Source organism: Bufo gargarizans, chromosome 2 (assembly GCF_014858855.1).
Source record: "Bufo gargarizans isolate SCDJY-AF-19 chromosome 2, ASM1485885v1, whole genome shotgun sequence".
Classification (NCBI taxonomy): domain Eukaryota; kingdom Metazoa; phylum Chordata; class Amphibia; order Anura; family Bufonidae; genus Bufo; species Bufo gargarizans.
The window spans coordinates 704,882,422-704,935,061 of record NC_058081.1 but is presented as its reverse complement, the minus strand read 5'-3'; the positions used below and the strand labels follow the sequence as shown (position 1 = coordinate 704,935,061).

The 52,640-nt window shown below is 44.7% G+C and overlaps 1 protein-coding gene across 1 annotated transcript; it reads left to right on the top strand.

Annotated features, from left to right (window-relative positions):
- The first annotated feature begins 13,472 nt into the window (after positions 1 to 13,472).
- Positions 13,473 to 48,405, top strand: FBXO42 (F-box protein 42). The gene is made up of 10 exons (XM_044278628.1): positions 13,473 to 13,601; positions 17,597 to 17,854; positions 25,257 to 25,373; positions 27,083 to 27,217; positions 30,645 to 30,798; positions 44,558 to 44,668; positions 44,895 to 44,991; positions 45,070 to 45,126; positions 45,216 to 45,332; positions 45,537 to 48,405. The coding sequence occupies exons 2-10, from the start codon at positions 17,614 to 17,616 to the stop codon at positions 46,593 to 46,595; spliced, it is 2,088 nt and encodes a 695-aa protein (XP_044134563.1). The 5' UTR covers positions 13,473 to 13,601; positions 17,597 to 17,613; the 3' UTR covers positions 46,596 to 48,405.
- Positions 48,406 to 52,640: the final 4,235 nt, after the last annotated feature.

Sequence of the window (52,640 nt, the reverse complement as noted above, 5' to 3'; positions counted from 1 at the left end):
TACCGGGCGCGCTTGCTTGGGATGTATTGTTTGAAGCCAAGGCGCCCGGTAAAATGTATCAGGGACTCGTCTATGCAGATGTTTTGCTCTGGGGTATACAAATCTGCAAATTTCTGGTTGAAGTGGTCTATGAGGGGCCGAATTTTGTGGAGCCGGTCAAAAGCTGGGTGGCCTCTGGGACGGGAGGTGGTGTTGTCGCTAAAGTGCAGGAAACGCAGGATGGTCTCAAATCGTGTCCTGGACATAGCAGCAGAGAACATGGGCATGTGATGAATTGGGTTCGTGGATCAATATGACCGCAATTCATGCTTTTTAGTTAGACCCATGTTGAGGAGAAGGCCCAGAAAAATTTTAATTTCGGAAACTTGGACTGGTTTCCACCGGAAAGGCTGGGCATAAAAGCTTCCCGGGTTGGCGGTTATAAATTGTGTGGCATACCGATTTGTTTCTGCCACAACTAAGTCCAAGAGCTCCGCAGTCAAGAACAGCTCAAAAAATCCCAGGGCCGAACCGATCTGAGCTGTCTCAACCCGAACTCCAGACTGGGCGGTAAAAGGGGGAACTACAGGTGCGGCTGAAGTTGGGGACTGCCAATCAGGGTTTGCCAGCACCTCAGGGATTCTAGGGGGTCTACGGGCCCGTCTTTGCGGTGGCTGCGACGGGGTAACTAATGCACGTGCCACCGTACCAGCTTCAACTGCCCTTCTGGTGCTCGCCACTTCACCATGTTGTACGGCAGTGCTGGTACTAGGTCCAGGATGGGCTGCGCTGCTGGTGTATGCCTCACCACGTAATCAGACAGCGCCAGCCCCACTCTGCTGCCCTTGAAGCGGATCCTGCGCAACCTGTGGTCTGGCGACACGGGGCCGGGTACGTCTGGTGGTATCGGGGACCTCAACCTCCTCGTCCGAACTTTGTGTCAGAGAGCCACCGCTTTCTACAGGTTCATATTCTGACCCGCTGGATTCGTCAGATGAGGGTTCCCATTCCTCATCCGACTGGGTCAGAAGCCTGTAGGCCTCTTCAGAAGAATACCCCTTGTTTGCCATTTGGACAACTAAATTTAGGGGGTATTCCCTGAGACTACCCAAGAAAAAAAGCAAGCCTGTCTTACAAATGGGAGGCTAGCGAAGTACCGGAGGCCGCTGCGGTTGATAAAAAATATCAAAACTGATTTTTTTTATCGCCGCAGCGCTTGTGAAGTGAATGTGCAGTGATCAAAAAATAATAATTTTCTTGTCACTGCGGCGGGGCGGGCGTGGGTGAACGCACGTGTGGGCGACTGATCAGGCCTGATCGGGCAAACACTGAGTTTTGGGTGGAGGGCGAACTAAGGTGACACTAATACTATTATAGATCTGACCGTGATCAGTTTTGATCACTTACAGATACTATAAAAGTACAAATGCTGATTAGCGATACGCTAATCAGCGAATAAGTGACTGCGGTGCGGTGGGCTGGGTGCTAACCGATCGCTAAACTACCTAACCAAGGGGCCTAAACTATCCCTAAAACCTAACAGTCAATACCAGTGAAAAAAAAAAAGTGACAGTTTACACTGATCACTTTTTTCCCTTTCACTAGTGATTGACAGGGGCAAGAAGGGGTGATCAAGGGGTTAATTGGGGTGCAGGGGGGTGATCTGGGGCTAAAGTGTGCTGTTTGGTGTACTCACTGTGAAGCCTGCTCCTCTGCTGGAACCAACCGACCAAAAGGACCAGCAGAGGAGCAGGGAAGCCATTTAACACATCATATTTACCATTGAGGCCTTCTGCAATTTCGCTGATAAAGATATTAAACAATATGGGTCCCAGAACAGATCCCTGGGGTACCCCACTGGTAACAAGACCTTGGTCTGAATATACTCCATTGACTACAACCCTCTGTTGCCTGTCCCTCAGCCACTGCCTAATCCATTCAACAATATGGGAGTCCAAGCCCAAAGACTGCAATTTATTGATAAGCCTTCTATGTGGGACAGTGTCAAAAGCCTTACTAAAGTCTAGATAAGCGATGTCTACTGCACCTCCTCCATCTATTATTTTAGTCACCCAATCAAAAAAAATCAATAAGATTAGTTTGACATGATCTCCCTGAAGTAAACCCATGCTGTTTTTCATCTTTCAATCCATAGGATTTTAGATGTTCCACAATCCTCTCCTTAAGTATGGTTTCCATTAATTTCCCCACTATTGATGTCAGGCTTACTGGCCTATAGTTGCCCGATTCCTCCCTACTACCTTTCTTGTGAATGGGCACAACATTTGCTAATTTCCAATCTACTGGGACGACTCCTGTTGCCAGTGATTGGTTAAATAAATCTGTTAATGGTTTTGCTAGTTCACCGCTGAGCTCTTTTAATAGCTTTGGGTGTATCCCATCAGGCCCCTGTGACTTATTTGTATTAATTTTAGACAGTTGACTTAGAACCTCTTCCTCTGTAAAGACACATGCATCAAAAGATTCATTAGTCTTCTTTCCTAACTGAGGTCCTTCTCCTTCATTTTCCTTTGTAAAAACTGAACAGAAGTATTTATTGAGGCAGTCAGCTAGTTCTTTATCTTCTTCCATATACCTTCCTTCTTTTGTTTTTAATTTGGTAATTCCTTGTTTTAGTTTCCTTTTTTCATTTATGTATCTGAAGAATGCCTTATCGCCTTTTTTCCCTGCCTGAGCTAATTTCTCTTCTGCCTGTGCTTTAGAAGCTCTTATAACTTGTTTGGCCTCTCTCTGCCTAATCTTATAAATTTGCCTTTCATCCTCATTTTATTTTTATTTTTTTAATTCCTAAATGCTTTCTTTTTGTTTTTAATGATTTTGGCCACTTCTGCTGAGTACCACAGTGGTCTCTTCCTTTTTTTGCTTTTACTGACAAGCCTAATGCAATTTTCTGTCGCCTTCAATAGTGCCACTTTTAAGTAGTCCCATTTCTCTTGGACTCCAATGAAACTGTTCCAGTCTGATAGGAACTTGTGTACCACTAATCTAATTTTAGAAAAGTCAGTTTTTCTAAAATCTAAAACTTTTGTTTTTGTGTGGTGTGACTCAGTCACTGTACTTATAGTAAACCACCCTGACTGGTGATCACTAGATCCCAAGCTTTCCCCTACAGTAATATCAGATACCAAATTCCCATTTGTGAATACTAACTCTAAAATGGCCTCCTTCCGGGTTGGCTTCTCAACTACTAGCTGTAGAGATAATCCCAGTAGGGAATTTTAGAATATCTGTACTCCTGGCAGAACTAGCTATTTTGGGTTTTCCAGTTTACATCTGGAAGATTGAAGTCTCCCATAATGATAACTTCCCCCTTCAATGTCATTTTAGCTATTTCCTCAACTAGTAGATCATCTAATTCTTTGACTTGGCTAGGTGGTCTATATATCACACCTACACGAGTTACCTTATGATTATCAAGCTGCAAGGTAACCCAAACTGACTCTAAATTGTTCTAGCTAACTTGTATCAAATTCGATTTTATGCTATCTTTCACATACAGGGCCACCCCTCCCCTTCTTGCCTTCTCTGTCTTTCCTGTATAGAGAGAACCCTGGTATTGATATATCCCAGTCATTACTCCCTTTGAACCACGTCTCAGTAACAGCCACTACATCTATATTCTCAGATGCGATTATAGCCTCAAGTTCATTGATCTTATTCCCTAGACTGCGAGCATTTGTAGACAAGACTCTGAGCTTGTAATTTCTTCTTTGTGCTACTGGCCTCTTCTGGCATTGTTCCGGGGGGCAGTTGGACTGCTGGATTATCACTCTTTTGCCCCCCTTTCCTAGTTTAAATGCTTCTTAGCAAATACTTGGAACTGTTCACCGAGGACATTCGTTCCCTTGAGAGGAAGATGCAAACCATCTTTCTTGTACAGTTCTTTTCCATTCCAACAAGAGCTAACATGAGACACAAAGCCAAACCTTTGGTTCAGACACCATTCACCAAGCCATACATTGAATTCCTTAATGCGCATCTTCCTGTCATGCTGAAGGTTATGCACAGGCAAAACTGCAGAGAATTAAACAGTTGATGCAACCTCCCGTACATCCTTTCCAAGTGTGTGAAAAGCTTCTTTCACCTTTGAAACCTCATTGCAAGCCAGATCGTTTGTCCCAAGATGGAGAATAACATCCACTTCCCTTTCCTGCTTTGCTTGCCTAACAATATTAAGGATCCGTCGTCTATCCCTGCTAGCGGTAGCACCAGGGAGACATCTCACAACACCATTCTCCTCAAACTTCAGACCTCTTATGATGGAATCGCCCACCAACAGCTGCTTACTATCAATCCTCACCTTCTCCTTTTTGTGTTTGGCTGCAGTCTTACATACTTTAGGCATGGGAGATGATTGTTTCTCACCCACTGTGCTTGAGCCATCCTCCATGTTGCTCTTGTACTCTGAAAGTGCTGCAAATGAATTATGGAGAGCCACAGACTGTGGGACATGCCTTCTATCCACAACTCTCAGTCTACCAGAACCTACAGTAACCCATCTTCCATTTCTAGGGGGCCTCTGTGGCAGTGGCATTGCAATGTTCTCAGCCAGAGTTTGTTTAGTGGTTAATTTAAAAATCTCATATTTCAAAAAGGTAATTTCCTGCTGCATTATGGAGAGCTGTCTACAGATCAGACAGTATCCAAACCTCTGAAGAGTGGAACCTGAAATAAAAGCATAACAATTCCTGCACAGAAAGATTTTAAACAAACAAATCTTACTTGTTTAGATTGTATCCACCTCCAGATTACCTCCTGAGTATCTCCTGAATATCTTCAATGCTCTTGTAGATCAGCTCTTGGTAAAGCAGTCTTGGAAAAGCAGCAAGCTATAATTTTAGTAGTTATATTCTTGTACATAGGATCAGTATTATAGTAGTTATAGTCTTGTACATAGGAGCAGTATTATAGTAGTTATATTCTTATACATAGGAGCAGTGTTATAGTAGTTATATTCTTGTACATAAGAGGCAGTATTATAGTAGTTATATTGTTGTACATAGGAGGCAGTATTATAGTAGTTATATTCTTGTATATAGGGGGCACTATTATAGTAGTTATAGTCTTGTACATAGGAGGCACTATTATAGTAGTTATATTCTTGTACATAGGAGGCAGTATTATAGTAGTTATATTCTTGTATATAGGGGGCACTATTATAGTAGTTATAGTCTTGTACATAGGAGGCACTATTATAGTAGTTATATTCTTGTACATAGGAGGCAGTATTATAGTAGTTATATTCTTGTATATAGGGGGCACTATTATAGTAGTTATAGTCTTGTACATAGGAGGCACTATTATAGTAGTTATATTCTTGTATATAGGAAGCAATTTTGATTGTAAAAAACTAAACAAATACAATTTAATGAAACAACATTTCTCCATCAGTTCAAAACAGAAATCACATTCAGAGCTCATACAATGATTTCTCCATTATGGAAAACACAATAAAACAATTTTTAACTTAAAGAGTCCACATCTGTTGAAGAAGGGAAAAAAAAAAAATATATAATTCAAACTGAAAAATGAGATAATCATTTTTAATCCAGAGATATATTTCTCCATAACTGTCTGTTTTTATGGTTCCTCTTAATCTCTAATGATCTTATCCACCTGAGCTAAGGCAGTATTTGGCTGAATGCGGTCCTGTGTTGTTGAAAGGTCTCACTGTGTAGAGACATCCGGGTTCTTGCATGCCAATGATAGTACTTAACCCTTAGGATACCGAAGGTTTTTTATTTTTGCGTTTTCATTTTTCTTCCCTATTTTCCTTGAGCCATAACTTTTTTATATTTTCGGTCACATAGCTGTATGAGGGCTTATTTTTTGTAGGACAGGTTGTACTTTCTAATGCCACCATTAATTATGGCATAAAATGTAGTGGGAAGCAGTAAAAAAAACCTCCAAATGGGGTGAAATTGGGGGGGGGGGGGGAACACAATTCCTCCACTGTTTTATTCCCGCGGTGTTTCGTTTATGGCAAAACTGACCCATGCCCTTCATTTGCTTGGTCGGTACGATTACAATGATACCCCATATGTTTAAGTTCCTTATGTCTAAATATTGTAAAAATAAATTTAAACTTTGATCATTTTTTTATATCACTATATTCTAACCTCCATAACTTTTTTTATACTTATGTCTACTGATTGCAGAACAATCTGTAGTTTTTATTGATACCATTTTGAGGTGTGCGTGACTTTTTGATCACATTTTATTACATTTTTGGGGTAAGAGAATGAGAAAATGGCAAATCGGCAATTTTGACCCTTTTTTCCGTTACGCCATTCGCCGTATTGGATTTTTTTCCCCTTTTTTAATAGTATGGGTGTTTTTAGCCACAATGATACCCATGATCTTTATATTTATTGTTATTTAGGTATTTATGTTTTAATTATACGGAAAGAGGGGTGATTTAAACTTTTATATATTTTTTTAATATATTTTTAGCATTTTGATTTTGGCGCCCTATATTATAATGAGCCGACTCGGTTATACAAGGCGGAGACTCGCAGTTTTACAGGGGGCGGTTCTCTTCTCCCTGGCTGTGAGCGAATCCAATCAGAGCGCACCACTCTTAGCCAGGGAGGAGCTCATTCGAACTCCCATTGAAGTGAATAAGGCATTCTGGGAGTTGTAGTTTCTTAACAGCTGGAGTGTCGGAGGTTGCTGATCCCTGATGTAAAAGATGGTGAGCCACGGCTCCAGGCATTCCCAGAGGAGGTGTGACCAGGTCCACTATCCTGCCGTCCTTGTGTGCCCTGTGTAGACTGCTGGCCTCCTTCACTAGGGGGTTCTGGTACTGTCTGCGTAACTAAAGGGGGAACTCCTGCGCATTAGACTGTACTGCCCCCTCCCCACCATCAGTGTCACCAGCAGTCACACCACAGACTGGCCTGATTCCCCAGATCCCACACAGACTGTGGTGCACTCTCCACTGACACAGCATTATCACACAGATGATTAGCAGTATTATTACACAGAGTATCAGCAATATCATCAGACACATGAATGTCCTCACAGTCCTCAGCAGTACAGTCCTGCACAGCAGAACCCTGAGGGCCCGGCTCAGTAACAGAAGTCTGATGGGCTGCTGCACCGTTACCTTCTGGTAGGAATCCACAGTCCATCTGCACAGTGCTGCTCCCTGATGCTTGTGGCGACTGCACTGCTACTACAGAGTTACCTTCTGGTAGATGTCCACTGTCTGCTGCAGAGTGCTGGATGCTGGGACTTGTAGTGCTGTGCTAGGAACTGCTGCAGGTGCTGGATGCTGGGACTTGTAGTGCTGTGCTAGGAACTGCTGCAGGTGCTGGATGCTTGCTTCCTTCTTTAAAAAGGGTTTCTACCACTTCAGTTTGACCAAATTAGCTTTCAGACACTAGCGATCTGCTAGTGTCTGATCTCCATAACCATGCAATTCTTAGACCTTTGTGTGGAGCCGTTTCATTAAAAAACTAACTTTTATTCCTATGCAAATGAGCCTCTAGGTGCTATGGGGGCGTCTTTTCAGCACCTAGAGGCTCGGTCTACTCACACTGTATGCCCGCCCATCTCGTCTTGAATGCCTGCCTCCATCACAGCCATCGGACAAATTCACGCGCCTGCGCCGTTCACTTCTGTCATCGGCGCGGGCGCAGTGAGTAAATGATACGCTCCTGGTGCTGGATTCCTCACTGCGCCTGCGCCGACTACGTCACAGTGAGGAAGCCGGCATCAGGAGAGTGGCCTTCACTCACTGCGCCTGCGCCGAAGACAGAAGTGAACGGCGCAGGCGCGTGAATTTGTCCGATGGCTGTGATGGAGGCAGGCATTCAAGACGAGATGGGCGGGCATACAGTGTGAGTAGACCGAGCCTCTAGGTGCTGAAAAGACGCCCCATAGCACCTAGAGGCTCATTTGCATAGGAATAAAAGTTAGTTTTTTAATGAAACGGCTCCACACAAAGGTCTAAGAATTGCATGGTTATGGAGATCAGACACTAGCAGATCGCTAGTGTCTGAAAGCTAATTTGGTCAAACTGAAGTGGTAGAAACCCTTTAAAAGGAAAACTTGCTGGCTGCAGTAAAGGTTTTTCATGGAACTGCCGGGCACCATCTTTGAAAAATTCTGACTCAAAGCGCTGCTGCTTCCTGTAAGTTTCTCCAACTGGTCCTAGTTGTTCCAAGACAGAGTCCATCTCCTTTACAGCATCGGCGAGCTGTATGGTCAGGGAGTTCAGCCTGCGGTCATGCAGCTCCTGGTGGTCAGGGTTTGCTGCCTTCAGCTTGTACATGCAGTCTATCTGCTTCTGACACTGCAGTTTCTCTTGCTCCAGAGTCTCCATTCTCTGCACCAGTGCTGGGATCTCATCAGCCAGGCAGAGCTCAGGAGCACGCTCTCCCCCTCTAGTAGACTGTCCATTGCTGGGTACTGCAGGCTGTGGACTCATAGGATGGTCTCTCACAGGTGTAGTAGTTGTTCCTCCGCTTGTTTCCAGCCCAAGCCTCTGCACTGCTGGTGAAGACACTTGTGGCTTCGGACTTGCTGCGGCTGCCGCCACTGCAGTGGGTGCACAATCTCCAGATTGGAGACCGGCTCCCAGGTTTTTTCCAGTGGCTGCACCTTGAAACCTTCCTGCTTTTCCATCTTTGGTCTCCTCCACACTTTTTGCTACTTTTTGGTGCTGCTCCCAGATCTTGTACGGTCACTCTGTATCAGGACATCTTGTTGAAGATTTTGCTGTATGGTCTGTCTTTCCAAGGATATTCTTCTCTGTCTGCATAGGGAAGGTGAGGGCTGCACACCTGCAGGCTGCAATGGAGTCTGCTTCACCTCCTGCAAACTCTGCTGGCCTCTTGCTTCAGAGTATTCCTGCACTGTGGTTTTGCTGTCACTTTTTCCTTCTGAAAGCTGCACATTCACACTGGTAGGTGGATTCATTAAACTCCTACTTACTGCTTCTTTCTTCTCTGCAATTACTTCCCATCCTGGCTTCTTGCTGCACTTGTACTGCTGACGTTCTACACATTCATCTTCTTCAGAAGGAGGATTGGGAATTAATTAGGCCTTGGAGCCTGGGCTTTGCCTGGGGAGCATCCCTACCCAGGGTGGCCCCTCCCTGGGCTTGCTCCAGAAATGAGGCGAGCTACTGAGACACAACCTCTCAACTAGGAGGCAGTATTATAGTAATTATTCTCTTGTAAATATGAGCAGTATTATAGCAGTTATATTCTTGTACATGGGAGGCAGTATTATAGCGGTTATATTCTTGTACATAGGAGCAGTATTATAGTAGTTATATTCTTGTACATAGGGGCAGTATTATAGTAGTTATATTCTTGTACACAGGAGCAGTATTATAGTAGTTATATTCTTGTACATAGGGGCAGTATTATAGTAGTTATATTCTTGTACGTAGGAGGCAGTATTATAGTAGTTATATTCTTGTACATAGGAGCAGTATTATAGTAGTTATATTCTTGTACATAGGAGCAGTATTATAGTAGTTATATTCTTGTACATAGGAGGCAGTATTATAGTAGTTATATTATTTTACATAGGAGGCAGTATTATAGTAGTTATATTCTTGTACATAGGAGCAGTATTATAGTAGTTATATTCTTGTACATAGGAGGCAGTATTATAGTAGTTATATTATTGTACATAGGAGGCGGTATTATAGTAGTTATATTCTTGTACATAGGAGCAGTATTATAGTAGTTATATTCTTGTACATAGGAGGCAGTATTATAGTAGTTATATTATTGTACATAGGAGGCGGTATTATAGTAGTTATATTCTTGTACATAGGAGCAGTATTATAGTAGTTATATTCTTGTACATAGGAGCAGTATTATAGTAGTTATATTCCTGTACATAGAAGCAGTATTATAGTAGTTATATTCTTGTACATAGGAGGCAGTATTATAGTAGTTATATTCTTGTACATAGGAGGCAGTATTATAGTAGTTATATTATTGTACATAGGAGGAAGTATTATAGTAGTTATATTATTGTACATAGGAGGCAGTATTATAGTAGTTATATTCTTGTACATAGGAGGCAGTATTATAGTAGTTATATTCTTGTACATAGGAGGAAGTATTATAGTAGTTATATTATTGTACATAGGAGGCAGTATTATAGTAGTTATATTCTTGTACATAGGAGGCAGTATTATAGTAGTTAGTAGATATTACTTTATCTCCAGAGCTTGTGTTTGCCCCAAGCAGAGCAGATACGTGTTTGGTAGTTTAGGATCACAGTATGTAATTCTTTTCTTGGTCATTAGAAATAGCTTTATATCATTTAGTTACAATGTGTGGGTAGAGGAATAGCACAATGTCTCTGCTTAATATAGAGGAGATTAAATATTGGCAGGATCCCCCGGTTGAAGAGGCTATGCTGTATATCTTCTGCCCTCTCTGTCATTGCTGAGGACAGACAGTGGCCATCATTCAAAAACATCCTATTTAATTTTAATGCCCAGATCAATAAATGGAAAATTACATAAAGTTTGATACAGCAGAAAGCAGCACTGAATAGACGGGACATATGCCATATTCTATTATATTATTGTGTTACATCCATAGGTGGCAGTAGATTAGTTTTATACCAGTTCACTTCTCTTCCTAACGAATAACGATGAAAATGAGCAGCTCCTACTCTTCCCATTCAGAGATCCAGACCTGTGAATAAGGGCTCATGCACAAGACCGTATGCCCTCCGAGACATACGGTACGTGAGCGGGCTATATGTCCCGGAGCGGCATACATCGTGCACACGGGAGCACACAGCATCATAGACTACAATGATGCTGTGCACGTTGGGCCGCCCGCGGGGCCATTGTCCCGCACTCATAAGATCATATGAATACGGGACAATAGCCCCGCGGGCGGCCCGACGTGCACGGCATAATTGTAACCTATGATGCTGCGTGCTCCCGATCAAGCTAACTAGCGATTTAGCTAACCTATGGAAGGAAGACACTTTCCGCAATACTTACCCCTCTATCATGCTGCCGATTCCGCAGTCTCGACTGTAATCACGTGACTGGCTGCAGGCTCCTCCGACTGGATGTGCTCCTGTTCAGCTGCATCATGTAAATACAGCTGAACAGGAAGAAACAGTAGCACATCTGGTTGGGACTTCAACAGAAGAGCCCGCAGCCAGTCGGGCAGTCCCATGGTCACAGCCGAGATTGTTGAATTGGCGGCGCAACGGAAGGGTAAGTACTTCTGAAATTCTCTCCCCTCCACAGGTGAGGTGAGACAGAGAATTTACATAATGTCCTGGAGAACCCCTTTAAACTCTGTAGGGCTGCTGGGATTAGCCAAGTGCTGTACTCGGCTATCTCTTGCAGCTCCATAGAGTTAAATCAGGCATCCTCAAACTGCGGCTCTCCAGCTGTTGCAAAACTACAACTCCCACAATGCCCTGCTGTAGGCTGATACCTGTAGGCTGTTCGGGCATGCTGGGAGTTGTAGTTTTGCAACAGCTGGAGGGCCGCAGTTTGAGGATGCCTGAGTTAAATGGAGCTTGACTGCCACTCTATTTAGACAAGGAACGTGGGGGCCCCAGCAGTCCAACCCCAGCCAATCAGAAACATTTTACTTTTCCTGTGGATAGGTGATAATTTTCAGTCTTGGGCCTACCTCCTTAAAGGGACCATCCAAACATTTAGGGGCACATTTATTAAAATTGGCGTTTTAGACGCCAGTCTTAATAAAGAATACAATATAGGGAATGTCGCACTAAAAATGAGATAGGGGTCCAAGAGAGGTGCTCCCACTAACAGACAGCACCCAGTCTGATAGAAATAAAGGTATAAAAGAATAGAAGTGGTGCACTCACTGAAAGTATAGGGATCTTTTATTGAGTAGCAGAATAAAATAAGAGCACAAATAAGAATACAGTATGGAAATACAATAAGATATCAGCAATAAAATAAAAGGAGATAAAAAATTGATGCTGACAATGATATATATGATGATAATATAAAACAGCAATAAAAGGAGATTAAATACAGCAGTATTAATGCATTAATAAATAAGATCCCAATATATATAGAATAAATCCAAATAATAAATAGTGGAAATGTTCAGTATTTGAACCTTGAAGAGTAGTTCCATATATGGTAATCCACTCCTACGAACAGTCTTTATGCCAGGTCTCTCATATAGAGAGAATCAAAGTCCCAAGCGTATGCAGCTGTAAAGTTTAACTTTGTAATAATTCAGCTGTAAGTACGCACAGCGGCGTCCCGCTGTATTGGATTAAAGCGATCGCTATGGTGTGGGATAAGCAAGTTCTTACCCGAGGCTCCTTCACACTGGATTATATTCCCTCGACTCGGCGTGTAGTATTCAGCTCCAGTCTCAAGGGTTAGTGTCCAGATTCAAATTTTGGCGCCAGTGGAGATGTTTGTTGCACGTGTTTGTAACACCGATATACTCCGATATTTTCTGGCCCACGGAATAAGACCTCCAGGTTTCCTCGGACTTGCGGACCCACTTCTCCTGGTGGGGGGGGGATACCAAACGCGTTTCGGGGATTTACAAAACAGACCCCTTCCTCACAGAGAATTGTTGGCTCACCTTCCATTCATTGTCATATATACGGAAATGGGTGCATGGCCATGTATTACACAGCCCCCCTGACTCTTCAAGTCTTTTTTTTTTTTTTTTTGCTAGAAGCTAAGATTTTTTTACATTTCTTTAAACCTGTAGCTGTCACTTTTGGATACACTTTGACTGTGTGCACTATGGTGGTCATTTATAAGAGCAATATGGCTATCACTGTGGAGGTACTGTGGCTGTCAGTGTATGGAGGTAATTGGGGCGCCACTGTGAAAGGAGCATTGTGGCTGTCATTCTTTGTGGGGTCTCCACAGCTACCATTCATTGCAGAAGCACTATGGCGGTCATTCACTGTGACGGCACTGTGGCTATTATTTATGGGGGGCATTGTGGCTTTAATTCAGGTTGGGGACACCTTGGCTGATTGTGGGGGCACTGTTGCTGTCACTGATTATGGGGGCATTGTTCCTGTCATTCATTGTGGGGGCACTACTCCTGTCACTGATTGTGGGGGCACTGTTCCTGTCACTGATTGTGGGGGCCCTGTAGGTGTCTTTTTTTGTGGGGGCACTACTCCTGTCACTGATTGTGGGGGCCCTGTGGGTGTCATTTATTGTGGGGGAACTCTTCCTGTCATTCATGGTGGGGGCACTGTGACTATTATGGGGGCTCAGGCTGAGTGGTTGATACAGTTAAAGAAAGGGATAAGAATTATCCCCTATTGTAACCCGCTTATAGTGAATGTTTTCTGATTCATTACTAGTCTTCAGCCTCTGACCTTCCCAATATGGCGCCTCAGCCATCCGGGTTGTAAAGCGCATGCGCGCGTCAGGCGATCGACCTGCTCTTCGTGGCGTCGGCGAGCGCGGTGGACGTTCTCCGTGCGACGTGCGTGTGAATGCTGACGCATGTACGTGCGCGCCCCCCCGGCCGGCTCTGGCCCTTCCTCTTCTGTCGCCGCTTATGCTACTGAAGATGGCGGCTCCGTGACCAGGGAGGAAACCGGCACCAAGGCTGGGAGAGAGCGCGCCTCGCCAGGTGAGAGAGTGCAGCCTGAGGCGGGATGCCTCCTGTCATACATGTCTCTGGTAGCCGCCTCGTCTCTGCTGACTGTCTCATCCACGGCGGCTGTCTCTTCGTGGCTGGTCATAGCTCCCCATCCCCTTAGTCACCGTCTCTCTCCATCGGTGTCTATTGGTTAGTCTTCATCTTCTGACTGTCTCTTCCCTTCAGTGACTGTCTCTTTAAACATTTGGTCTGTCTCTGGCTGTGAATCCATTCTGTCTAATTTATGGATGTCTAGGAATCTGGCTCTTGTCATGTAGATGCTGGAAGCGATGTGTCAGCCTATGGCCACATACCTGCTGTGGTGGGTTGTCAGATTTGTCGGGGGGTGGTGTCAGGTGTAAACTATGGTGTCAGTCTGCCAGGGGAAGGGGGTTGTCAGGTGTAAACTATGGTGTCAGTCTGCCAGGGGAAGGGGGTTGTCAGGTGTAAACTATGGTGTCAGTCTGCCAGGGGAAGGGGGTTGTCAGGTGTAAACTATGGTGGCGGTCTGCCAGGGGAAGGGGGTTGTCAGGTGTAAACTATGGTGGCAGTCTGCCAGGGGAAGGGGGTTGTCAGGTGTAAACTATGGTGGCGGTCTGCCAGGGGAACGGGGTTGTCAGGTGTAAACTATGGTGTCAGTCTGCCAGGGGAACGGGGTTGTCAGGTGTAAACTATGGTGTCAGTCTGCCAGGGGAACGGGGTTGTCAGGTGTAAACTATGGTGTCAGTCTGCCAGGGGAACGGGGTTGTCAGGTGTAAACTATGGTGTCAGTCTGCCAGGGGAAGGGGGTTGTCAGGTGTAAACTATGGTGTCAGTCTGCCAGGGGAAGGGGGTTGTCAGGTGTAAACTATGGTGTCAGTCTGCCAGGGGAAGGGGGTTGTCAGGTGTAAACTATGGTGGCGGTCTGGCAGGGAAGGGGGTTGTCAGGTGTAAACTAGGGGCCAGGGAAGGGGTTGTCAGGTGTAAACTATGGTGGCGGTCTGCCAGGGGAAGGGGGTTGTCAGGTGTAAACTATGGTGGCGGTCTGCCAGGGGAAGGGGGTTGTCAGGTGTAAACTATGGTGGCGGTCTGCCAGGGGAAGGGGGTTGTCAGGTGTAAACTATGGTGGCGGTCTGCCAGGGGAAGGGGGTTGTCAGGTGTAAACTATGGTGGCGGTCTGCCAGGGGAAGGGGGTTGTCAGGTGTAAACTATGGTGGCGGTCTGCCAGGGGAAGGGGGTTGTCAGGTGTAAACTATGGTGGCGGTCTGCCAGGGGAAGGGGTTGTCAGGTGTAAACTATGGTGGCGGTCTGCCAGGGGAAGGGGGTTGTCAGGTGTAAACTATGGTGGCGGTCTGCCAGGGAAGGGGGTTGTCAGGTGTAAACTATGGTGGCGGTCTGCCAGGGGAAGGGGGTTGTCAGGTGTAAACTATGGTGGCGGTCTGCCAGGGGAAGGGGGTTGTCAGGTGTAAACTATGGTGGCGGTCTGCCAGGGGAAGGGGGTTGTCAGGTGTAAACTATGGTGGCGGTCTGCCAGGGAAGGGGGTTGTCAGGTGTAAACTATGGTGGCGGTCTGCCAGGGGAAGGGGGTTGTCAGGTGTAAACTATGGTGGCGGTCTGCCAGGGGAAGGGGGTTGTCAGGTGTAAACTATGGTGGCGGTCTGCCAGGGGAAGGGGGTTGTCAGGTGTAAACTATGGTGGCGGTCTGCCAGGGGAAGGGGGTTGTCAGGTGTAAACTATGGTGGCAGTTTTCTGGGTGCAGTTTGTCAGATGGAAGCTACATCCTCATCCTGCTGGGGTGTTGTCAGACGTGGCACCCGTGGGTAGGTTGGTTGCTCAATGTCGGCTTTGTATGCCTGTGGGTGGCTGGTTCCGGATTGTAGTTTTCCAGTGAGTTCTCAGATGTTGGCTCCATGCTCCACCGTTCCGGAAAGTTGTCAGATATGGACTCCATGCTCAGCCTGCCGGGGGGAAGGTTCTCAGATTTGACTATATTTCCTGCCAGGACTGGGGTTGTCGTGTATTAACTACATCCGCTTGCTGGGGTGTTGTCACCTATAAACAGACTTCTGGGTGTAAGGTGCCAGATGTGCGCCTCCCTGAGGGGTTGTCAGATATCGGTTCGATACTCAGCCAGCCTAGAAAGTTGTCAGATATCGACTGCATGCTCCGATTGCAGACGGGAGGTCAGATGTCAATTATGTATTCGGGCTGCTGGGGGTGTTGTCAGATGTCGCTGAGTTGTTGGCTCTGGGGGTGTTGTCAGATGTCGCTGAGTTGTTGGCTCTGGGGGTGTTGTCAGATGTCGCTGAGTTGTCGGCTCTGGTGGGTTGTCAGATGTCGCTGAGTTGTCGGCTCTGGTGGGTTGTCAGATGTCGCTGAGTTGTCGGCTTTGGTGGGTTGTCAGATGTCAGCTTCGTAATCCACATCTGATTAAAATGTTGTCCTGGTCAGAAACCTTTGTCTGCAGAGATGTCTCTTTGTTATTCCAGCAGGATAGTTGTCAGCGCTCAGTCAGGTGTCAGCCGATGCCAGGAGCACCTCTGGTAGATTTTGGCCCCTTATTTTTATGGTGTAAAACAGGAACCTCTCGTCTATTATTGTGCGGCTTTCTCAGGGCGCAGTCTGGGCCCCCCCCCCCCCCGTACCCCTCCGTTTTTCCTTGCAGTGTAGAGTCAGGGCGGGTATGGAGCCATCAGATGTCGGCACTTTCGTTATCATCGGTGCTAATTACCATCCTGTCTTTCCTTTGTCCCCGGCAGCGGCTCAGCCCCGTCAGATGTCCCTGCCGAGTATATTGTCCCCCCAGCTGTGCGGTTCACTGTGCTCGCTGCGCAGGAGGCCGCTCCGTCCTGCCGCCGGCCAATGCACATGGTGTACTACAGCACCGGCCGAGGAATGGCTCTTGTGGGCCAATTTACATGCACTCCTCCCCCGCAATAATTAGATCTTTAGTGGTTGCGACTTTCTGAGACCTTTTATATACTTTAGAGTTTTAAAGGGGCAGTCCAGGATTATAAAAAAAACATGGCTGCTGTCTTCTTAAAGGGCTTGCCCACAGGGTAGGGGATAAGGGTATGAATGGAGGGGATCTGACTGCTGGGGCTGGTCACCAGAACCCCCATTTGAATAATGCATTGGACTCGCTCCCTTCAACTTTGTGGGACCCCCGGAGATAGCAGAGTGCTTGTACCCTGCTGTCTCTGCCAGTCCCATAGAGCTGAATGGACTGCCGCACCTGCCTGCGGGTAATGACTACACCTCATCTATTGAGGTGGCGCTGTTTTTGGAAGAAAGCAGCCATGTTTGTGTAATCCTGAACCAGCGATAACTTCTGTGTCTTCATGAGACGATTGCCGAGTTGATGGGCACGTGCCACTCTGCGCCTCTAATCAAGTAGTCCCAGCTGTGGGCATGCTTATACTTGTGGTACCACGGCCGCTGCTGGTGCCATCTCCTGTCTTTCACTACTTTCCCACGGAAGATCATCGACGTGCCCGGGCAGATAACGCCGTCTGATTGTGTTCAGAGCCGGCATCTGTGTGTGCCAGGACTCGAGGGCACAATTAGTATGTTTGAGTGACAGGGCAGTAACCTGCAGTTCAGTCAGACGATCAGAAGGGCTGGAGGTGAGTGCAGCCGATGCTTGATGTGCCCGCTCGTAGGGACAGGAGTGGCGGTCAGATCGCAAGGGCAGTTGGGGGGGGGGGGGGGGTCATCTACTACTCGCTCTATTGTGCCGTGTTCTTCCGTTTGCATTTAAACAAATGTGCAAAATGGGCGGTTCATACAGCCAGTCATATGAGCTGTATGCAAAGAAAGAAAGCTTGGACCCCGTGCCCTCGGTCTGCTGGTTTGGGCATAGAAAATCAGCACTGGGTGTCAGGATGCAGTTGCTATTAGCGGGCTTCAGCACTAGAGGGAGCTGTACTGCAGTGTTACTGTCTTCAGTCTCTGAGAACCCCTTTAACTCTGTGCCTTTTTATATTAACGTTTCGTTTCACTTGCAGGACGTGTGTGGAATGCCATGGCCAGCTCTTCTGAGAGCGAGGATGACGCGTTCATGGCCATTGACAGAGAGGATGCTGTAGACGGGACCATGGAGCAGGAGGAAGAGCCACAGGCGACAGCTGAGGTGACCAAACACCACCGCTCAATGTCTGAGCTGCCGGAGGAGGTCCTGGAATACATCCTGTCCTTCCTGTCTCCATATCAGGAACATAAAACTGCAGCCCTAGTGTGTAAGCAGTGGTATCGGCTCATTAAAGGTAAGACATGGTGTGCACACGGTCCGAGCAGCAGCATGTCCTACACACCACACCGCCAGAGCGCACGTTACCCATAGCCATGTCTATAGAGCCTAAATTCAGCTTTTCGTGATCTCTGTTCAGAAACAGTTTTAGTACATGAGTGTCGGTGCTATTTAACCCTTTCAAGCCTGTATTTTTTTTTCTTTTTTTTCGCGTTTTCATTTTGCGCTCCCTGCCTTCCCAGAGCCATAACTTTTTTTTATTTGTCTGTTCACGAAGACATATGAGGCTTGTTTTTTTTTCAGGACAAGTTGTACTTTCCAACGCCACCATTTAATATTGCATATGATGTAGTGGAAAGCAGGGAAACAATTCCAAATAGGGTGAAATAAAAAAGAAAAAAAGGCAATTCCACCACAGTTTAAATTTTTTTATTTACATTTGTGCGATAAAACTTTTATTCTACAGGTCAGTACGAATCCAGCGATACCTTATATGTATAGTTTTTCTTAGGTTTTGTTAGTGATAAAAAATTAAAAAGTGGGGAAAAAAATCAGTTTTTTTTCTTTTGTCGCCCTATAACGTTTTTGTAATTATGTATACGGAGCTGTATGGGGGCTAATTTTTTGCAGGGTGATCTGAACTTTTCATTAATACCATTCTGGGGTGTGTATGACTTTTTGATCACTTTTTATTAAATTTTTTGTACAAAATGAAGCGACCAAAAACAGTGAATTGGCCATTTTTTTCCGTTTTGCTGTTTGCCGTATGGGGAATATTTTTTTTACTATGGGCGTTTTCGCACATCGCGCCCCCCCCCCCCCCCATGAAGTGTATTTTTTTTTTTATCTTTACACCTTTTTTTTTTTTTTTTATAGTTCCCATAGGAAACTATAACATGCAGTCATTTGATTGCTATTATCATAGACTCTGGAATCTCTGATTTTAGTACTTTCCTATGGAGCCCTATTACAGGCAAGGGCTCCATAGGAAATACTATGCAGCAGCCTCCTGTCATTCATAAAGACAGAGGCTGCTGCATACACACTTCGGCTCCTCCGATCGCCACACAGGGGAGCTGGGGCATAACCGATAGCTTTTGCTTACGGTTTAAAGCGCGCGCAGATGCCGTGGTCAGGGTTGACCACGGCATCTGAGGAGTCAAATGTCCGCGATCGGCATTCATGCCGGTGCGGACATTATCCGCGGTTGTTTGCTAAAAGAAGCAGACGGCCACCCGCGGCTAAGGCGCCATCTTTAAACACACGCCTGATGACGTACATGTACGTCATCGGGCGTGAATGGGTTAAAGGGGTTCTCTGAGACCTAAAACCACTCCTATCTCCAGTGCTGAGCTTCCTGCTCCTCTGATTCCAGTTCCAGCGTGATGTAGAAACATAGGATGTGTCGGCAGATAAGAACCATTTGGCCCATCTAGTCTGCCCAATATACTGAATACTATGGATAGCCCCTGGCCCTATCTTATATGAAGGATGGCCTTATGCCTATCCCATGCATGCTTAAACTCCTCCACTGTATTTGCAGCTACCACTTCTGCAGGAAGGCTATTCCCTGCATCCACTACTCTCTCAGTAAAGTAATACTTCCTGATATTACTTTTAAACCTTTCCTCCCCTCTAATTTAATACTATGTCCTCTTGTACCTTCTACATGTGTGTCTCCGCTGCCGGCCCATCAGCGGCATCACTGTGACATATGCAGACACCACGTGACTGCTGCCACCACTGAGGCCATGGACGGCATGTCTCAGTCTCGCAACAGAAGCACAACAGAAAGAGGGAGTTTTTTTTTTTTAACCCTGCACTCTGCTTGGCCACTGAAGAATCTCTTTAAGGCCTCATGCACACAGCCGTTGCCCGGCAGGTGCCGTATTGCAGCCTGCAAACAGCAGGTCCGCAATATGCGGGCACCGGCCGTGTGCTCCCCGCTTGAATCCGGAGCTGCGGTGTGGAACGGAGGCACGGAACCCCATGGAAGCACTACGGAGTGCTTCCGTGGGGTTTCTCTCCGTGCCTCTGCACCGCAAAAAAATAGAACATGTTCTATTTTCTTGCGGTGCGGATGGTCGATGGATCTCCAATGCACATCTATCAGGTGAACTATGGTTTCAAGATGAAAGCACTTGGGGTACGACCACACGGCGTGGTCATGAGACAATTTGGCCTCAGCAGCCTCATATTTATTGAAGTCTTCATTGTTAATGGCTGCGCTGCACCTTCAACACCCTCTATACAGTGCAGTCTTCATTAGTTCAATAAGGGCGGGTTCACATAAACGTGTTGAATTCCGTTATAGCATTCCATTATAACGCATATAATGGAAAATAACCGAAGCCAAAAGGAACGCTGTCTGTTTTAATCTGTCCTAATATAGTTGAATGGAGAATAAATAATGGAACCCGGAATTCCGTCTGATTTCTGTCCTGCAGGCACCTGAGGTCTAATTAGTTGTGCAGCTCTCGAACGCAGCTGGCCACACCCTGAACAGCTCGCGACCACTCAGTGTGGTCATGCCCTTAGGACTCTTGCACACGACTGTTGTGTGCCTGTGGCCGTATTGCGGCCCGTATAAGGCGGGTCTGCAATACACGGGCACCGGCCCGTGTGCGCTCCGCATCACGGATTTGGACCCATATGCGGAATGGAAGCACGGATCGGAACCCCACGGAAGCACTACGGAGTGCTTCCATGGTGTTTCTGTCCATGCCTCCGTACCGCAACAAAATCGAACTTGCTCTATTTTTTTTTTTGCGGTGCGGACGGATTACGGACCCATTCAAGTTGAATGGGTCTCGATCCATCCCAGCCGCCGCACAGATGTTGCCCATGCGTTGGGGACTGAAAATTGCGGTCCCTAATGCACGGAATGGCCGCACAACGGCCGTGTGCAAGAGGCCTTATGCTGTAAACTCTAGTGTGTTTTGCCCACATGTCTCCTGGTGAGTGCATAGGATGCTTACCATCTGTCCACGCTGGAGGGCACAGCGATGCACGTGTGCCATCTCGCCAGTCCCATTGTGTATGGCTGATATTCCGTCTGCGGTATTGGGTTCTGTGAACGTCTCTCCTCGTCTGGCACTCCCTTCACAAGGTGCTGTGTGTATTCTATGAGGCTTTCAGATTATTCAGCTTTCAGACTTTTTGTATTTCAATTCCTCTCTGTTTTTAAGATCGGTTTGCTATCGGTGAATGGAAACCTTATTCAGACTGAAAAACTGCCCAGATACAGAAAATACTTACTTGTATCTCTGCACCAAAGTACATGTGAAATATGCCCAAAAGTGTGTCCTGTTGATTTGAATGGGAAATGCATGCGTTCATACAGCATATATTTTTACTCTGCTGATTTGAAATCCACAAAAAAGGCTAACCTGTAACCTGTGATGTGCATTTCACGTGTCCCAGGCAAAAGGGGGAATTGATATGCGTCAAATACATTTGCATTGCTGATTTCTATTGTACTCGGCATCATATTTTCAGCTTAAAAAAACTTGGGATTTTCAGTCATTGTGTTTTCATTTTCTACTACTTGCCTACCCGGAGCCATGACCTTTTTTATTTTTTCGTTTACATCGCCATATGAGGGCTTGTTTTTTGCAGGACAAGTTACACTTTTTAATGGCACCATTTACTATGGCATACAGTGGGAAGCTGGAAAAAAATTCCAAATGGGGTGGAATTAGAAAAAAAAACGCAATTCCACCACAGTTTTTTTTATAGGTTTCATTTTTACAGTGTTCGCTATGCAGTAAAACTCAATTCTTGGGGTCAGTGCAATGACAATATCAGATTTATTTAGTATTTGTGTTTTTTAATACTGGGGGAAAAAAAACTTTGGAAAAAAATTGCCATATCCCGACCCCCATAACTGTTTTTAAAATTTGTATCTACAGAGCTGTGTGGGGGCTTATTTTTTGCGGGGCGATCTGTAGTTTTTATTGATGCTATATTAAGAGCGTGTGACTTTTTTTTTTTTTTTTTTTTCGGTTATTTAATTTTTTATTTTTTTTTATGTATATTTTTTAAATAAACTTTTAGTTTTGTACTTTTTTATTTATATATTTTTTTTTAAGTCACCCTAGGTAACTATAACATGCAATGTTTAGATCACTACTTGTATTCTGTAATAATATCTGTGCATTACTAGGCTCTATCTGAACCCGATTTGTCGTGCACAGAAATGTATGGGCTCCGCTGAGGCCTGGCAAATCTTGCTGCAAATAACGCATGACTTTCTTCGTCTCTCGTCTTTTTTTTATGCACATAAATTACTGTTCGAAGATGGAAAGCGGCTTCGTAAGGGTCCATTCACACGACCGTAAGTGTTTTGCGGTCCGCACATGGCCAGTGCTATATAGAGAATGCCTATTCTTGTCCGCAACCACGGACAAGAATAGGACATGCTCCATATTTTTTGCGGGTCCGTGGAACGGAACAACCGCGTGCTGTCCGCATCTTATGCGGCCCCATTGAAATGAATTGGTCCACATTCGTTCTGCAAAATTGTGTAACGGATGCGGATCCATTTATATGGTCGTGTGAATGCACCCTTAATGAGATTTTGGAACAGTAATTTAAATTTGTTCATGCACATATAAATAAAGTGCTTTCAAACTAATTGGATTCGGATAGAGCAATCTGACTCGCTCTAGCCTAAATGTGACGTCACTGGCCTAGGAAGAAGGCGTAGTGGGTCTCTACATTCAGCTGGTCGGTGGGGGTGCTGGAATCTGATCCCTACTGATCAGATACTGATCACCTGTTGGGTCATCCATATTAAACAGGCAGACGTGCTGCACAGGGTATGCGGCTGCCTTACTGTCTGATAATTGCCGGTTCCTTACCGGCAGCACTACTACGGTGAGCTGGTGACCCGTGACCACTAGCTCTCTGTAGTATGGCTTCTAATAAATCTATAAAGACATAGGGTATTAGTGTGACGTCTGAGCTACACAGCTCCATGCATTGTATAATGGACAGAACTGGTCACCCAGTGAAGTGAAGGGGAGCAGCGCAGCAGTGACCAGCACCATCCACTACACAATGGACGGAGCGGTGTAGTTCCGGTGCTGGCGCTCCTCTAGGTGCGTGTTACTTCCGCTGCCTCCTCTTCTGGATAACCTACAGAGAGAGTAACACATGACTGCAGTCAGACTAGACAGGGTTTGTTTGTAGTCTGTAGCCATGAGACACACAGGTCTGCTTGGGAGCTGTATACTCAAATCGGAAAGTTGTTTTCTTAATCAAGATTATTTGTAAAGTTGCTTCCTTTTGGATGCATTGGTGCAATAATGGAAAAAAAAAACAACCCTGGTTTCAAGAGTCTATATACTCTTTAAAGTACATCTGTCAGCAGATTTGTCCCTATGACACTGGCTGACCTGTTACATGTGCGCTTGGCAGCTGAAGACATCTGTGTTGGTCCCATGTGCCCATATGGCTGAGAAAGATGATGTTTTAATATATGCAAATGAGCTTCTAGGGGCAAAGGGGGCGTTGCCATTACACCTAGAGGCTTTTAGATTGACAGGACCAGGTGTGATGATGTTGTCACACCTGACCCTGACTTCTCCTAAACCCTAAGTTCACACCTGAGCGTTTTACAGCGCGTTCAAACGCGCTGTAAAACGCTCAACACATGAAAAGCAATGCTTCCCTATGGGAATGGTTCTCACCTGGGCGTTTTACAGCGCGTACGATCGCGCTGTAAAACGCCCGACGCTCAAACAAGTACTTGAGCTTCTTTGGGGCGTTTTGACGCGCGTTTGTGGCCATAGGACACTGCAGTCAATGACACAAACGCGCGTTTACTATTACAAACGCTCAGGTGTGAAAGCAGGGAAAGTGAAGAGGGCTCAGCAGTTACAGAGCCTCTAGGTGTAATGGTAACGCCCCCGTTGCTCCTAGAGGCTCATTTGCATATATTAAAACATAATTTTTCTCAGCAATGCGGGCACATATGACCATGGGACTAACACAGATGCCGACCGCTGCCAAGTGCACATGTAACAGCTCAGTCAGCGTCATAGGTATAAATCTGCTGAAAGATGCCCTTTAAATGAGTGTAACCTCTCAGTTTTTCTGGTCGCTTTGCAGCTAAACTGAATGTTTTCCGCAGTTACCATTTCAGACCGTGTTTCTCCCCAGGATTATTTTTTCCATGTCTGTGTTCAGGCTCCTTACCATTTATAGTCTATAGTAATAATATCCGTGCAGCTCGTATTCTGCACCTCCGCCAGACGCACCAACAGCTTCTTATTTTATCCCGACTCCTGGGAGTCTCCAAAATGTAACTGGGAGCTCCATGTTGTTGCCCCCCTCATTTCAGGATAGCCCTAAATAGCCTTCTGTAGCCTGTGATACATGAAGACAGAGGAGCGGGGATGTGGGCGCAATCGTAGACATCACCATTTCATTCACCCAGTGTTCGCTTTTCCTGTCCATTATAATGGACGTTCCCTCCTGCATGCGTGACATTTGATGAGCAGAGAATGACGACTGACCAGGAGATGTGGGTGACTGAGGGTAAGACTATTCACCCCATAGGCTTAGTTTTGTGGGACGCCCTGGAAATTATATCCGATTATTCCTGTTACAACCTAAGCTGGCAACACACGTAGATGTCAGCTGAACCCACCAGTTTTTAGCAGGGCCAGCCTTCCATCTAATGTGTATATGTGCCGCCAGATTCTCATGCAACGGCAGACTCTGGGGCAGATAGATAGGACTGTTAGCTTTCAGCATGCCTGATCCAAGATCTGGTAGCAGGCTACTCTCTTTTGCATGATCTCCCCTATGGTGCGGGGCATTTAAAGAAGCAACTGTATCTTCTCCCGACACAACTGTTTTAGAAACTACTTGCTACTAGTTGAAGGGGGGGTTGTTCCTGCACAGTCTGGCACTGGCAGCACCTGATTGGATAATGTCAGACTTTGCAGAGCCCCCCCCCCCCCTTCCCAACTGGTAACACCCATCTGGACCTTCATTGCAAACTGATAGCAATTCGTTCATAACTTCTAGCAGGAATAATAAAGGAATAGCACCAGAATTGTTATTACATGGGGAACACAAGTGGTAACTAAAACAGACAAGTCAGGAGAGGGGACAGGTCCTTTCATGAGTAAGGTTGTTACACTGCCCCCTTTGTTAATTACTTTATCCAGTGCTGCTCTCTGATCACATGGTGGCTCCTGCCAGGCACAGTTCATGGGAGAAAGCTGTCACAGTGGCTTGCGGGTGCACCAATGGAGCCCTGCATCAGGGACCTAGACTTCTGAGTGATGGACACGGAGGTGGGACCGTGTAAAGTCTGGACCCTCCGCTGCAGTTGTTCAACTTCCCATCCAAAATGTCTGTGTGCCACAAAGCATCTCTGTAATAATACCTTTTTCTTCCACCAGGGGTCGCTCACCAGTGTTACCACGGATTCATTAAAGCTGTCCACGATGGAAATATTCAGTGGGAAAGCAGGACCTACCCCTACCCCGGGACCCCAATTACTCAGCGCTTTTCACACAGTGAGTGTCCCTTGCTTGTCGTGTTTGACACATGTGAGACTTTTTTTCAGGCTACATGTGGAGCCCTGGACACCCAACCCATCAGAACTGACATGTTACTGTCACTCTAAGGGTCCATTCACACGTCCGTGGAATGGGTCCACATCCGTTCCGCAATATCCGGAACGGGTGCGGACCCATTCATTCTCAATTGTGCAGGAATGGATGCGGAGAGCACACTATGTGCTATCCGCATTTCCGGAGTGCGGCCCTGATCTTCCGGTCCGCAGCGCAGTAAAAAAATAGAACATGTCCTATTCATGTCCGCAATTGCGGACAAGAATAGGCAGTTCTTTGGGGGTGCCAGCCGGGTGTATTGGGGATCCGCAAATTGCAATACACCACGGACGTGTGAATGGACCATAAGCCACAATTAAAGAGGACCTTTCATGGGTCCAGACTTTATAAGATAAGTAGCACGTTAGGTAGGGCATAAAGCAGGGATCCTATAGTGCTTATTATTCCTGGGTGCGCGCTCCATTCGCCCGCTGTGTCCTCCGGTATTTTCCCCTCTCAGTATGCCAATTACTAGCATCGGAACAGGGAGGAAGAGACGCCAGGGTTTCTCAGTGGGCGTCTCCTTCTCCCTGGCTGTAGCGCGCTGTCCAATCGCAGTGCAGAGCGTCACAGCGGACGAGCTGGGGGGTCTTTTAAAAAAACAGCCATGGCATCAGTGGCGGTGGGGACAGCCCTATAAGGTAACACCCTAATTAGACTTTTGCAAAACTGATGAAACCTTCTCTTTACCCTGGGTTCACACCTGAGCGTTTCTGAGACGCGCGTTTTACGCGCGCATTTGTAACGCGTTTTTATGCACATTTTTTGCAATAGTAAACGCGCGTTTGTCTGATTGACTGCAGTGTTGTCCAGTGAGTCTATGGCCAAAACGCGCGACAAACGCCCCAAAAAAAGCTCAAGAACTTGTTTATGCGTCGGGCGTTTTACAGCGCGTTCAAACGCGCTGTAAAACGCTCAAGTGTGAACCAGGGCCATAGGGAAGCAATGGTTTTCACGTGTTGAGCGTTTTACAGCGCGTTTGAACGCGCTGTAAAACGCTCAGGTGTGAACTTAGGGTCAAGGTGACCTGATGAATGTTCTAGATCAGTGTTTCCCAACCAGTGTGCCTCCAGCTGTTGCAAAACTACAACTCCCAGCATGCCTTGACAGCCTTTGGCAGTGCAGGCATGCTGGGAGTTGTGGTTTTGCAACAGCTGGAGGCACACTGGTTGGGAAACACTGTTCTAGATTATCAGAAGGTATATCCATGTAGATAGAGAATCTCCTGTATAGCAGTCCAGGGTCACTGCTGCCGTCTACTGCTATCATTACATGGTACAGTTGAAAAAAGACATAAGTCCACCAAGGGATAGGTGGTGATGGGGATTAAGGAAAGGGGAGTGAAAACCAGACTGCTACACATTTACCTCAGCATCGAAGGGGTTGTGTCATCTCAGACATATGCCCCCATCGCCTGATAGGTGCGGGATGTGCACCTATATCGAGAACTCAGTCTTCTGCTTTTAGATTGTGAGGATTATTTGTCTTGTGTCTTCTTTATTCATTTTGTTTATGGATAGATGGATATTATGACCACAACCTCCACGTTACACACTGGGTTCTAGTAGTGCCCTATAAAACAGTAATAAGGATTTATGTTTTACTTTTGTCAGGTGCTTGTTACTACGACTCTAACCAGTCCATGTATGTGTTTGGCGGGTGCACACAGAGTAGCTGTAACGCTGCCTTCAATGACTTGTGGCGGCTGGACCTCAACAGCAAAGAATGGATCCGACCTCTGGCGTCAGGTGAGTGTGTGGCTTCCGTGGTGGTGGTCCAGGGAAGCGGCAGATTTAGATGCTGTTTTTTATAACTGTCTTTTCTGTCGCTGCAGCAGCTTATAAATAGTAGACAAAGGTCATAGCCGGAGATGATGAGAATCCGTTTTGCAGCAGTTTGCGTCGCTGTAGTTTGCACCATATTTATCAAATGTCGCACATTGTTTGATAAATTTGATGCATCTTTAAAAGTGTTCTCCAGTTGATATCCTGCAAACACCTCACCCCCAACAGCTGTTCTGCAGTGGCACTAGTACTGGAACATTGTGCAATTCATGGAGCTGGTTATTGCAGCTGCTCCCATTCATATCAGTTGCAGCAGCGCTGCCGTAACCAGCTCTATCTACTGCACCGTGGACAGAGCTGTAGAACAAGCTGATTATCAGGGCTGCAGGTTGTTGGACAATCCCTTTTAAAAGCGTTATCTGAGTGATGGCTAACCTCTGGCACGCCAGCTGTGGTGAAACTACAACTCCCAGCATGCTCCATTCATTTCTTTGGAGTTTTGAGAACAGCCAAGCAAATGTTAATTTTGGGAGTTGTAGTTTTGCCATAGCTGGAGTGCCGGAGGTCAGCCATCACAGGGTTTTCCCATGACAGTCTTTCTAACAAAGCTAGAACCAGACCTGTACCTCACATGGCCCAGAGATGTCTCAATTAAGGTCTCCAATTGCTCTGCTAGACTTTTTTTGGACTGACAGCTCAGGGGCGCGTCCTTTCCGCTGTAGCGCTTTGCCTATAACTGATGCAGCTGGTGACAGTTGAAGATTTAAACTGAGTACGTGCGACCACCTCAGTGAGGTGGACGTAGAAAACGGAGTAAAGAACAAGCAACATGTGGCGCTATACAGATACATTTTATTGAATAACAAGTGGCTATACTACATTTTTAATTGCATGCAGTTACAAAAGTATTCGGATCCAGGTGCTGGTTTGAAAAATGTTGAATATTTTTCATGGCACAATCCCTTTAAGTCTAACTCTTCTGACTTAGGCTACTTTCACACTAGCGTTCGGGCGGATCCGTTCAGAACGGATCCGCCCATAATAATGCAGACGGAGGCTCCGTTCAGTACGGATCCGTCTGCATTATTTTAGCAAAAAAAAGCTAAGTGTGGAAATAGCCTGGGACGGATCCGTCCAGACTTTCAATGTAAAGTCAATGGGGGACGGATCCGCTTGAAGATTGAGCCACATTGTGGCATCTTCAAACGGATCCGTCCCCATTGACTTACATTGTAAGTCTGGACGGATCCGCACGCCTCCGCACGGCCAGGCGGACACCCGAACGCTGCAAGCAGCGTTCAGCTGTCCGCCTGTCCGTGCGGAGGCGAGCGGAGCGGAGGCTGGACGCCACCAGACTGATGCAGTCTGAGCGGATCCGCTCCATTCAGACTGCATCAGGGCTGGACGGCTGCGTTCGGGTCCGCTCGTGAGCTCCTTCAAACGGAGCTCACGAACGGAATACCGAACGCTAGTGTGAAAGCAGCCTTAGGCTGTTACTCCACTTTCTACTTCACTATTCTCTACTGAAGTACAATTGTGGCAAAATTTTGGACTCTCTTTGCAGTTGATAAATCTGGCTTACATCAGCGCAACACCCACTTTTCAGAACTGGAGTGAGTGACATAAAAGTGCCCAATTTTTGTGCAAATAAGTCCAAAAAATCAGAGCACTATTTTGGGACTCTTAAAAAACAGAATTCCGGAGAGCAAGGCTTGAGAAATTGCTGCCCCCCACTCACCATCTCCATTGATTTTGCATGTAATTTCCATTGTCATGTGACAGCTGTGATGTCATCACTCCTCATATTTGTGGTACAGATCGGGGACTAATTTTGTACCGGATGCTACTGTTCTGCAGGGGCATAAATTGTCCTGACTGTAATCATGCAATGTACCCCTGTGGGGTGGTTCAGGGGATGACGCATCTATCATTTGTCAGGGACAGGCTGCTTTCTTGTCACAGATTACACATTACCTTGTCCTATAGAAACGTGAGCGAGAGATTATTATTCCCAGCTCTCTGCCTGAGAATACGCTGCTGAGCGATATCCCACGGGAGGGGCCGCACCACAATCCCACCCTGCTGTCAGGACAAGGCCGGGCTGCGGGCAGGTTTGCAGTCATTAGCTCATAATCTCTGGAAAGCTGCCCAGGAGTTGTGTGTCATAACTTGTGCCCAGGTAGAGCGTCTTACCCATCCCGATATGGAGTCTGAAGGCTGGTGTTTTATAACGGCAGGGCTCAGGCCTCCTGCTGTGGGAAGCACCTCTGTCGTTTAGGATGGAAGGAGGGGTGTTAGAAGTGGTTACATGATGGATTTCACTTTTAGGCAATAGATTTCGTCCTAGTTACAATGGGTTCTGCATTTTCCTTGTAAATACCGAGCAGCCAGTGGTTGGCGCTGATGGAGCAGAATTAATTGCAGCCCCAATGAGACATTTCCCACAGCCAAACCCTGTGTCTTAGGGCTCATGCACATGACCGTATGTATTTTGCGGTCTGCAAAACACGGATCTGTAAAAAATACGGATGACTTATGCATTCCGTATTTTGCAGAACGGAACAGCTGGCCCCTAATAGAACTGTCTTATCCTTGTCCATTATGCAGACAATAATAGGACATGTTTTAAATTTTTTTGCGGAACGGACATACAGAAACGGAATGCACACAGAGTAAATTCCATATTTTTTATTTTTTTATGGTTCCGCATATGGTCCCCAAAAAACCCGGAATGGACACTTAAAGAAAATACGTTCATGTGCACGAGCCCTAAGGGATTATTGGGATATCCCCGGACCTTCCCGCCCCCCCCACATCCTAAGCAAAATGCGGGCCGCAATGCATGAGTCCGTGGGGCAGCGGATCGCGGACCCATTCACTTTAATAGGTCCGCGATCCGGCCGTTCTATCTTTTTGCGGAACGGAAGTACGGGACGAAACCCCACGGAAGCACTCCGTAGGGTTCCGTATCTCCGGATTTGCGGACCCATAGAAGTGAATGGGTGATGCGGAATGCCCACTGAACGGCACCCATGTATTGCGGATCCGAAATACGGCAACAGGGCGCACACGTTCGTGTGCAAAAGGCCTTATACTGGGCGCTCAGATTTGCCTCCCTCACCCCAGCATGTATATAATATAATCTCCTGGGACCTGGGCAGGATTGTTTCCCACCACTTGCTGGCATGAGTGCTTTCATAATGGTCCTGTCTGGATTCCTGTCTGGGAGCGGCAGGGGAGGGGGTCACTATATTTAGGCCATTCAGTACGGAAGACTTGCACTGCACCTATGCGTAAAGGCAGAGAGAATGCCGGTGAATTACACATATACACGGTGTATGATGTGTATGCTTCTTATCTCCTATTTCTAACTCCTGGTGTGTTTTCACAGGTTCCTATCCCTCTCCAAAGGCAGGGGCCACACTTGTTGTATACAAGGAGCTGCTAGTTCTGTTTGGTGGATGGACGCGCCCTAGCCCGTATCCCTTACATCAGCCTGAACGCTTCTTTGATGAGATTCATACATACTCCCCATCTAAAAACTGGTAAGATGTGATTTTTCTGTCATGGCATGCGGAGAGGGTAACCGCCATCTGCTTGTAAATGGTGACCTGAGATCTGCAGAGTCAGTGACAGACTGCCAGTTTCCAGTATGTGATCTGTAGCAGTGCCCCAGACAAAAAAAAAAAAAGAATACCTAGGAGCCAGAAAATAATTTTCTTCTCATGAATGTACCAGTCTGAGAAGAATCCTCCTTGTCTACTTATAAATTTATTACAGGAGAAAAAGATAAACTCTATGCAGCTGGTGATAATTACCTATACAATTAGGTATTTATTAATGAAGCAAAATATATAATATGTATGTATTCATTTAATGAGCCTTAGTCCTCAGCATAAGACAATCAGTAGGAGATATATATATTTGTTTATATTATATTGTTCTATGTTACGAAGACAACATGTATCCAGTATAATATATATATATATATATATATATATATATATATATATATATATATATATATATATATATATATATATTTATATTTATTTCTCATTAGGAGAATATTTGTTTCTAAAAGAGTGCCTGTAAAGATGTGTGTTCTGTAACAATCACATCTTTGGTATGACAGGAGGTACTGATATCTCTGTGAGAAAACAAGGCCATTCATATCATTATGATACATAAATCAACAGTGTGAGAGACGCCTAGAGGTCTGTCTCTAATTGCTACAAGTGTCAGAATTAATCCCTATAGCTTTGAATTAAAGCTTCTAAGGTCAAATGTATAAAATACATTTTATTCAGACTTGCATAAGTTAACCCTTTATACTATGATGCAAATAGCCTTTACAGCAGTGCCACCTAGGCATCAGTAGGTGACATTACAACAGTAGCAAAAGTGCATTCTGGGTAAGGTTATGATGTCACATTTTTTATCAATGGTCACGCCCATCCGACAATGATTGGAAAGTTCCAAACTAGGAAGGTGTGTCTAACTGATAAGTTTGTGATCATAAACCATACACAGAGGGAGGAGAAAGAGAAAACAAGTGGAGCTCTCTAGAGGGGTCTATCAAGATGAAAGCCATGGTGAGATGCGCTATGATGGACCACCCAGCTTTCCTAGGAGCAGAAGTGAGATTCCTACTAGGACTTAGTAATAGACACAGAAAATGATATTTCATTTTATTAAGACTAATTTGATAGTGTGGGTGGGTGAAATTATACCATCTAGATTGGCAAATAAATAAATAATTACATTTATTGATTATCTCCATATTGAGATGTAGTCTTAGGATATTGTGAGACTTCATTCTACCTGCAGAAGAATCTAGACTCATAATCTAAAGATCCTAGATGCCTGTTATTTGTCTTAATGGTCTTACCAAAGTTATATGTGTGAAAATAGTCCAGGATGGGGCGGAAGGATAGTTATCTCTTCTAAGTTATATCCTTGGATGGATTTGCCCATCTTGAAGTCATGTGATGTGTAGTTGGTTAGAGGGGGGTGGAATGTATTTAGCATTCCATATTGATGTCTAGGATTAGACATGCCCATCTTGATATCATGAGGTTTTCTCTGAACAGTAGTAATGTATATAACTTATGTTCATATTTTGATATCCTAACCTAATAATAGCTTGGTTATAATGTGACAAGTTATTTCCACTCGCATGTATTAAGCTTGTAATGCTTTATATTAACGCTATATATATATTCATTTGCATGTATCATTGTGTTTATTTACTTATATATGTTTATAACCTTGTAACCAATAAATCTGCATATTTTTATACCTGTGTATTATTGTATAATGCAGAACTACATGTTTATCATTAACGTCATCTCACGTCAAGAGAGGAAATAGTCGGACTCAGATGTGAATTGTATCGATTAGTTTGTCTACAATTCACCAGGTCATGATTTTAAGAATTTATGACAAATTTTATACATTTAATTTTTTTATGGTTAATTATTTTTATGAACATAATTAATTATTCTTAATTGAATTATTACACCCCAACAAGTGGATGGAGCTGGTTACCAATCGCTTCAATTAAAGCAGCGTTGCAGTAACCGTCTCTGACCACTACACAATGGAGGGAGCCGTGTAGCTGGGTGTCGGAGTCACCGCAGAACAGCTGATTGGCAGGTGTTCAGGGTGTCGGACCCCCGCTGATCAGATCGGCCATCACTTGCGAGTTCCATTTCAAAGTTCTGTACAGTTGGGCTCTGCACAGTTATCCTCAACCCTTTCATGACCGGGCCTAAAAAAGGCCTGAATGTCCAGGCAATATTTCACAACTTTGTGCACGTGGTGGTTTAGTGACCCTAACTTTATTTGTCTACCAAAATAATTTTTGCAATGTGTTTTATTTGACACTTAGGGCTTTTTATTATCATGGATTTTTTTGAGATCCCCCCCCCCCCTTTTTTTTAGGTTAATTTGGGGAAAACTGGGGCTCCACAGTAGCCCCAGTTACAGGGGAAAAAAGCCCCCTGTGGGGGCATTACACAGGCAGAGCTGATCAGGGTCTTCTTAACTAATAAAGGAAGCTCATGCAGCGCTCTTCTGTCAGCACTGGAGAAGACAAGAGCGGTAATAAACCGCTCCCGTCTTCTCCTCAAGGTACCCACTGTGTCCGACAGCCAGGACCCGACCTGCTCCTGCTAGATTCCAGGAGTTTAACCCCAGCGCTAGGATTAAAGAGCTGCCTGACCGTTTATATACATGCTGCTATCTGCACGGGGTATATAGTCAGTGGGCAGTCGAGTCAAGGGGTTAATAATCATAACATTAAAGGGGTTATCCGAGGCTGGAAATGATTTATTGGTCACATGGCGTAGGTGGAGCTCAGCCCCATTGAAGTGAATGAGGCTGAGCTGCAATAGGTCATCAGTATAAAGATCTCAGAAAACCCTTTTAAATTTGGTGACTAAAATTATTTTCTGGCTCCTAGGTATTCATTTTTTTTTTTTTTTGGTCTGGGGCACCAAATTTAAAAGGGTTTTCTGAGATCTTTATACTGATGACCTATTGCAGCTCAGCCTCATTCACTTCAATGGGGCTGAGCTGCTCCTAGACCATGTGACCAATAAACGTATCTGATCGGTGGTCTGACGACTAGGAACCCCACTGATCAGCTATTTGAGAAGGCAGTAGTGCCACCCTTCTTTCAGCTCACCAAGCACAGTGCCACCCATTTGATAGCTGCTGTGCTTGGTATCATAGCTCGGCCTCATTCACTTCAATAGGGCTGAGCTCCACCTACGCCATGTGACCAATAAATCATTTCCAGCCTCGGATAACCCCTTTAACCACTTCAGCCCCGCTAGCTGAAACCCCCTTCATGACCAGAGCACTTTTTACACTTCTACACTACACTCCTTTCACCGTTTATCGCTCGGTCATGCAACTTACCACCCAAATGAATTTTACCTCCTTTTCTTCTCACTAATAGAGCTTTCATTTGGTGGTATTTCATTGCTGCTGACATTTTTACTTTTTTTGTTAATCGAAATGTAACGATTTTTTTGCAAAAAAATGACATTTTTCACTTTCAGCTGTAAAATTTTGCAAAAAAAACGACATCATATATAAATTTTTCGCTAAATTTATAGTTCTACATGTCTTTGATAAAAAAAATGTTTGGGCAAAAAAAAAATGGTTTGGGTAAAAGTTATAGCGTTTACAAACTATGGTACAAAAATTTGAATTTCCGCTTTTTGAAGCAGCTCTGACTTTCTGAGCACCTGTCATGTTTCCTGAGGTTCTACAATGCCCAAACAGTAGAAAACCCCCACAAATGACCCCATTTCGGAAAGTAGACACCCTAAGGTATTCGCTGATGGGCATAGTGAGTTCATAGAACTTTTTATTTTTTGTCACAAGTTAGCGGAAAATGATGATGATTTTTTATTTTTATTTTTTTCTTACAAAGTCTCATATTCCACTAACTTGCGACAAAAAATAAAAAATTCTAGGAACTCACCATGCCCTTCACGGAATACCTTGGGGTGTCTTCTTTCCAAAATGGGGTCACTTGTGGCGTAGTTATACTGCCCTGGCAATTTAGGGGCCCAAATGTGTGAGAAGTACCTTGCAATCAAAATGTGTAAAAAATGACCGGTGAAATCCGAAAGGTGCACTTTGGAATATGTGCCCCTTTGCCCACCTTGGCATCAAAAAAGTGTCACACATGTGGTATCGCCGTACTCAGGAGAAGTTGGGGAATGTGTTTTGGGGTGTCATTTTACATATACCCATGCTGGGTGAGAGAAATATCTTGGCAAAAGACAACTTTTCCAATTTTTTTATACAAAGTTGGCATTTGACCAAGATATTTTTCTCACCCAGCATGGGTATATGTAAAATGACACCCCAAAACACATTCCCCAACTTCTCCTGAGTACGGCGATACCAGATGTGTGACACTTTTTTGCAGCCAAGGTGGGCAAAGGGGCACATATTCCAAAGTGCACCTTTCGGATTTCGCAGGCCATTTTTTACACCTTTTGATTGCAAGGTACTTCTTACACATTTGGGCCCCTAAATTGCCAGGGCAGTATAACTACGCCACAAGTGACCCCATTTTGGAAAGAAGACACCCCAAGGTATTCCGTGAGGGGCACGGCGAGTTCCTAGAATTTTTTATTTTTTGTCGCAAGTTAGTGGAATATGAGACTTTGTAAGGAAAAAAGAAAAAAAATGAAAAATCATCATTTTCTGCTAACTTGTGACAAAAAATAAAAAATTCTAGGAACTCGCCGTGCCCCTCACGGAATACCTTGGGGTGTCTTCTTTCCAAAATGGGGTCACTTGTGGCGTAGTTATACTGCCCTGGCAATTTAGGGGCCCAAATGTGTGAGAAGTACCTTGCAATCAAAATGTGTAAAAAATGACCGGTGAAATCCGAAAGGTGCACTTTGGAATATGTGCCCCTTTGCCCACCTTGGCTGCAAAAAAGTGTCACACATCTGGTATCGCCGTACTCAGGAGAAGTTGGGGAATGTGTTTTGGGGTGTCATTTTACATATACCCATGCTGGGTGAGAGAAATATCTTGGCAAAAGACAACTTTTCCAATTTTTTTATACAAAGTTGGCATTTGACCAAGATATTTTTCTCACCCAGCATGGGTATATGTAAAATGACACCCCAAAACACATTGCCCAACTTCTCCTGAGTACGGCGATACCACATGTGTGACACTTTTTTGCAGCCTAGATGCGCAAAGGGGCCCAAATTCCTTTTAGGAGGGCATTTTTAGACATTTGGATCCCAGACTTCTTCTCACACTTTTGGGCCCCTAAAAAGCCAGGGCAGTATAAATACCCCACATGTGACCCCACTTTGGAAAGAAGACACCCGAGGTATTCAATGAGGGGCCTGGCGAGTTCATAGAATTTTTTTTTTTTTTGCATAAGTTAGCGGATATTGATTTTTTTTTTTGGTTTTTTTTCTCACAAAGTCTCACTTTCCGCTAACTTAGGACAAAAATTTCAATCTTTCATGGACTCAATATGCCCCTCACGGAATACCTTGGGGTGTCTTCTTTCTGAAATGGGGTCACATGTGGGGTATTTATACTGCCCTGGCTTTTTAGGGGCCCATATGTGTGAGAAGAAGTCTGGAATATAAATGTCTAAAAATGTTTACGCATTTGGATTCCGTGAGGGGTGCCGAAGTGTAAAAAGTGCTCTGGTCATGAAGGGGGTTTCAGCTAGCGGGGCTGAAGTGGTTAAAGGGGTTATCCGAGGCTGGAAATGATTTATTGGTCACATGGCGTAGGTGGAGCTCAGCCCTATTGAAGTGAATGAGGCCGAGCTATGATACCAAGCACAGCAGCTATCAAATGGGTGGCACTGTGCTTGGTGAGCTGAAAGAAGGGTGGCACTACTGCCTTCTCAAATAGCTGATCAGTGGGGTTCCTAGTCGTCAGACCACCGATCAGATACGTTTATTGGTCACATGGTCTAGGAGCAGCTCAGCCCCATTGAAGTGAATGAGGCTGAGCTGCAATAGGTCATCAGTATAAAGATCTCAGAAAACCCTTTTAAATTTGGTGCCCCAGACAAAAAAAAAAAAATGAATACCTAGGAGCCAGAAAATAATTTTAGTCACCAAATTTAAAAGGGTTTTCTGAGATCTTTATACTGATGACCTATTGCAGCTCAGCCTCATTCACTTCAATGGGGCTGAGCTCCACCTACGCCATGTGACCAATAAATCATTTCCAGCCTCGGATAACCCCTTTAATGTTATGATTATTAACCCCTTGACTCGACTGCCCACTGACTATATACCCCGTGCAGATAGCAGCATGTATATAAACGGTCAGGCAGCTCTTTAATCCTAGCGCTGGGGTTAAACTCCTGGAATCTAGCAGGAGCAGGTCGGGTCCTGGCTGTCGGACACAGTGGGTACCTTGAGGAGAAGACGGGAGCGGTTTATTACCGCTCTTGTCTTCTCCAGTGCTGACAGAAGAGCGCTGCATGAGCTTCCTTTATTAGTTAAGAAGACCCTGATCAGCTCTGCCTGTGTAATGCCCCCACAGGGGGCTTTTTTCCCCTGTAACTGGGGCTACTGTGGAGCCCCAGTTTTCCCCAAATTAACCTAAAAAAAGGGGGGGGGGGGGATCTCAAAAAAATCCATGATAATAAAAAGCCCTAAGTGTCAAATAAAACACATTGCAAAAATTATTTTGGTAGACAAATAAAGTTAGGGTCACTAAACCACCACGTGCACAAAGTTGTGAAATATTGCCTGGACATTCAGGCCTTTTTTAGGCCCGGTCATGAAAGGGTTGAGGATAACTGTGCAGAGCCCAACTGTACAGAACTTTGAAATGGAACTCGCAAGTGATGGCCGATCTGATCAGCGGGGGTCCGACACCCTGAACACCTGCCAATCAGCTGTTCTCTAGTGACTCCGACACCCAGCTACACGGCTCCCTCCATTGTGTAGTGGTCAGAGACGGTTACTGCAACGCTGCTTTAATTGAAGCGATTGGTAACCAGCTCCATCCACTTGTTGGGGTGTAATAATTCAATTAAGAATAATTAATTATGTTCATAAAAATAATTAACCATAAAAAAATTAAATGTATAAAATTTGTCATAAATTCTTAAAATCATGACCTGGTGAATTGTAGACAAACTAATCGATACAATTCACATCTGAGTCCGACTATTTCCTCTCTTGACGTGAGATGACGTTAATGATAAACATGTAGTTCTGCATTATACAATAATACACAGGTATAAAAATATGCAGATTTATTGGTTACAAGGTTATAAACATATATAAGTAAATAAACACAATGATACATGCAAATGAATATATATATATATATAGCGTTAATATAAAGCATTACAAGCTTAATACATGCGAGTGGAAATAACTTGTCACATTATAACCAAGCCATTATTAGGTTAGGATATCAAAATATGAACATAAGTTATATACATTACTACTGTTCAGAGAAAACCTCATGATATCAGGGTGGGCCTGTCTAATCCTAGACATCAATATGGAATGCTAAATACATTCCGCCCCCCTCTAACCAACTACACATCACATGACTTCAAGATGGGCAAATCCATCCAAGGATATAACTTAGAAGAGATAACTATCCTTCCGCCCCATCCTGGACTATTTTCACACATATAACTTTGGTAAGACTATTAAAGGGGTTGTCCGGGATTAGGGACCATTGTTTAATAGCGTTGCACGTACACACACTTGACATACACCCATGTCCTACCTTTTCAGCATGTTTCTAAGTACCCTTTTTACCAAAAACCTTTATGGCAGGAAGTAACTGATTTCTTTCAGTCAGTGACGTACCGGGTCCCTTGCAGAGGAGGAAAGCTTCCTCTTCCGCTGCTCAGGGAGCCCGGTGACGTCACTGACAGCCTAATTAATTATTCAAAAGTCTAGGAGGGGCAGTAACTCTCCTGGCCAAGATTGCGCTAAGCTCCGCCCCTCCAGTCCGGTGACGTCAAAGTGAAATAAAGTGCCTCCCCTAAAATGCTCCACTCCTTTCTGCCCCCATTGTCCCATATATAACAAATGCCGCCGCCCCCCCCCCCCCATGCGTCCGCTCCTTGTGGTGCAGATATTGATGGCAGCGGCTCAGGAACGGAGCCGCTGCCATCAGCAGAGAGCGTTAGCTGTAACTGTAACAGCTAACACTCTGTAACAGGTGCGCGGCATCCAGATCCATGTGGTTGAGAAGGAGGGAGCTCCCTCTCTCTACCATCGCGCCCCTGCTGCTGCGATTGCAGCGGCCGATCGTTGCCATGGCAACCGGACGCCTAACAAAGGCGTCCTGGTTGCTATGGACCTAAGGCTAATCAGACCCTGATGTCTGATTAGCCTTAGTCAGGGCTCCAGATGGCGACCAAAATGCGCCACCAATGAAGAAAACTGAGCCTGTAATACAAATACAGGAGGCGGGTGCCAGGAATCAAATAGCCTGCACCCGACCTCTGTGACAGGGAGCTGCGATCAGCTGCAGTTGAGTTAACCCTTCAGGTGCGGTACCTGAGGGGTTAACTGTCGCTGATCGCAGCTCCCTGTCACAAGGTCGGGTGTCGGCTATTTGATTCCGGCACCCGCCTCCTGTATTTGTATAAGAAACGTTGGTGGTACAGTGCGCCCCCCCCCCACCAGTATAAATAACATTGGTGGCACAGTGCGCCCCCCTCCCCCAGTATAATAAACATTGGTGGCTCAGTGAAAGTGCCAATGAGGGTTAAAAATAATAAAAAAATTAACTCACCTCCTCCAGTTGATCGCGTAGCTGCCGGTCTCCTGTTCATTCTTCTTCAGGACCTGTGGTGATGTCACTGAGCTCATCACATGGTCCATTACCATGGTGATGGATCATGTGATGTATCATGTGATGAGCACAGTGATGTCACCACAGGTCCTTTGCCAGGTCCCGAAGAAAGTACAGGAGACGATCAATTGGAGGAGGTGAGTTAATTATTATTATTTTTTAACCCTCATTGGCACTGCCCACTGTGCCACCAATGTTCATTATACTGAGGGGGGACGCACTGTGCCACCAATGTTCATTATATTGAGGGGGGACGCACTGCGCCACCAATGTTCATTATATTGAGGGGGGACGCACTGCGCCACCAATGTTTATTATATTGAGGGGGGGCGCACTGTGCCACCAATGCTTATTATATTGAGGGGGGGCGCACTGTGCCACCAATGCTTATTATATTGAGGGGGGGCGCACTGCGCCACCAATGCTTATTATATTGAGGGGGGCGCACTGCGCCACCAATGCTTATTATATTGAGGGGGGCGCACTGTGCCACCAATGCTTATTATATTGAGGGGGGGGCGCACTGCGCCACCAATGTTTATTATATTGAGGGGGGGCGCACTGCGCCACCAATGCTTATTATATTGAGGGGGGTGCACTGCGCCACCAATGTTTATTATATTGAGGGGGGCGCACTGCGCCACCAATGTTTATTATATTGAGGGGGGGCGCACCCCTTTACAAAATTTGAATTAGAAATAAAATAAAAATTGTCTTTTATCCGTTCATTTATTACATAAAAAAAATTAAATGAATAAAAAAACCTACACATATTTGGTATTGCCTTGTCCGTAACAACCGGCTCCATAAATATATCACATTACACACCATGTCCGAAAAGCACCTTAAAAAAATATCATAAAAACTGTTTAAAAAAAAAGCCTTTTTTTTTTTTTACCTAACATCACATAAAGTGCAACAACAAGCGTTTAAAAAGGCGCATGTCCCCCAAAATAGTACTAATCAAACCGTCACCTCAACCCGCAAAAAATGAATCCCTAAGGCTACTTTCACACTAGCGTTCGGAGCGGGTCCGTCTGATGTTTCATCAGACGGATCCGCTCCTATAATGCAGACGTTTGCATCCGTTTAGAACGTCTGCATTATAACTTAGAAAATTTTCTAAGTGTGAAAGTAGCCTGAGCGGATCCGTTCAGACTTTACATTGAAAGTCAATGGGGGACGGATCCGCTTGAAGATTGAGCCATATGGTGTCATCTTCAAGCGGATCCGTCCCCATTGACTTCCATTGTAAGTCGGAACGGATCCGCTCGCCTCCGCACGGCCAGGCGGACACCCGAACGCTGCTTGCAGCGTTCAGGTGTCCGCTCACTGAGCGGAGCGGAGGCTGAGCGCTGGCAGACGAATGCATTCTCAGTGGATCTGCCTCCACTGAGAATGCATTAGGGCCAGACGGCTGCATTCAGGGCCGCTTGTGAGCCCCTTCAAGCGGAGCTCACGAGCGGACACCTGAACGCAGGTGTGAAAGGAGCCTAACTAAGACAATCGGTCAAAAAATAAAAAAAACGGTGGCTTTCAGACTATGGACACACTAAAACAATATTTTTTTTGTTTCAAAGCTGCTATAATTGTGTAAAGCTCTCAGTCATGTTTAGGGATCTATATGTGAGCGTGGCCCTTATAGTGTGACGCTGTCAGCGATGTTTATGGATAGATGTGAGAGCGTGGCCCTTATAGTGTGACACTGTCAGCGATGTTTATGGATAGATGCGGGAGCGTGGCCCTTATAGTGTGACTCTGTCAGCGATGTTTATGGATAGATGTGTGAGCGTGGCCCTTATAGTGTGACGCTGTCAGCGATGTTTATAGATAGATGTGTGAGCGTGGCCCTTATAGTGTGACGCTGTCAGCGATGTTTATGGATAGATGTGTGAGCGTGGCCCTTATAGTGTGACGCTGTCAGCGATGTTTATGGATAGATGTGTGAGCGTGGCCCTTATAGTGTGACGCTGTCAGCGATGTTTATGGATAGATGTGGGAGCGTGGCCCTTATAGTTTGTTGCAGTCTGCTATCCCTAAGGTTGTATACCATGAGTAACTAGCACAAGCATAAAAATGATCTACCATTGTGGAAAGATGGAGCTGCTCCCTGTGTGTTAGTTCACTGTCTGCAAACACTGAGCACATGAAGTGCAAGAGACAGAGCAAGGAGGAGTTTATGGAGGAGGAATATGAAAGAGGGGGGTGGATCTATGGAGGAGGCTGAATATGTATGAGGGGGGTGGGTGCAGGGAGGTGATCTTACACTGTAGAAACCAGGAGCTGCTGATCTGCACTGGGAGCCACAATGCACTGCAGCAGGAAGTGATGGCATACATAAACAGATATGTACACAGTCTGCTGGGGACTGTAGGAGCCATGCAGCAGTGCAAAAGCTACCTAAAAACATCTTAGGAAGATAGATTTGGCTACTAACAGTGAGTAAGCAGTTAAAAATAAATAAATAAATGTATCCCGGAAAACCCCTTTAAGACAAATAACAGGCATCTAGGATCTTTAGATTATGAGTCTAGATTCTTCTGCAGGTAGAATGAAGTCTCACAATATCCTAAGACTACATCTCAATATGGAGATGATCAATAATGTAATTATTTATTTATTTGCCAATCTAGATGGTATAATTTCACCCCCACACTATCAAATTAGTCTTAATAAAATGAAATATCATTTTCTGTGTCTATTACCAAGTCCTAGTAGGAATCTCACTTCTGCTCCTAGGAAAGCTGGGTGGTCCATCATAGCGCATCTCACCATGGCTTTCATCTTGATAGACCCCTCTAGAGAGCTCCACTTGTTTTCTCTTTCTCCTCCCTCTGTGTATGGTTTATGATCACAAACTTATCAGTTAGACACACCTTCCTAGTTTGGAACTTTCCAATCATTGTCGGATGGGCGTGACCATTGATAAAAAATGTGACATCATAACCTTACCCAGAATGCACTTTTGCTACTGTTGTAATGTCACCTACTGATGCCTAGGTGGCACTGCTGTATAAGCTATTTGCATCATAGTATAAAGGGTTAACTTATGCAAGTCTGAATAAAATGTATTTTATACATTTGACCTTAGAAGCTTTAATTCAAAGCTATAGGGATTAATTCTGACACTTGTAGCAATTAGAGACAGACCTCTAGGCGTCTCTCTGAATGTTTCTCACACTGTTGATTTATGTATCATAATGATATGAATGGCCTTGTTTTCTCACAGAGATATCAGTACCTCCTGTCATACCAAAGATGTGATTGTTACAGAACACACATCTTTACAGGCACTCTTTTAGAGACAAATATTCTCCTAATGAGAAATATATATAATATACTGGATACATGTTGTCTTTGTAACATATAATAATATAATATATATATATATATATATATATATATATATATATATATATATATATATATATAATATATATATATATTATATCCTACTGATTGTCTTATGCTAAGGACTAACTAAGGCTCATTAAATGAATACATACATATTATATATTTAGCTTCATTAATAAATACCTAATTGTATAGGTAATTATCACCAGCTGCATAGAGCTTATCTTTATCTCCCGTCATAAATGTATACGTTGACAAGGAGGATTCTTCTCAGACTGGTACATTCATGAGAAGAATAACAATAAAAAGCAGAAACCTTTGTACGACCTTACTTTGGCCTACTCAAGACATACAAAATTGTAAATATACTTGAGCATGGGTCTTAAAGGCAATGAACATCCATCTTGACTAGAATAAATTGGATATCAATGCATTTAACTATGAAAAGGCACAACACACTACAGAACGTAGCTGTTCCAGAAGAACGGATCCGCTCCGCAGGGGTGTCCGGTGCTGCTTTTTTTTTTTTTTTTCTTTTTTTCAAAAGACCTCTGGGAGGGCTTTTATTTTTTATATTTAGTTTAGTTCTGTACTTTTTTTTCTTCTTTTTTTTTTTTCTTCATTGTTACTAGGGCATCCAAAGGAGCACAGGCAGAGCTGATCTGATTCTACTAACGGTACTTTCACACTTGCGGTAGAGGAATCCGGCAGGCAGTTCCATTGCCGTAACTGCCTGCCGGATACGTCAAAACGTATGCCAACTGATGGCATTTGTAAGACTGATCAGGATCCTGTTCAGTCTTACAAATGCATTGAAATGCCAGATCAGTCTTTCCGGTGTCATCCGGAAAAACGGATCCGGCATTTTTTTTTTTTCTGGCATTGCGGTATTTTGAATGCCGGATTCGGCACTAATACATTCCTATGGGGAAAAAAATGACAGATCCGGTGTTCTGGGTTTTTGGCCAGAGATAATACCGCAGCATGCTAAGGTTTTATCTCTGTCCTGAACAGTCAAAAAGACTGAACTGAAGACATCCTGATGCATCCTGAACCGATTACTCTCCATTCAGAATGCATGGGGATATGCCTGATCAGTTCTTTTCTGGTATTGAGCCCCTGTGACGGAACTCTATGCCGGAAAAGAAAAACCCTAGTGTGAAAGTACCCTAAGGCCTTGCAGCTCTGCTATACACGAGACACTTGACGATCACATAATCGCCAAGTTCATTAGGGGAAGCAGCACTTTCTCTGTTCGCCGCATAGCACTCATTGATCGCTATGTACTAAGGAAAGGAGAAGGCAAAAGCCGTAATAAACCACTGCTGTCTTCCCGGGTCCCTGGCTGTCATAGTGCAGGAACTTTTGCATGTTCTGTGGCTCAGATTAAAGACCAGCACCAAGAACTGCACATGTACGGCGTTTGGTCACTGTGAGGGCAAGCAGATGGTGACAAAACTGTAAATTATTTTCGCCGGTTGCAAACTTAGTCGCGTTTTGGTCGCCTTTGTAGTGAGGTGAACATTGGCTTCCACACTGTCTCACCTGTTATGCCAGCATTAGTTTATCATTGTAATTAACCTCAAGGCATCTTTCCAGGTGGAACTGCATTGTGACCACCCATGGGCCTCCGCCGATGGCTGGGCATTCATCCTGCGTTATCGGTGATAAGATGATCGTCTTCGGGGGATCTCTTGGTTCTCGGCAAATGTAAGTTGACATCCACTATATTCATCTACTGGAAATGTCCACACCAGAGTGCATATGCCATTACTTACTGCACCTGTATGAGACGGACCAGTCATATGTATACTGCCATATCCCACCGTTCTTGATACACATCTCTTCCCCCTGGGATTCATACAAGCTGCCCTTGAAATGTAAAGAGTTTGTAACCTGTGAGCAGTAAATGAATAATAATATTCTGGTCTTTCAGGAGCAATGATGTCTGGGTGCTCGACATGGAGCAGTGGTCTTGGTCCAAACCAAACATCTCCAGGCCTAGCCCCCACCCCCGAGGAGGACAGTCTCAGGTACGCTTTTGTCTTCATGTCCCCTCTTACACATTGGTTAATATGAGATGATAATGTCATTGACCTTCCCGCTTATAGATTATTATCGACAGCGAGACTATCCTGATCCTGGGTGGCTGCGGAGGACCCAATGCTGTGAGTACCCAATGTGCCGTATTCCAGCCCTTTGTGCTCTGCTGCGTAGTGTTACATTCTGTGACTATCGTCATGTTACTCCCTTTCAGCTTTTTAAAGATGCCTGGCTGCTGCACATGAACACAAATCCCTGGACCTGGCAGCAACTGAAAGTGGAAAATGAGGATCATGGAGCCCCAGAACTGTGGTGCCATCCAGCCTGTAGGGTACGTCCTCCATGGTTGCCCATGGCCACCTAAATTTTATTTGCCTTGTCCATTGGCCATAGGACTTTTATGCAGCTAATTAGTGGATTCTAGGGCCATTAATCTTAGTACATTTTTGGTCTAAATTCTGTATTGTTATCACACACAGTCTGATCCCTCATATATATACAGAGTAGTAATGATGCTCTCTCCCCTTTCCTGTAGGTGGGTCAGTGTGTGGTGGTGTTCAGTCAGGCACCCAGTGGTCGCGCTCCTCTTAGTCCAAGCTTGAATTCCCGTCCTTCACCAATCAGTGCAACTCCACCTGCCCTGGCGCCTGAGACTAGAGAGTACAGATCACACTCCCCGGTCCGTGCATCCGATGAAGCCCCTTGTGTAAATGGACGCTGGGGGACCCTCAGACCCCGACCTCCGAGGCACACTGGAGGTGGGTCCCGTGAAGGAAGCCTTTCTCCAGCTAGGGGTGATGGCCTATCACCTGTCCTTAATGGGGGCAGTGTGTCTCCCGCTGCAGCTTTGGACAGCCCCTTGCAGGTCATTTCCCCCCCTGCCGCTGAGAGCTGTGAGCATAAGGCACCTCCCCTGCCTCCTGCCCGTCGAGGATCCCTTCCAGAGCAAAAGGATTTATGTCTCAGTGCAGAAGACTGCACATGGAAAAGGGGGGATTTAGATTTGGACCCTACAAGTAGAAACCTGCCTGAACAGACAAATGGAGTCCACACTCCCCCGCACATTACTTCCACGTTTTCTGGAGCCGTGTCGCCTGGAGCACTTCGTCGGGGACTGGAAGCTGTTCGAGCATTTGTAACTTCCTCACCTTCCTCCTCTTCATCACATGGGGGAACTAACCCCACCAGCCCACCTACCCTCACCTCCCCTGGTTCTCCCAGCAGCGGCTCTGAAGCAGCCTCAACACGTCCAGTCCCGGCCCAAAGTGATGGCCACTCCTTGCCCCCTATCGCCCGTCGTCTAGGACATCACCCTCCTCAGTCGCTCAACGTGGGGAAGCCCTTATATCAGAACGTGAACTGCAAGCCTATGCAGATGTATGCCTTGGACATTCAGGGAACCCGGGAATGGGGTCGTGTAAAATGGAAGATTTTCAGCAACAGCTCTGTGGTGGGACCCCCCGAGACCAGTCTACATACTGTTGTGCAGGGTCGAGGGGAGCTTATCATTTTTGGTGGTCTCATGGACAAAAAACAGAACGTGAAATATTACCCCAAAACCAACGCCTTGTATTTTGTAGGAGCTAAGAGATAATGTGGACGTCAGAGACTGTTACCTGGAGATGTCCCCCACCCAACTCCCTTTTTACACTACTTGACCCCTTGTGATATGGTCCCTTAGATCTTGGATAGGAGTCAGTGCATAAAATAGGGCCTTGGGGTTGAGGTGACAGTCGTGTCTCTCCCTGCCCCCCTCCTGATATGACACCTCTCTGCTATGGGCTCCTGCAACACCTGTGTAAAGCTTCTTAGTCAGTGCTGCAATCTATTATATCGGAGGGTTGGACGGGCTTGAAAGTGGGGTGGTCACTGGGCTGCTGGGAGTCCCAGTCCTGATATACATAACTGACCTGTGGCTATCCACTTTCCTATTAGTAATGGTTGCTACAATCCACCCCTTTAGTTCTAAATGGAAGCTGTAAGAGTGGCTGCAACTCTCTGGTGATTTTAAAACTTCAGCACCCATCTTCCCCTGGCATGCAGGTCGCTGGATGGGTGCAGGGTGTGAGAGGAATGTTCTATTTTGCAAGATTTACATTTAAATAAAGCCAAATTCACAAAACGAGCTGAGGATTTCCCTGCAGGAGCCTCTCTGAGGGGTTGTCTTTATGTGTTGGGTCTGTACAGGAATACAAGATGGATTATATCTAGTGGGGACCTGATGCCGCAGTGATTCGCACACCGCTCTGTATACTAGTCCTAAAGCAAACCCGCCATATACTGATAGAGCAGAGACCACAGTCCCAGAGACTTCTTTCACATTGTGACCAGATGGTTGTATATGCCGGGAAAGGTCTGGACACATACATAAAACAGATGCATAGGCCTGGACAGAGGCTAAGAGCGCCATTTTTGCCTTTGTTCTATCACTGCATGGCGTGGTTACTGTTTTTTGCGGCATGAAATAGCGCAGCAGACTGCAAAAAGAGTACTACATAGGATATGGATGCCACTAAATGCCATTTGTGAAAAGGGTTTATCCGGTGCCAGGAGGAAACCAGACAACTCAAGATCAGCCTGCTGTAAAGAACTGGTAAGTACTTACCTGACAGATCACGCCCCGTTACTTAGGTTTTCCCGGCTGGACTCTATTTACCAAGCTGCAGCGGTGACGTAACGTCGACAACACATGACCGCTGCAGCCAGGTAAACAGCCCATCTGGGAGAACCAAAGTAACACTGTGTGATCTGTCAGGTAAGTACTTGCTAGTTCTTTATTCCCAAGGGTTAAATGGTGATAGCCCCTTTAAATGTGTATCTCCTGAGGCTTCCGTCATTGAGCTGTGCACTGCCACATGTTGTGGCAGGTCCACTTTAAAGAGACAGGGTGGGATATCCTGATCCCATCCAAGTACCTACTGGGTGGAGTAGTTCTTTATTATTCTCCTTCCAGATGCAAAGACTATAGGGGAGGGGGCTTACAGGCTCGGTGAAGTTGCAGAGCAGCCATGTTGTGTTGCAGCTTCCCTGTGCAGAGCGGAGGATAATCTCTGGGGGCAGCAGTGGAGCTCTCTCTCCACACACCAGGGATGCTGGGGGTCTATGGTGCCTACATACACTATGGGCACAAACCATGAAAAGGTTCACAGCTCCTAGCCTCCTTTTTGGGGATTTCACCCCAGATCAGAGGAGGAGAAGGGATACTTTTCAGCTGATTACATTATTGCTACAGTATTTTATACAGTCTTGATGCATGGTCCTCCACTCCCCCCATAATCCACTTCCCCTCCCCTCCTCACTCAAGCAGTCAGATAGCAGCTGCTGCGGACCTTCTCACACAGGGATTGGCACTATACATGGGCAACTTTTTGACACTTGCCCCTGATGGGGGATGGATTGCAATAAAGTTCCCCTGATTCTCAGCTTTCCTTGCCACACTGGCTTTCTTTTTGTCATTAGGGTTAATGGTGGCATGAGTGGCAGACCCCCTGATTGGTAGGGGAGGATTTAAGTGTCCAGCCTGATGCGCAGCGACGGGTGTTTCCAGAAGCAGCGGTGCATTGGCACACACTGTGTTGTGTCCGCTACTGCAGCATTATGGACTATGTTGGATGCACCTCCATCTGACTGGCCTAAGGAAAGGTCTTTAGGGGATATTCCTAAAACCAGGAAGTTAAAGATTGGGCTGAGCACTCAAATACTGGGATTACTGCATATATAAGGTAATACATTAATAATATTTATTCTCTGCAAGGCATACACAATAAAAGCAATATAAAACTAACATGTATAACAAATACGGACATATACGTACCGAACCTTGCTGATTCTACTACTTCACGTATTTTAACCCCTTCATGTGAGAGGATCAACTGATATTACATTGCAATATATCGCCACATTTATTTGGATCCATTTACTGCAGAGTTTATTTTAGGGCGTATATGTTTGTTATATGTCAGTTTTATATTGCTTTTATTGTGTATGCCTTGCAGAGAATAAATATTAATTTATTACCTTATATATGCAGTATTCCAGTATTTGAGTGCTCAGCCCAATCTTTAACTTCCTTTTATATATAATTGAGTTGGTTGGGTGGATCAACGGGGCTTTGTAGCACCACTCCTTTGTTAAAGGTACAGTAAGCCACTATTACCGTTGTCTTTTCCCGATATTCCTAAAACCACCTCCCCATTTTCTGAAACTGTATGGCGGCTACAATCCTGGCCTGACTGGGGGTCATGTGTACCATACAGCAAATATCCAGGACTAATGTCTGCCATCGGCGGTAAAGCCGATCACAGGAATTTAACACTTCAGATGCTGTGATCAAATGTGCCAACGTAATCTGAGCACAAAACCCAGAAGTGCTGCAATTCCGACCTTGGAACAGCTCCCCAATGTGATGATTGGGGGGAGCTGTTTATTGCCAGTGAAAGGCAAGGGCATGCTGCGGCTCTGATGCTTTTCGCAAGAATATTCCAATGTAGGCCTGCAGGTGGCAGCACTACATTGCAATATACTGAATCTATATGTTAATGGATTTATTTCCATTGACACTTAGAAGCGGTAATATAACGATTGTATGATGTTTGGGCGCCTACAACCTAGTAGAAAAAAAAAGCTATAAAAATAACAAACGACTGGCATAGCAACATGTGTAAAAACACCCCTACCATTAAAATATTCAGTGTAACAGAAAAAAATAAATAAAAAAAGTTGCTATTTTTTCTCACTTCAACTCCCCCAAAAAAGTAATAAAAAGTTACATCCACAAAATGGTATTAATAAAAACTACCGACCATCCTGCAAAAAATGAGCCCTCACTCAGCCCTGTGGACATAACTAAAAAAAAAAAAGTTATGGGGGTCAAATTATGGTGATAAAAATAAAACATACACATTATATTATATATAATTTTCAAATACAAGAAAAACTGTGTGTGGTATATGTAATTGTACTGACCCAGAGAATGAAGGGCACAGGTTGGTTTTACCGTATAGTAAACGCCATAAAAACAAAACTGGTGGAATTTTTTTTTTTATCCAGCTTCCTACTTTGTTGTATGAAATAATAAATGGTGCCATTAGAAAGTACAACCTGTTCTGCAAAAAAACAAGCCCTCAATCGTCTGTGAATAGAGAAATAAAAAAGGTATTGGTCCGGGTAGGCAAGGAGAGAAAAATGAAAAAAAGCAGAGAATTGCCAGGGGTAGAAGGGGTGTCATATATCTTCTATATAAAAAGAATCTTCATATAAGGGCCCATTCACACGACCGTATGTACGGATCCGTAGCTGTTCGGCGGAAGGTCTGCTGATATATTCATTTCTATGGGCCCTCAAAGGATGTGGAAAGCACACTGTGTGCTGTCCGCGTCTGTTATTCCGTACTGTGGCTCTGCAGAAAACATAGAACATGTCCTATTCCTATAGGCATTTTCTATTATGGTTGCGGCCATGTGCGGTCCGCAAATTGCGGAACACTCATGGCCGGTGTCCGTGTTTTGCGGATCGCAAAGCCATACAGTCGTGTGAATGGGCCCTAAAAGAGGATAAAATAAATAAAATATATATATATATATATATATATATATAATATATATATATATATATATATATATATATATATATATATATATATATATATATATATATATATATATATATATATATATATATATAGCAGCACTCCAAATTGTGATGAAAGAAAGTGGACGGTTTATTCACCCATCTAGCAGCAACGTTTCAGCTCTCTCATTGGAGCCTTTGTCCAGCTGAATAACGTGTGCATAGTGGCATACATAAATAGTGCAAACAATTTCATAATTACAAATCAATAATTAAACAATAAAGTGCAAGTGCGTCAAGAATACAACAGTGTTAAAAATACAATTCATCTGTCGCCATGATTATATCCCAACTAGCTGTGAACATGATCATATAAAATACATATCGTGATCGGTACAGTGAAAAAAAAAAATCTATAAACATACATGATTGCCAATCCAATATAGTAAAGTGTACACAGTGTATGGCAATGACAAATCAATTAAAACATTAAAAAACTTTGAATGAGTCACGTTGAATCACAGAGACCTGGTGGAATCTGCTGGCGTCCGGAAAGGCAATCGGCGCATGCGCCGCTCCATGTGCTCTCGTGAGACACGTGATAATGGCAGAGAGTACGGGAACCACAGTAAAGATGGCCGCTGTCCAGCTTTGCACCAGGGCGCATGCTCATGCCCATACAGGCCGGCAGGTTCCCTGTACAGAATCACAAGACACGCTTACAGTGTCCAGAGCTCCGCAGTTTAAAGCAGATAAAACCAATCCACAAACGAAAGATCGGCGGGTGAGCACCAGTCTCCGTAGCGGAATGGCCGTATCAGGGGGGCATCACGGCCTGTCAAACCGCGTACACACCTCTGTCCAGTTCACAACTAGTTGGGATATAATCATGGCGACAGATGAATTGTATTTTTAACACTTGTATTCTTGACGCACTTGCACTTTATTGTTTAATTATTGATTTGTAATTATGAATTGGTTTGCACTATTTATGTATGCCACTATGCACATGTTATTCAGCTGGACAAAGGCTCCAATGAGAGAGCTGAAACGTTGCTGCTAGGTGGGTGAATAAACCGTCCACTTTTTTTCATCACAATTTGGAGTGCTGCCTTTTTTCTTCTATATTCATTTGGGACCTTGGCCTCAGGCCCCCAGGAGGACTTGCACCCGTGTTCAATGTGTGCTGCTTTTTTTCTATATATATATATATATATATATATATATATATATATATATATATATATATATATATATATATATACATACACACACACACCTTTTAAGTTCTTTTATTGAGAATCTTAATTTGTGCAAGCAGTGAAACAAAGGGACAATTGTATATGCAAAATATGTCGTTTATTATAAAACAAAGAATATAAAATCAATACAATTGCAAAACAAACTATGAAGTTACAAAATAATACCTAAAATATGCCACACGGTGGTGCTATCACACCCCTATCTCACCAGCACAGTATAACTTAATTATATGACAAACCAATAATTTATATACCAAGAGAAACCTGTTTATCAAACAGGTTATAACAATAAAACACTGGTTATACAGGAAAATAAATGTTATCCCTTGACTCTGTTTCCTTATGACCAATTAAAAATATATGATATTAATATGATAAAAAAATTCAGCTCGACAATCAGACTATGGAAAATAACTTTCCAAGGGTTTAGTTCTCTTTTCAAATAATGTCAGATCTTCCATTAACACTATGCATCTTTGCTAAGAGAATAATCTGCATTATGGAGGCGCCTAACACTATATATTCCCACAGTATGGGAACTCTTGGCTTTATACCGAGAGAAATATCTTATTAATATCACGAGCAGTAAACACAATATACGTTACCGGGTCAGAGGTAGACAGAGTTCAGATTGGACCAGTTCTCAAGAACTTTCCTAGTAATTCCAAAAAAAAATCCAAGTTTTCTTCTGGTACAGATTTCTTTTTTATTTTTTATTTTTTTTCTTCTTGATTGAATGGATCTATCCTTTGATGCTCTGCACACGAGTAATTATTCCCCACCTTATCTAAGAAACATCCCCTTCTAGA

Bases quoted from the DNA above. Each gene is read 5' to 3' on its own strand.
- FBXO42 (XM_044278628.1), top strand. From the start codon at position 17,614: ATGGCCAGCTCTTCTGAGAGCGAGGATGACGCGTTCATGGCCATTGAC. The intron at 27,218-30,644 runs GTGAGTGTGTGG...GTGTTTTCACAG, and splicing joins GATCCGACCTCTGGCGTCAG to GTTCCTATCCCTCTCCAAAG. The intron at 30,799-44,557 runs GTAAGATGTGAT...GCATCTTTCCAG, and splicing joins TACTCCCCATCTAAAAACTG to GTGGAACTGCATTGTGACCA.